Consider the following 72089-nt stretch of genomic DNA (forward strand, 5'->3'; position numbering starts at 1 on the left):
GGGATCCACCCCACTGAGAGCAAGGTTAGGGCAATCAGAAAGGCCCCAGCACCCCAAAACAAAACACAGTTGCAGGCATTTTTGGGTCTGGTAAATTTTTACGCGGTTTTTTTAAAAAACAAGGCTACCATAGCCGAGCCGCTACACAAATTACTAGGAAAAAATGCTGCATGGTCTTGGGGAAAGGCGGAAGCTAGAGCATTCGAAGCAATAAAAAACCTCCTGTCTAGCGATAGCCTATTGATACAATACAATAGCACACTACCATTGGTGCTAGTTTGTGATGCATCCCCTACGGGTGGGGCTGTGCTCAGCCACAGGCTGCCAAATGGCACAGAAGCCCCTATAGCGTTTACACCCGAACAATGTCCTCAGCTGAAAGGAACTATAGTCAGTTGGATAGGGAAGCCTTGGCCATAGTCTCCGGGGTAAAGAAGTTCCATGAATATGTTTTCGGTCGCGACTTCGAAATCGTCACAGACCATAGACCCTTACTAGGGTTGCTGGCGGGCGACCGCCCAACGCCCGTGGCACTTTCGCCCAGATTGACCCAATGGACTATCTTTCTGGCTGCATATTCGTACAAACTGCTACATCGGCCAGGAAAGGAGTTAGGGCATGCAGACGCCTTGAGCAGATGCCCTTTACCAGCGACTATTGAAGACCCCACTCCGGGCACACCCGTCTTGTTAATTGACTCTTTGGACTCTGGTCCAGTCACTTCCAAGGAGGTGGCTCGGGCTTCTTACAAGGACATTACATTAAGGACTGTAATGGGTTGGGTGCAAAGAGGATGGCCCGCTGCGCCGGGTGCGCGTTTTAGGGAATTTGTAAAAAAGCGCGGGGAATTGTCGGTGCAAGGGGGGTGTCTGCTCTGGGGGGATAGGGTGGTAGTCCCAGAGAAATTGCAGAAAAAAGTTCTGGAACTTCTGCACGAAGGCCATCCTGGGATCATGAGAATGAAGGGTTTAGCCAGGAGCTATGTGTGGTGGCCCTTGATGGACATGGAGATTAGCGATAGGGTTGGGAAATGCCAAGCATGCCAGGAATCCAGACCACTACCACCAACGGCCCCAATCCGAGAGTGGGAGAAACCCCAGGGCCCATGGTCCCGAATCCATATCAACTTTGCCGGCCCGTTCCACGGCCAAACATTCTTAGTGGTGGTAGACGCATTTTCCAAATGGCTGGAAATCATTCTAATGAAATCCATGACCGCAGAGGCTGTAATTTCAGTCCTGCGGCACCTTTTTGTAACACACGGGTTACCAGATACACTCGTTTCAGACAACGGGCCACAGTTCACGGCGACCCTTTTTGAGGGGTACTTGGCGGAGGAGGGCATCCGACATGTCCTCTCGGCGCCTTTCCACCCTGCGACGAACGGCCTTGCAGAGCGTTTCGTCCGGAGCGCAAAAGAGGCATTGTCCAGAATCAGACCCGGGGATTGGCAATTAAAAATTGACACCTTCTTAGCGGTACAACACAGAACCCCTTGTGTAGCGACTGGCCGCAGCCCAGCAGAGCTACTGATGGGGAGAAAGCTTAGATGCCCGTTAGACCGGTTAAACCCGAACTACACACCAGACGGGTACAAAACAACACCGGGCAAAACAAGAGAATTGACAGTAGGGAGTTCCGTATGGGCACACAATTATGGTGAAGGCCCAAGCTGGCAAAAGGGAACAATCCTAGAAACAACCGGGCCCAAATCATATCTCGTAGAAATAGAGGATGGCCGGGTTTGGAAACGCCACATAGACCAGTTAAGGAAAAGAATAGCCACCAGTCTAGAAACAGACGAAACAGGCCCTGACTATCCAATAATTGAATCCACAGCTAACTCAAACCCGAGCAAACCGCAGGACTTATCTGAGTTCCAGAGACACCAACCGGTCCCTCCGAAGGAAAGCAGGAACGACTCTGCAAGTAATCCAAGGCCGGATGGCCTGGAGGAGGAGCTGAGAGGAACGAACAGTCCCTCCGGCCAGCTCGACTCACTCCCAGATAATGAACTGCACAGGTCCGAAAGAGTTAGGAGACGCCCTGCGTACTTACGTGACTACGTTGAAAAATAATTATTCATTTTATGTAAATAGGGGTAAAAAGCTTTCTGGGAGGGGAGGAATGTAATGTATCTTTAAGGGTTTTGGAGGGAAAATAGAGCGGGAAATAGCACGTTGCTAATTGGCTGATAGCCTCCAGCTGAACTGTATATAAGGAGGGGTTTTACCGTTTGCGGTTGCTGGGTTCACCATATAGTAAAGAGCTGTTGTTACTCATCTGGTCTCCTGCCTCGTTATTGCCCGAATCTAACATGACCAGCCAATCAATTTTGCAGGGTTGGTGCACTCTGGGTTCCTTTGATTAAACAATGCCATCTATCAGATCCATGAAACACCTCCTCTGTAGCAATTCCTTTCAAGATCTAAATGCCCCTTCCCACCTGTGATACAATGTAGTGAGGAGGTGGATTCCCAGGAGGGAGGGGGTGCATTCCAAAGAAGGAAGAGGCAACTCTGCCCTATTATGTGTGTGAGAGAGTGAAGACAGCCTTTTCCTAATAGTTCCCAGAGTACATTGTAGATGCAGGTAGTAGTGTACACAGTTTGGCAAGTTTTTTGTCTATATGTTTGAAACAATGAAGAATTCAGCTTGGAAGAATCACCACATATCATTCTTGGTCTTGGACTCAACATCACCCTGATGACATTCCAAAGACCTTGAAAACTTAGCTTTTCTCCCAGGCTTTATATAGGGTGGATGGATCTCCTGTTTAGGATTGAAATGCTGTCTGAATTGCCATTTTGTAACTATTTTGTAATGGGAGGTGGATTAATATTATTGTATCCTTATTTACTTGCTGTTTTTACGTTGTTCTTTATGAGCCACAAAAAGTCTTTTGCAATTGGGGAGCATCTCCACCTACCCATCCATCCCAATTTCCAGTAAGAATAGAAAATTGTGTGTGTGTATTTTTGTGTGTGTGTGTGTGCATGTGTGTTGGTCCTTTGGTATCTTGGTCCTTTGGTATGTATGCCTCTTCCTCTTCTTCAGATGTCTTTACAGCTACAGAAAATTTCATATCTAGGAACATTTACATTAAGCTAGAGAGGGGGACTGTGTGGAGCTGATAGATCTGAAGGAACTTCAAGGTAGTAAAATCTCTTTCCACCAGACCAGCAAATTCATTGAGGGAATTGTGTGCTTCTCTTGATGTTCTCCCCCTCAACCAAGAAAGCAATCAGTGACTTACAGGCCCTGCTGTAGCCCATCATTCTTGTCAAGGCATGGATCGATCACCACTGGAGGAAAAAAAATGGTGTGTAGACACCACCTTCACATGGGATCATGCCCCTCCACCCCCTGGAAGAGGAAAAAGGCAAGGCTGCCCAGAGGTCTAATGTACTTTCCTGCTTTTCTCTGGATATCAGTTTCCTCTCTGTTGATTCAGAAAACAGCTTGCCTTTGAAATTCAAATTTGCCCTGTCCTTCTTTTCTCCCAGCTTGCTTCAGAGATCTCTCATTTTTTTTTAATAGAACTATGATTAACAAATGAACTTCATGTCTGTGAGCACAAATTAAAATTCACAGTCAGAGATGACCTTTGAAATTCTTGCTTGAACATGTTTATATCTTTACGTTTCTTTCTTGCAACTTCGTTTCAGAACAGGCTTCTCCCCATGTGGCTCCATGGAAATGATCTTGCTCTGAAGAAAGTTTTCCTTTAGGCCTGAGACAAACCATTGATGTCTTTCTGTCCCCCAGAACACCATCTTCCATTATTCATGTTTATTTATAAAATTTGTATCCTGCATTTTATATTGTGCGTGTCTTCAAAGTAGTATTTTGCCTGCCAGTTTTATCCATTTATGGACGGAGCTAAAATCTATGTAATATTCAAATGTGGGCTTGTGGTTTTTTGTTTTTGTTTTTTGCATTGCCAAACAGTATATGTGAATCAAAAATGTGATTGTTCTTTTGAATGATACTTTTCTGAGTTTTAATTGTACTTCGCCAATTAAAAAAAAGTAGTTCATTGAGGAAGAATTTGATGAAACATGCAGACATTCATGTATTGTACAGAATGAATTATAGTGGTAAACTTGGGGAAAAAAGGCATATGGAGAAAAAAATTGCACGCCTGGAAAAACCTGCAGCCAAAGATACAAACAAAATGAAAACTTTTTTTAAAAAAAAACACTCAGGTTTAGTGATGTAAACTTGACAACTTTAGAAAAGGAAAACTGGCAAAATCCACAACTGACTTAACCCAGTGTTTCTCAACCTTAGCAACTTTAAGATATCTGGGACTTCAACTCCCAGAATTCCCTAGCCAGCATGAATTTTGGGAGTTGAAGTCTCAGATATCTTAAAGTTGTCAAGAAACATTGACTTAGGTTATACTGAAAAGGGAAAAAAATAACCCAGGAGGATGTAAGGACTAAGTACTTTCATATTCATCCCAAGAATATCTCTATATAAATATCAGATGTTGGGCTGACACTGGGAAGTTTTAAGACCAGTTAGTGGCAACATCTAACTGATCTTGGCTGATCTCAAAAATCTAAGAAGGGTGGGAGAGGGTTCATACTTGCATGGGTAATCACCAGGAAATCCAAAGGTCATTGCTAGAACAATAGTGGTGTGAGTGGATAAGAGTACATATTCTACAAGAAGTCATCATCAATTTTCTTCTCTATTGTGGCCAAGAAAACCATACATTTATTGAGTTGGGCTCAAGGGACAAAAGTGACATTTAACAAATGCATAAAGAACCTGCAAGGTGGTGGGGAGGAAGGCTTCAGTGCTTGTCTGTGGATTAGCGCTGGGTCTCTAAACTTCTTTTTTTTTGGTTTACATTTATATCCCGCCCTTCTCCAAAGACTTAGGGCGGCTTACAGTGTGTAAGGCAATAGTCTCATTCTATTTGTATATTTACAAAGTCAACTTATTGCCCCCCCAACAATCTGGGTCCTCATTTTACCTACCTTATAAAGGATGGAAGGCTGATTCAACCTTGGACCTGGTGGGGCTTGAACCTGCAGTAATTGCAGGCAGCTGGTTTTAATAACAGGCTTCTTATAGCCTTGAGCCACCACGGCCCTGTCTATGAACCAAATGGATTTGTTTTGTCTTTGAAGCAGATGATCTGGTTGACATTGGAACGGGATGAAATCCAACTGGTTCGGACCAATTCGGGCGAACTGGTAGGGATGATTTGCATCAGTTCATCGAACCGGTAGTAATCACCCCTGGTTGGCCCCAACCATGCCCACCTGCTCACCCACTCACCCACGCTTGCCCACTCGCTGCTCACCTCTTCCTCTTGCTTGCCCCTTCTAGCTCGCTTGCTGCTTCCGGCTTTATGGTCCACCCACCCTCCCCCACCTTATATAAGTTCCCTTCGCCACGTGGCCTAGCTACTCACTTCACTGATGCCTGCTCAGCTCAGTGGCTTGCCAATGCCTGCTCAAAAGTAAGCATTGCTGGTTGCAGCCTAGCATGCTGCCCCCCATCTCCAGTCTCACATCCCCAGCCTCACATAGCCTTGCATAGTTTACGAAGCCACTGGGGATTGGTTGCAGCCTAGTGTGCCGGCTCCCCATCCCCAGCCTCACATAGTTCGCAAAGCCACTGGGGATCGGTTGTGGCCTAGCGTGTTGCCTCCCCTGTCCCCAGGCTTGCCTGGCTGGCTAAGCCATCTCAGCCCCATTCCAGGCTGACCTAGCTAACCACCCACCTTCCCCCCAGCCTCCAGCTTGCTTACCTTTGCTCTTCGGACCGAATCCCGAGCTGCTGGTGGCAGACACACCTGCCTTGCTTTGTCTGCTGCAATCTCATGGCTGAAGCCTGCATCCATCTCATCGGTGAGCAACTGAATCTGCCTGCCTGCCTTGTGCCTTCAATTGGGTAAGCGTTTTTTTTAAAAAATAGTTAATTTTTTTAAAGGAAATTTCATTGTTTTTTTAGGAAATAGCTATATAAAATTTAGGAAAGTTTAGCTGCTTTTATAGTTTTAGATTTGTGCTGCTTTGTGAGGTTTTGTGTGTTTCTGTAGTGTTTCACACTCACCACACATGCACACAAAATCTCACAAAGCTGTATGTGACATTTTGTGTGTAAAGTGTGATAGTTGGTTTTTGAGTCTGTGACTCTGTGAGGTTCCTGCTTGTTGCAGTGGACATTTTGTGTGCTTTTACATTGTGTAAGAGTCAGTCACCCAGTCACATGACCACCAAGCCACACCCATCCAGTCACATGACCACCAAGCCACACCCACAGAACTGGTAGGGAAATTTTTTGAATTTCACCACTGCATTGGAAGCTTTTTGTTAATGGCTGCTTCTCCTTTAAAAAGCAAGTGAGCAGAAGAGTTGTCCCTTCTGGTGTCAAGCTTGGCTTTCTATTAAATGAAATTATTCTTCTTCTGTATTTAGATCAAACTGCCAGAATGAAGCCATCTTCCTGGCTTTGTCATTGACAAAAAAGAAGTCATTATTGGGACGTGTTTCTGGTAGTAGCTAACATACCAGAAGATGGGCCGGACTCTTGTGTTTCTCCACATTCATATAGTATGTTATCCTCTAAGAGCCTCTTCTTGAACATATTGGTTTTACATTTACGCATTCCAATTCTCAACCTATTCAGGGTCTTCTAAATAGTATTAGGGAGGTCAGATCCTTCAGCCATATCCTCCTTTAATGTTATTCCTTGCTCAATGGTTTCTTTCCTCCATCTTTTAATTCAAATTTGTTCTTATGTACCCTCAAGAATATTTGTTCTTGACATAAAGCTGTTCTAGATCTGAGTTGGTGGGCTTGGGACATTCAGAAGATGTTGAGAATCATCTAAATGAGATGCCATCATTTTTCACATTCAAGAAGGTTTGGAAGGCTCTCCAATGGATACCATCAAACTCATTGCAATGTTCTGCACCATGTGGCCAAACTGTTACTTAGAGGAAAACTGATCAAATGGTGGGGAGATCCCTAAAAACAATGCCCCTGTCTTAAGTGCTGCAATATTCCATTTCCCCTTGAAGAGAGAAGTCATCTTTTTCTCAGAGCCTCTTTAGTGGATGGGTGGGTCAATGGAAGGTGAGTGAAATCAAGAATGAATTTATCCAGATTTTCACTGATGTGAGCACAGGTAAACTTTTTTGAAGCTTACTACCAGGGTTCACTCATCACCTGTTTGTAGTTGTGCTGTTTAGGAAACAGATGGCAGCTGAAACTTTAAAACTTATGGATGGCATGGAAAGGCAAAATATTTTGGCTTTTACTCATTATCAGAGCCACAGGGAGCAATCTTTCAAAAGGGAATGGTAAGGGGAACGAAGGATGTGATTAGCTCGATGCCAATTATATCAGTTATAACAGAGTAGGCACATCTCCAAAGGGTCTCCTTTAAATTGGGTTGCCAATCTATTTCTCATCATCCTGCTTTTCTGATTTCCCAAGGAAGTGAAGAAAGGAGAAAGGTCCAGGTTCAAGTCAATGTTTGGATATGACATCATGCTGAGATGATTAAAGCAGAACCAAGGCAATTCAGGAACATAGAAGATTAGATGCTGGTACTAAAACATTGGCCATGCTCATACTACATCTAACTGTAAAGGTCAATTAAAACACACATCTGCACAAGCAAGTTATTCCTCCTCCATTCACACTTCCCTAGGGCTAGTGGGACTTTGACTTATTTTTCTAAGTCTGTCAACTAAGATGTGTGGAAGAATTCCCAGAATTCTCCAGCCAGTTTGGAAGATGGAATCCACACACCTTAAAGTTGCCAACACCGTTTTAACTGACGGCATCTCCAAGTGCTGAATCTTTGCTTTTTGAGTTGTATTTCAAATCAAGTAGGATCTTCAAACTGCCTGGTGGATCGCCTTTGTCTTTTGATGAGGATTCCACCAGAAGAACTTGGCCAAATGTGGCTACCAATATCCTTCTCAAGTTTAACATCCTTAGAATGCTGCAAAAGAACTGTAGAAGTTAGGAACAGGCCAGCTGAAAAGCATACCAACATTTATTTATTTATTTATTTATTTATTTATTTAATTAAACTTTTATACCGCCCTTCTCCCGAAGGACTCAGTCTTTGCCACTAATTTGTTTCATTCTCCTTTTATGTATCTGTTTCTTTGCATGCTCAAATTAAGCGCCGCCCAGCTCCAGATGGATTCTGGCAGCTCACATGACAAGGAGTCATAAAAACAGCAAAAATAAAATAAAATAAAAATCAACACCTAAACAAATAGCATGCATTCATGTGTACCTCTTTCTTAGGACTAACTTTTTCACAAAGTCCTCCTTAAAGGTTGCTCAATTCTTCCCTGATCTCAAGGTTACAAATCAGTTGGGGAAAGATGGTTGATACAGTTTAACTACAATCACCTCTGAATCTGCAAAATGTCTTCATTTAAAGAATATCTGGCAATGGCCTGCTGACCTTCATATTACAGAGCACAACCATCAAGTGACTTTCAGCAACAGCAGATGCTATGCAACCATGCTCCGGCCTTCATCTGTTGCTATTTAGTCTGGGTGGGTTGGCAATTCCACTTCTTTTCACTGAACTTTGTTTAACCTCTGTTAGTAACACCTAAATGGTTTGTAATAGACAGGGAGGAGGCACATTAATAAATTACAGTTTAATGAAGTGCAAATGAACCAACAGGAGAAGTAATAGAGGGCAAAGGCAGGAGAACAGGCATCAGAAGAAAATTCCTTGAAACAAACTCAACACCATCAGATGAAAGAGCTCTCTGGGGAAAGTTTCTATGGAGGATTTGTCAATAAAAGAATTAGAGTCAGTGCCTGAAAGACTTCAGGCCACAGAGTGAGTCTCATCAAGATTCCTGGGAGACGGCATAAAGGGAGAATTTGAACGTTATGAAAATCTTTCCTTTGCTATTTGTGATTCTAAAGCAGTTGGCTGGGGCTTCACCAAACATTTCTTATAGAGTGCAGTCCAGACCAAACTCCCCTACCAGATACTCTCTGGAGTCTGGATGGTTGGTATTAGGATTCTTAGTATTGGGAAATTGCCAGCTAGGCAGGAAGGAGGAGTCAGGTAGGGACTTAGTTTAAAGTTTTTGCATAACCACAAAAGGCATATATTTTACCTCTCCCAGATTCCATGAAGCCTTGTCTGGTTATTTCCAGGGAAAGACAAGCAGTCTGGGGAGAGTACAATAAAGTGGCTCACTTTAGATATTTACAAGTGGCTCTGGTGGCTGGTGCCTGACACTCAGCTGGGGAACTTTCGGATCTGTTTCTTATCACAACTGATCTGCAGGGCACCAAGCCAGGAAAGCCATTCCAGAACAGGGTTTCATTTTCATCAGGAGGGGGTGTAAACTGATTTCTTTTGGAAGCCAACAAGATAACCAGTAAAAGGAAATGCTGTGATGCAACATGTCAACTGAGTTTCCATTGGCTTCATAGCCTACTGTTGGTTTGAATTATTATTTGCGGGAGAAACTTCTGGGAATACTTTGCTGGAAGTGATAATAATGAACCCATAACTTCACCAGAATGGTACTGTAACCATGAAACAGAGATGGTTACTATTTGGAAGAAAGATAATGACAGATCAAGACAAAATATTAAAGTGCAGAGATATCACACTGGCAATAAAGACACATATTATAAAGTCAATGCTTTTGAACTCTGGTGCTAGAGAAATGATTGAGAATACCATGGACTACAAGAAGAACAAATCATTCATTGTAGATTAAATAAAACCACCCTGCTCTCTGGAAGCACTAATGATGGAACTAAAGCTTAAATATTTTGGACACATAATGAGAAAGGAAGACTCGCTGGAGAAAAAAAAATGGCAGTGCTTGGAGAAATCAAAGGCAGCTAAAATAGAGGATGACAGGAGGCAAGGTAGCCAGAGATTATCACTGCTGACACAACCATAAGCTTGTAGGAACTTAAAGAAGTAGTTATTGTCAGATAGTCGGGTGAAATTATACTATCAAGTTTCAAGTGCCGAAGTCAAAATCAGGAAAGTTGCATTTTGACTCTGTGAGTTGTGTAAAGCATGATCCAACATGATCACAAACAGCAGTATTTCTGTTTGCTCACCCATTTCTGAACATTCACATTCATCTGGCCTTTGACACACAATTCATCCTATTGGGATGAGATCACATGATTCTTTCAGAATACCAAAATGCATTGGTTGGCAAGCTGAAATGCTGCCCCCAAATGTCTCAGCTAAGAAAGCACTGTAGACATAGGTTAGTGATATCAGTGGCAATAGCAATACCTTATTATATATACCTGATAGATTTATATACCACTTCATAGAGCTTTATAGCACTCTCTGGGAGGTTTAGAGTCAGCATATACAGATCTACAGTCTGGGGCCTCCTTTTACTGACTTTGGAAGGCTGGAAGGTTGAGTCAATCTTGAGCTGGTCAGGATCGAACTCCTGGCTGTGGGCAGAGGTAGCTTGCAGTACTACATTCTAACCACTGTACCATCAGGTTTACTCTACAAACCTGATACACATGCCCAACAGGTGCTTAATCTGTAGAATAATATGAATATTGAACATATGATCCACACTTTGGAATCAATCAAATGGATATATTGAAATGGAGTCAGACTGATTCAGATCAATTAAGACTCTTTCTGTGCTTCTGTACATAGGTGATAATAGTCTGACTCAGTCCAAATGAAGTCACATTGTATTGGATCCATGCACAGAATCTGCATACTTGAATTGAATGGGACCAATCTTTTGGATTGATTCAAATGTTTAAGTCATTTGAATTTAACAGATTTAACAGATTAACAGAGTTCGAAGGGACCTTGCAGGCCATCTAGTCCAACCCCCTGCCCAAGCAGAAGACCTTACATCTTCCTCTACCTAGAATTGAACTCAAAACCTCCGGATTGTGAGGCAAGAGCTCCACCTCTAGGCCACAGCAGCTGGCTTAAATGACTTAATAGGGTTTGTATCACCTTATTAATCAGCCTTGAATAGTGGTTCTTTAGAAGCTCAATTGATCAGATCCCTTGTCTTCTTTTCTGTGTTGGAGAGAGGAAAGAAAATATACTGTATATCAGCCTTTAATCTACCATAACTTGATATCTTCTGAATGTACTGGGACTCTTAATTCTGAGGATGGTTTTTTAGAGAAGCTCAAATGTCTTTTTCTTAGGATTGGCCATCCCCAAATTCTATTTTATGGTCTCCAAAGTTATTCCTCACAAAATTGCCCCATTATATTTATCAGTAAAATCATCAAGCATTAAGAAGTGCAATGTTGTGCCAATTTTCGAAGGAGAGTGTTGCCTACAGCCGCCTCAAATGCTTAAAAGGAACAGTGCACCTTCTGCTGCAGTTGAATTTTGCCGCTTTAAACAGGGTTGAAATGCTACTGGATCAGACCAGATCGGGTGAGTAGGTAGCAGAGATTGGGGCTGGTTCGCGGAACCAGGAGCAATGGCTGGCTGGCCACAGCCCAAACTGATCCACGGCCTGCAGTCCTGCCGTGCTTGCCTGCCTTCCATACTGCCTTCCCAGTGTCCCAGTGGCCAGCTTGCGAAGGCAGGAAAGCGGAAGCCCACGTGGAAGGCAGGCAAGCATGGCAAGGTTTTGGGGAAGAAAGTAAGCTGCTAGAAAAATGCTGGTATAAATACATCAAGACCCGTGGCACAAGCCACGCTGCCCTGCCCACCCCCACTGCTTTGCCACTACATCTCTTCCTCCTCGCCAGCCAATCTCCCCACAAACTCAGCCGATGCTTCCACACCTCCACGCACTTCCTTTCCTTCCCCCCGACGACCTCCCCATGCCCATGCAGCATCTGGTTCTGCAATAAGACAGCCGTGGGAATTGCCAGCCCATCGGCAGGCACCGGGATCCAGGAGCCCGGGGGGAAAGCTGCACTTACAAGAAGGGGGACGGTCCTCTCTTCTTTATGGAACTCGACTTTGCTGGAACTTCTCTGCCCATTCTTAACACTGCTGACGCCGATGCTGCTGCTGCTGGGAGACCGGCTAAATGAGGCTTGCTGTCCTGCCACTAGTAATAGAAAGTGCCTAGAATCCAGGCTACAGTCAGGATCACAATGGCATTATCCCGGATCCATCTCATTGCTGGACCTCTGGGCTGCCTGGGAACTCTGAGTCAGCTGAAAAAAGGTTAAGTTCTTGGGGAGATGAGAAAAGAGAGCACGAGAACAATGGGGAAATGGCAACACGAGCTGTTGTGTCTGCGCCCCCCAAGCCGGGCACCCTGCTAGAAAGTGACTTGGAAAGTGAGGGGGAAGGGCCATCAGGACTTACTTCTGGAGCACCAGCTTCCCTGGCTCAGCTCCAGGAGCCAGAGGCAGGCCAGGTGGAGGAGATAATGAGGCCTCCATCCCCTGACTCTTCCCCCCAGGCCACGCCTCCAGACCCAACTGATGGCAATCAGGCCTGGCTGGACCCTAGGTTTTGTAGGCAGGAGAGGCGGGAACAACAGAAGCAGGGGTGGGGCAGGCCTAGGAAGTGCTGAGTCATGGAGCCACACCCCACAGAATATAAAAGCAGCAAGGGCTGCTATACCACTTCGTGGCGAGCAAATCAGCTGCTTAGAGGGAGAGAACTAGAACTGAAGTCCTGTTTGTTCCTGGTTTCCTGGCTGATGCTTCGGCATCAAGAGAGATAACAGAGACACTTGGCAGGCGCTCGCTAGTTTGCTGCCAGAGTTGATAGTTGCCGGCTAATTAAGCCATCACTCATGTCTCCCGGACTGAGAAGGGGGACAGAACACTGGCCGAGTTTGCAGGGAAATTGGCCGAGTGGATACTGCTGGCGAGGAGGAAGAGATGGAGTGGCAAAGTGGTGGGGGTGGGGCAGTGTAGCTTGTGCCACAGGTCTTGATGTATTTATTCCCGGTAACGATGGCAGCATTTACAATTGAGGATGAGCTATGGAGAAGAGGGGGTGAAAGGGGTCCCGCACTGTGCCAGAGTCTAGTAAGCTAGTAGCTTACTCCTTTCCCCAAAGTCCTGCCATGCTTTCCTGCCTTCCACGCTGCCTTCCCAGCGGTCCCCCATGCCTGCTTGCCTTCCCCTCCTTCTCGGGTCCCGCTGCCTGCATCCAGCCCATGACAGGGGACACTTTCTTCCTTCTCCCACAGCAGCTGCTGCTCAGACCAGGTGTGTGTGTGTTTGTGTGTGTGTGAGAGAGAGAGAGAGAAGAAAGAAAGAAAGAAAGAAAGACATGAGTGACGTCATGCCTACCCAATTACATGCCCATGAAGCCACGCCCACCAAGCCATGCCCACAGAAGCGACGGCAATTTTTTTTAGATTTCACCCCTGCCTTTAAATAATTTACAAAATAACTCCCATTCTTTGACTCCACTGGCTCCGGGTTCTAATAGGCCAGTGTAGGCCATTGATGGCCATTAATTAATTTTGGAATTGAATTTATGTAAAAGAAATTCAAATTGCTGTTAACAATTACGTATTCCCTTCTCTGAGGCTTTTTATCGTGGGTAGTAGGGATGGAGAAGAGCTTTTAGAAAGAAAACTAAATGGAATACCAGGAAAACAAGGAGTCCATTCCTATCTACATTTTGCTGCTGGTTTCTTCAGTCTTGTTTTCAATTGTAGCCTTCAATAGAATCAGAAATCTGAAATATTGTTTATTTCAGTGTTTCTCAAACTTGGAAACTGAGACATCAAGTCCCAGAATTCTGAGTGAGCAATGCTGACTGGGAAATTCTGTAATTTGAAGTCCTCCCATCTTAAAGTTGCCAAATTTGAGAAACATTGATTTATTCAGTCAATGACCAGCAAAAATTGAAAATCTATAGCATGAAAGTAAAATCAAATGGGAGAGATATAATAATTGCATAAGAGAATAATAAAACAATAAACTATTGTTTTCAATAGAATCAACGGAGTTGGAAGTGACCACAAAAATCAGCTACGTCAATGTTTTCCAAACTTAGAAACTTTAAGATGGGTAGACTTCAACTTCCAGAATTCTCCAGCCAGCATGGATGATTAGAAATTCTGGAAGCTGATGTTCACACAATGTAAAGTACCCAAGTTTGGAAAACACCAACCTAATCCAACTCTCTGCAATGTGCAAGAAAACAAGTTAAGCATCCTCAAGCATTGATATTTGTATCAATGGTTGTCCCTTCCTGATGCAAACATGTCTAGGGCAGAGTTTCTCAACTGTGGCAACTTTAAGACATTTGGACATTATACACATGCACTAGCTGGGGAATTCTGGGAGTTAGAATAGAATAGAATTTTTTATTGGCCAAGTGTGATTGGACACACAAGGAATTTGTCTTGGTGCATATGCTCTCAGTGTACATAAAAGAAAAGATACGTTCATCAAGGTACAACATTTACAACACAATTGATGGTCAATATATCAATATAAATCATAAGGATTGCCAGCAACAAGTTATAGTCATACAGTCATAAGTGGAAAGAGATTGGTGATGGGAACTATGAGAAGATTAATAGTAGTGCAGATTCAGTAAATAGTTTGACAGTGTTGATGGAATTATTTGTTTAGCAGAGTGATGGCCTTCGGGAAAAAACTGTTCTTGTGTCTAGTTGTTCTGGTGTGCAGTGTGCAGTTGTTCTGGTGTGCAGTTGAAGTTAAAGTTGCTAAAGTTGACAAACCCTGTTATTTACTTTGCTACTCCTTATAATCCAAGTTATTCACACTGATTGCTAGGACCATCAAACATATTTATATCTAGTTTACTTTTATTGTGGTAGTATTGATGGTAGTTGGTGTGTATATGCTTTGGTGTAGATAACTCTGTGTTGAACTGTCCAAGATCATTTACCAGTCCCTAGCCCATTCAAAGCCAACAAGTTTCTGAGTGATGAATCTGAGGGGGAAAAAACACAGCCAGGACATATCTTATTTCCTTTTGATGAATTGTCCATTACTAGAAATCTTGCAGAAGGATTAAGAGGGGGAGAGGAGAATGACTTCCTTTTAAGGCCTTGGCACTAACAAGTAAACTACATGTCTTCTGTTTCCTGAAGGAAATGGATCCTTGGGTGGTTGAAAAATAGCTTCTTAAAGGACTGTTTGAAAATTGCAACATAAGGTTATGCAAATGCAATTAAGTTTTCAAATTAATGATTTTGGAGCTAATAGCTTTCCCCATCCATGAGATGCCTGGTTTAGGAGGCCCAGACCTCTCCCCCACTCCCATTCTGAGTGCTGAGACAACTTCCAGAAATGAGCAGATGAGTTAACCACTAATGACTTCATGCAATTAACTTTTAAAGATGCTAACCCTCTTTCCCCATCCTTTTATAATATATCCTCCCCCCCCTTTTATGTAAGCCTCGTGACAGGCTCTGAAGAGCAGACAGAACCTAGCTCTGCATTCTTGTTTGATTATTTAATATAGATATTGATTGAGTGAGGGCATAAAAAGCACTTATTGTGTATCCCACTAAGCCTAACAGATAATTAAGTGTTTACCATCTGAGGAAAAAATGTTTTCTCATTCAGCATTGCACAAGGTTCATTCCACCATTGATTCATTGGCAGCAATTCCAGATGTTCAATCACTCCCTTCTTGCTTCGAATCCCAGGACACCAGCTGCCAACATGGTGTCAATCTGCTGACGGAATCCTGGGTCAGTGACTGTTTTATTTTCCTGTCCCATGGGGAAGATTGCCAGCTTTCAGTCCAAACAAAATCTAAGTTGCTATGTATGTGCAGATGCTGAAAAGTTGTATTTGTTTTTTTCCTTGAACTGTTTATTTATTTATTTTGTCAAATACATATTAAATAATATATATAAGTATAAGCATGAATTGAATACATAAAATGAATACAACTAAAGGAAACATTAGGACAGGGACGGTAGGCATGCTGGGGCTCTTATGCACGCCCCTTACAGACCTCTTAGGAATGGAGTGAGGTCAACAGTAGAGTCTTAGGTAAAAGTTTTGGGGATTTTGGGATTTTAGGATGAGACCACGGAGTCTGGTAGTGCATTTCAGGCATTAACAACTCTGTTACTGAAGTCATATTTTCTGCAATCGAGATTGGAACGGTTCACTTTAAGTTTGAATCTATTGTGTGCTCGTGTATTGTTGTGATTGAAGCTGAAGTAGTCATTGAGAGGAAGGACATTGTAGCAGATGATTTTATGAGCTATGCTCAGGTCATACCGAAAGCGGCGTAGTTCTAAATTTTCTAAACCCAGAATTTCAAGTCTGGTGGCATAAGATATTTTCTTGTGAGCAGAGGGGTGGAGGACTCTTCTTGTGAAATATTTCTGGATGTGCTCAATTGTATTAATGTCTGATATTCAATGTGGGTTCCAGACAGATGAGCTATATTCGAGAATTGGTCTAGCAAATGTTTTGTATGCTCTGGTTAGTAGTGTAATCTTACCGGAGAAGAAGCTACGCAAGATTAGATTTACAACTCTTAATCCTTTTTGGCACAGTTGTTACTGCTTTGGCACTTAGATCATTTGATATGAGTACTCCAAGGTCCTTGACAGAGTGAGGGTCATCTACAAGGTCATGTCCACCTAACTTGTATTTAGTGTTCTGATTCTTTTTGCCAATGTGTAAGACAGAGCATTTGTTGGTTGAGATTTGGAGTTGCCAATTTTTTGACCATTCTGACACAAAGAGAGGTCTTTTTGAAAGGTAGCAGCATTGTTGGTAGTGTTAAATAGTTTAACATCATCGGCGAAGAAAACACAGTTACTTACAATATGATCACAAAGGTCATTTATGTATAATATGAAGACTGTTGGTCCTAGAACACTGCCTTGGGGGACACTGCTATTAACGGGTGCAAGATTTAATATAATATAATATAATATAATATAATATAATATAATATAATATAATATAATATAATATAATATAATATAATATAATATAATATAATATAATATAATATAATATAATATAATATAATATAATATAATAACATAACATAACATAACATAACATAACATAACATAACATAACATAACATAACATAACATAACATAACATAACATAACATAACATAACATAACATAACATAACATAACATAGCAACAGAGTTGGAAGGGACCTTGAAGGCCTTCTAGTCCAACCCCCTGCCCAGGCAGGAAACCGTACACCATCTCAGACAAATGGTTATCCAACATTTTCCTAAAAATTTCCAGTGTTGGAGCATTCACAACTTCTGCAGGCAAGTCGTTCCACTTATTAATTGTTCTAACTGTCAGGAAATTTCTCCTTAGTTCTAAGTTGCAACCCCTGAGATATTGGAACACTGCTATCATGTCTCCCTTAGTCCTTCTTTTTATTAAACTAGACATACCGAGTTCCTGCAACCATTCTTCATATGTTTTAGCCTCCAGTCCCCTAATCATCTTTGTTGCTCTTCTCTGCACTCTTTCTAAAGTCTCAGCAACACACTGGTGCGGCATCCACAAAGCAAAGAGGTTGGGGTGGAGAATGAAGCAAGGCAGAGGTGTGGAGCTGCCCCCCAGCACTCGGCACTAGCTTACCTGAGCACCCTGCAGGCCATCAAAATCCTGACAACTGCCTTGTCTTGCAGCGGCTCTAGCAGCCGCATCCAGGACCCCACGTATGTCGCTCAGCCTCTTGCTCTGTTGCAGCAGTGAGCAAGGAGAAGCAGGCCAGCAGCCACATAGGGTCCTGCATGGGGCTTCTGGAGCTGCTGCTGCAAGGCCAGGCAGTTGTGAGAATGTTGAGAGAGAGATCCAATCCAGGGGAAGGTCCTTCTCTGTGGGGGCTCCCACACTCTGGAACGAGCTTCCCCCGGGTTTACGCCAAATACCTGACCTTCGGACCTTTCGCCGCGACCTGAAGACATATCTTTTCATTCAGTGGGCTGGCTTAAATTTTACTGATTTTAAATTTTCTAACCCAGAATTTCAAGTCTGGTGGCATAAGATATTTTCTTGTGAGCAGAGGGGTGGAGGACTCTTCTTGTGAAATATTTCTGGATGTGCTCAATTGTATTAATGTCTGATATTCAATGTGGGTTCCAGACAGATGAGCTATATTCGAGAATTGGTCTAGCAAATGTTTTCTTTGCTCTGGTTAGTAGTGTAATCTTACCGGAGAAGAAGCTACGCAAGATTAGATTTACAACTCTTAATCCTTTTTGGCACAGTTGTTACTGCTTTGGCACTTAGATCATTTGATATGAGTACTCCAAGGTCCTTGACAGAGTGAGGGTCATCTACAAGGTCATGTCCACCTAACTTGTATTTAGTGTTCTGATTCTTTTTGCCAATGTGTAAGACAGAGCATTTGTTGGTTGAGATTTGGAGTTGCCAATTTTTTGACCATTCTGACACAAAGAGAGGTCTTTTTGAAAGGTAGCAGCATTGTTGGTAGTGTTAAATAGTTTAACATCATCGGCGAAGAAAACACAGTTACTTACAATATGATCACAAAGGTCATTTATGTATAATATGAAGACTGTTGGTCCTAGAACACTGCCTTGGGGGACACTGCTATTAACGGGTGCAAGATTTAATATAATATAACATAATATAATAATATAATAATATAACATAACATAACATAGCAACAGAGTTGGAAGGGACCTTGAAGGCCTTCTAGTCCAACCCCCTGCCCAGGCAGGAAACCGTACACCATCTCAGACAAATGGTTATCCAACATTTTCCTAAAAATTTCCAGTGTTGGAGCATTCACAACTTCTGCAGGCAAGTCGTTCCACTTATTAATTGTTCTAACTGTCAGGAAATTTCTCCTTAGTTCTAAGTTGCAACCCCTGAGATATTGGAACACTGCTATCATGTCTCCCTTAGTCCTTCTTTTTATTAAACTAGACATACCGAGTTCCTGCAACCATTCTTCATATGTTTTAGCCTCCAGTCCCCTAATCATCTTTGTTGCTCTTCTCTGCACTCTTTCTAAAGTCTCAGCATCTTTTTTACATCGCGGCGACCAAAACTGAATGCAGTATTCCAAGTGTGGCCTTACCAAGGCATTATAAAGTGGCACTATCACTTCACGTGATCTTGATTCTATCCCTCTGTTTATGCAGCCCAGAACTGTGTTGGCTTTTTTAGCAGCTGCTGCACACTGCTGGCTCATATCTAAATGGTTATCCACTAGGACTCCAAGATCCCTCTTACAGGTACTACTATTGAGCAAGGTACCATATATACGGTACCTGTGCATTTTTTTTTTTTTGCCTAAATGTAGAACCTTACTTTTTTCATTGTTGAATTTCATTTTGTTATCCTTTAGGATTGTGAAAGACCAGGCAGGTCCTGCTTAATTATACGGTGTAATTTAAGTTCACTAGCAAAAGCTGAACTCGTAGCATAGATATGCAAATGCTTTTGAATACAGAGATATTAAAGAAGGTGAGCATTATTTCCTACACTATAATATTGAATTTTCTCTAAATAATTCATCTTGGAGTTGGATTTAAACCTAGACTACTGCTTTATCCTATCAGAAGGTTGGGGTGGGTTGTTGTTGTTGTTTTTTGAGCAATCTCAGTGGCAGAAAAATGAATCAGAAAAGATGCAAACCATTATGTTTTGCATCTTTATCTTGAAATCTTTAGTTTTAATTCAAATGAGCAAACTAAATAATCCCCAAATTTAGATTTTGGATTTCAGTATAACTCCATCAATGTGTTTATAGATTGAAATGTAAGTAATATATAATATATAAAATGTAAGTGATAAGCTCAAAACTGTTGCATACAGTTTTAAATGCTGATAGAATTGAGTATATTGTTCAGATTTTTCTGATATTTTACTACTGTCAACAATGGATGGAATAAGGACATAGCCTACTATGCTAAGCTTGATTTGTAGTTCTTTCTAATGCCTTGCTGAATGCTGTTTGTGTTGCGTTGAAATGATCTGATGTGATTAGTAAAAGTGTTAGGAATGTATTGTTGCCTAACACCAGCTATTTTCATTAAATTAGTTCAGCTGCTTAATTATATGAGCTGTGCCAGTGTTCAGTTCCAGATTGTTTTGGTTGCACCACAAGGGTCTCGTCTCCTCGTTGATCATTATTGTCTCAAATGAGACCAATCACTGTTGTGTCATCTAACTTCAGTAGCTTAACAGATGGATCGTTGGAGATGCAGTCATTGGTATATAGAAAGGGAGAGAGCAACTGTCTTGGGGCCCTGTTAATTGTACAAGTATTTGATGTGATCTTGTTTCACTCTTGCTTCCTGTTTGTTAGGAAGCTTGTGATCCACTTACAAGTCTGTTCCGGTACCTGTAGCTGGTTTAGCTTAGTTAGAAGAATATCTGGAATGATGGTATTGAATGCTGAACTAAAGTCTACAAAAAGGACCCTTGCATAGGTCTTTGGAGACTATTTATTATATTATAAATATTATTATATTATAAATATTATTTAATATTTATTATTTATTATTATTTATTATTATTATTATTTATTATTATTAATATATTATAAATATTATTTAATATTTATTATAAAACCTACAATAAGAAATTATTTAATAGAATTCAATCTGGAGGAGAAGTGCCTCCTTCGTGGAGAACGGCTTTTATCTCATTGATACCAAAGGAGGAGCAAGATTGTGGTAAACCAGAAAATTATAGACCAATATCACTCTTAAATACTGATTATAAGATTTTTGCCAAGATATTAGCAAACAGATTAATGCCATTTATGAGGCAAATGATCCATAGTGATCAATCAGGATTTATAAGAGGGAGACATATGAGAAATTGTTGTAGAATGAAGAGACACAAGCCAGCTCCTCTGGGAAGGAAGGGTTTATTATATATGCGCAGGTTCAAGTACAGAACAAAGCTGTTGGTCTGAACAGAAAAAGGGACTTTCCAGCAGAGATATATATACTTTTCCGTTACGTGTTAATAATGCTTACATTGCACAGCATGTTACAATCCATATATGGTCATAATTCCAAGAAATGAATATAAGGAACTGATACCACACATGTGGGGAGGTAGTATAATATGTTTGTGCTGATACCAGAGTTCGTGGTACATAGGAAGACATAGTTATAAGCTCAGCATATTTATTTTATTTTATGTGTATATATTGGCAAGTGTCTTTATCAACCTGAGTGCAGTTCCCTTATAGCCGCTTCCTTATACATGAGAGTGGACCAAAGTTGCTTTTCCCAGGGCTTAAGGCCTGCTATGTGTACTGTGGTCTGATAGTTAAGTAACCCTTATTGTTGTTACTCATCTCAGAGAAGAACATATTCAGGTTCCTCAGGTTCTTTCATACGTATATATGCTCAGGTTCTTCAGCAACTATCGCTCTAAGTGCCACATAGCTATGACCTGGGTAGCTTAATTACTGACAGCCAACAAGGATAGACTGTTGGAAGAAAAGGTAAAGATGGGTAGGATACATGGGTGTAATACACATCCGCGTTATTAATCCTGAGAGCCATAATTGCTTGCAATGGGAGTTTGGGCACCACCTGAGAACATGTCATTTAAATTAAGACCCTCCATGTCTGCACTGGTACATGAGCCATTTTACCATCTTGTCTGTGATTTCTTGATGACTTTTACCACTTGTATTTCAATACACAGGTCAGGTTGAACTTTCCACAAACTCCCTTCTTTGCTAGGAGGTAGTCCAAATAACAATTTTGCATGATGTAGGTCCTGACTTCACACTTTCTTGGCTAGTTGATGCCTTTACAGTCTCATTAGTTATAATCTCATGCTGTAATAAAATCAATTTGTTTAGGAGGTACACTGAATCAAACATGCCATCTTCTGCCCATGAGGCAGGTCCATAGACCTGTATGTTCTTTAGCAGGCCATTCCTCCATCACCTGTTGATTACTCAACATGACTTGCATCAAGGAGGTATCTACATGTCTCTGATATTTTCTGATTGCCCACCTCATCATATACAGGTACGCCCAGAACCTGCCTGGTCTTTAATGGGAGAAGAAAGAACCCTGGCCTAATGATACCTAGGACGCATGCCCCACACCAGTCACCAGGGAGGTAGCTGTATGCCATCTTTCCACAGATCCAGTATAGTCCGTCAGGTGCTAACCAGCCCAGGGTCTGGTTATCTGGGTCTGTTAAGAACTCTGCCAGTCCCTTGACACTAAATAGTGCTCGTTCATCCAGTCCATCTGATGCGTTGTCACCTGACCACCATAACCCATTTTCCCATTTTCTTTTTTTTTTTTTTAATTCAAAAAGTTTTACAAAATTTTTTTCCCCTTTCCCCCCCTCCTCTCCCCTCCCTTCACAACCCCCCTCCCCCCCCCGACTTCCCGGAACGGGCACAAGGTATAGTTAAAATAAACAAAACATATGCTAAAAATTTCATCCCAACTTAATTATACCCCTACAATCATCAATTCCTAACTTCCCCAAAACAATCAGAATAATACATCATAATCATTCAAAAAGTCTGATAACTCTTAGTCTGATATCTACGTTGAATATAGTCAATCCATTTTTTCCATTCCTTTAAGTATCTTTCTTGCGTATTGTCTTTCAAAAAGGCTGATATCTTCGCCATCTCAGCCAAATTGGCAACCTTCAATATCCATTCTTCTATTGTAGGTACTTCTTTTTTCTTCCAGTATTGTCCTATTAGTAATCTTGCTGCTGTTATTAGGTTTAAAATCAATTTAGTCTCAATTACTGTACAATCCATAATAATTCCCAACAAGAAAAATTGCGGCAGGAACTTTATCTTCTTTTTCAAAACATTTTGTAAAATCCACCAAATTTTTATCCAAAAGGCCTTTATGTCCTTACAAGTCCACCAAATGTGAAAATATGTAGCGTCATCACAATTACATCTCCAACATTTTGCTTGCATATCTGGATACATACACGATAATTTTTTAGGATCTAGATGCCATCTATAAAACATTTTATAAAAATTTTCCCTCAGATTCTGTGAATGAATTTAACATTTCTAACCCAAATTTTTCCCAAGTTTCCAATAATATTGGCTCCTGAAAATTTTGTGCCCACTTTATCATACAGTCCTTTACCAAGTCCCTTTCAGAATCTATTTCAAGTAACACATTATACAATCTCTTTATATGCTCCTGAGTGATTTCTAATTTGCTTTACCAAATTTCTGCTCTGCTCTATACCAATTTTCTGATCTCCTTCCATCTAGCACGAGTTGCTCATATTGAAACCAAGTATAATTTTTCCTTCCTCTTAATACTTGCAGAGTTTTTAACTGCAAATTACCTCTTTCAGTATACAAAAGATCTTTATATGTAATCATTTCCTGATTCTGTTCTATATTTATATTTTCTATTGTATGTCTAGGACTTGCCCATATAGGAACCTTATAATTTAGTTTATAAGAGTATTTTTTCCAAACACGCAGAAGGGCATTTCTTAGCACATGATTTTTAAAGGCCTTATCCACTTTTTTGTCATAAATTAAATATGCATGCCATCCATATAACAAATCATAACCTTCTATATTCAAAATTCTGTCCTCTGTTAAATTAAACCAATCACTTATTGCAGAGAGAGTAGCTGCTTCATAATATAATTTAAAATTAGGCATTTTTAAACCTCCCCTTTCCCGAGAATCTTGAATTATTTTCATTTTAACCCTAGCTTTTTTACCTTCCCATATAAATTTGTTAATTCCCTTCTGCCATTCCTCAAGATTCTTATCTTTCTTAATTATTGGTATCATCTGAAAGAGGAATAATAATCTAGGTAAAACATTCATTTTAATAGCAGCAATTCTCCCCAGCAAAGATAATTGCAATTTTTTCCAAACAATCAACTCCTTCTGAACTTTTTGCCATAAAACCTCATAGTTATTCTTATACAATTTCACATTTGATGACGTAATATAAACCCCTAAGTACTTAACCTTCTTTACAATTTCAAATCCTGTTACTTCCTCTAGTTTTTCTTTCTGTTGTCTGGCCATATTTTTTATTATCACTTTTGTCTTTTTCTGATTTACCTTAAACCCTGAGACATTCCCATATTGATCAATTATTTCCAACAAAGATTTACTAGAATTTATAGGGTTTGTTAAAGTAATCACCAAATCATCTGCAAAAGCTCTTAACTTATATTCATACTGTCTAACTCTAATTCCTCTATCTCCTTTACTTCTCGATTTTATCCAATAATGGTTCTAGAGTTAAAATAAACAATAATGGTGATAAAGGACATCCCTGTCTTGTTCCTTTCGCAATCTTAAAAGGTTCTGTTAAGCTACCATTGATTATAATCTGTGCTGTTTGCTCTCCATAAATTGCCCTAATTATTCTTAAAAAACCATCTCCAAATTGCATCTTTTCTATTAATTTAAATAAAAAATCCCAATGCAATCGATCAAAAGCTTTCTCTGCATCGAGAAAAGTAAATGCTGCTGGAATAAAATTTTTCTTTTCTAAGTACTCCAGTAAATTAATAATCTGCCTAACATTATTCCTCATCTGTCTCCCTTTTATAAATCCAGATTGATCATTATGAATTCTTCGCTGCAGAATCAACATTAATCTATTAGCTATTATTTTAACAAAAATCTTATAATCATTATTTAAAAGTGAGATTGGCCTATAATTCCCAGGTTTAGAACAATCCTGTTCCTCTTTTGGTATCAATGAAATAAAGGGGGTTCTCCATGAGGGGGGAATTCCCCCTCCTAGTTGTATCTGATTAAATAATTCCTTAAGTGGACCTAACATCTCATCCTGTAAATTCCTATAATAACTAACTGTAAGCCCATCCGTACCAGGAGTTTTCCCCATTTTTAATTGTTTAATTACCAAAATAATTTCTTCCGAGGTTATAGGCCGATTCAATTCATCCGCTTGTTCTAAAGTTAAATTTTTAACCTTATATTCCTTCAAATAATTATCAATATCCCTATTCAATATATTATCTTTAAGATATAAATTTGTATAATATTCTAAAAAGCTTTTTAATTTTATCCTGTTGATATCTCTCTTACCTTTGTATTCTATTTTTCTATAGTACGTTGTTTTGTCTTTTCCTTAAAGTGTATGCTAACCACCTACCAGGCCTATTTGCGTTACAAAAAGTATTATGTTTGGCATATTGTATATTTGTTGCCACCTGATCAGCCATTATCATATTAAATTGATTCTGTAGTAACTTTATTGCATCTTTAAGTTTTTGATCATGTGGATTATGTATTAATAATTGTTGTTTCTTATAAATTTCCTCTTCTAAATACCTACGCTGTCTTTGTTGCTTATTTCTCTGTCTATTATTAAGATATATTAATACACCTCTCATAAAAGCTTTACTGCAGTCCCAAACCATTTCTATCGATGTTTCATTATTCAAATTATAATCAAAAAATTCTTTCATCTGCTTTTTACATTGATTTACATTATCCTGATTTTCATTTAATCTCCAAGTTCTTCTACCCTCTTTTCCATATTGCAATTCCATCCAAACAGGACTATGATCAGACAAACATCTTGGAAATATCTTAGTTTTCTTCACCCTAAAAAGCAAATCATTAGAAATTAAAATAAAATCAATACGTGAGAAGGATTGATGCCTATCAGAGAAAAAAGTATAGTCTCTTTCCTCCAAATTCCGCAGTCTCCATACATCTCTTAACTCAAAATCTTCTATCATATCAAAAAAGGATTTAGGCAGCTTTGCATGTGCAGGTATCTTCTTGGAAGAAATTCTCTTGTCCTTTCGTGTATCTATTACTCCATTCCAATCTCCCAATATAATGCACGATTTATAATCCCATAGGATCAACTTATCATATAACATTCTATAAAAATTTTCTTGTTGCTGGTTGGGTGCATATATACCAAGCAAGAGAGTCCTTTTTGTTTCTATTGTAAGTTCAATAGCAATATATCTTCCATAAATATCTGCCTCTATTAACTTGGCTGGTATATCTTTTCTCAAATAAACCACTATGCCATGTTTTTTCTCCAAAGCTGAAGCAACAAAATGTTTACCTAACTTTGAGTTTATTAGGTACTTTTGATCTGATAATTTAATATGTTTCTTGTAAGCAAATAACATCATTTTAAATTGTTTCAAATAATGAAATATTTTTCTTCTCTTCTGAGCTGAGTTCAAACCATTGACATTCCAAGTCAAGATTTTATTTGCCATTACTGGGCTGCTGAAGCCTTTGGGCAATCAACTGAAGATCGTCCTCCCGTATCTTCGGCCGTGCTCCTCCCACCGCTTCTGTAGCAGAGTCCTGAACTTTACTTTGAGTTTGTTGCTCCTTTTCTTTACGCTTAAGGGCTCCCCTCGTCAGTCTTTGTTCTTGTGGTTGTTCCTCTGATGGTAACATCACTGGAATCACCTCAGCTTCCACACCCATTTGAGTCTCTTGAATTCTTTTTTCTATTATTTCTATTTCAAATTTCAGCACTGTAGAAAGAAAATCTTTGGCCTTAAGCACTGTGTCAATACGATATCTTCTTCCTTGATAATACACTGTCAAGCCAACTGGAACCTCCCATCTAAATTGAATCTGGTATTTCTTAAGTTCTTGTGTAAAAAATGTAAAGTCCTTTTCTATCCCTTAACATCTTGGGAGGAATCTCTTCAAAACCTTCAACTCCTGTTCCCTATTTTCAAGTTTTTCTGAAAAGCAACTTGCAAAATTTGATTCCTCACTGTTCTTTTCAAAAATAAACCACAATGTCTCTAGGAAGTTTCTTTTGCCTAGCAATCCAAGAATTAACTCTATAAATTTTGTCAATTTGATAAGCAACCTCTTGTGGATCAAGTTGAATATAGTCAATCCATTTTTTCCTTTCCTTTAAGTATCTTTCTTGCGTATTGTCTTTCAAAAAGGCTGATATCTTCGCCATCTCAGCCAAATTGGCAACTTTCAATATCCATTCTTCTATTGTTGGTACTTCTTTTTTCTTCCAATATTGTCCTATTAGTAATCTTGCTGCAGTTATTAGATTTAAAATCAATTTAGTCTCAATTACTGTACAATCCGTAATAATTCCCAACAAGAAAAATTGCGGCAGGAACTTTATCTTCTTTTCAAAACATTTTGTAAAATCCACCAAATTTTTATCCAAAAGGCCTTTATGTCCTTACAAGTCCACCAAATGTGAAAATATGTAGCGTCATCACAATTACATCTCCAACATTTTGCTTGCATATCTGGATACATACACGATAATTTTTTAGGATCTAGATGCCATCTATAAAACATTTTATAAAAATTTTCCCTCAGATTCTGTGCCTGCGTGAATTTAACATTTCTAACCCAAATTTTTTCCCACGTTTCCAATAATATTGGCTCCTGAAAATTTTGTGCCCACTTTATCATACAGTCCTTTACCAAGTCCCTTTCAGAATCTATTTCAAGTAACACATTATACAATCTCTTTATATGCTCCTGAGACTGATTTCTAATTTGCTTTACCAAATTTCCCTCGTTCTGCTCTATACCAATTTTCTGATCTCCCTTCCATCTAGCACGTAGTTGCTCATATTGAAACCAAGTATAATTTTTCCCTTCCTCTCTTAATACTTGCAGAGATTTTAACTGCAAATTACCTCTTTCAGTATACAAAAGATCTTTATATGTAATCATTTCCTGATTCTGTTCTATGTTTATATTTTCTATTGTATGTCTAGGACTTGCCCATATAGGAACCTTATAATTTAGTTTATAAGAGTATTTTTTCCAAACACGCAGAAGGGCATTTCTTAACACATGATTTTTAAAGGCCTTATCCACTTTTTTGTCATAAATTAAATATGCATGCCATCCATATAGCAAATCATAACCTTCTATATTCAAAATTCTGTCCTCTGTTAAATTAAACCAATCACTTATTGCAGAGAGAGCAGCTGCTTCATAATATAATTTAAAATTAGGCATTTTTAAACCTCCCCTTTCCCGAGAATCTTGAATTATTTTCATTTTAACCCTAGCTTTTTTACCTTCCCATATAAATTTGTTAATTCCCTTCTGCCATTCCTCAAGATTCTTATCTTTCTTAATTATTGGTATCATCTGAAAGAGGAATAAAAATCTAGGTAAAACATTCATTTTAATAGCAGCAATTCTCCCCAACAAAGATAATTGCAATTTTTTCCAAACAATCAACTCCTTCTGAACTTTTTGCCATAAAACCTCATAGTTATTCTTATACAATTTCACATTTGATGACGTAATATAAACCCCTAAGTACTTAACCTTCTTTACAATTTCAAATCCTGTTACTTCCTCTAGTTTTTCTTTCTGTTGTCTGGCCATATTTTTATTATCACTTTTGTCTTTTCTGATTTACCTTAAACCCTGTGACATTCCCATATTGATCAATTATTTCCAACAAAGATTTACTAGAATTTATAGGGTTTGTTAAAGTAATCACCAAATCATCTGCAAAAGCTCTTAGCTTATATTCATATTGTCTAACTCGAATTCTCTCTATCTCCTTTACTTCTCGTATTTTATCCAATAATGGTTCTAGAGTTAAGATAAACAATAATGGTGATAAAGGACATCCCTGTCTTGTTCCTTTCGCAATCTTAAAAGGTTCTGTTAAGCTACCATTGATTATAATCTGTGCTGTTTGCTCTCCATAAATTGCCCTAATTATTCTTAAAAAACCATCTCCAAATTGCATCTTTTCTATTAATTTAAATAAAAAATCCCAATGCAATCGATCAAAAGCTTTCTCTGCATCGAGAAAAATAAATGCTGCTGGAATAAAATTTTTCTTTTCTAAGTACTCCAGTAAATTAACAATCTGCCTAACATTATTCCTCATCTGTCTCCCTTTTATAAATCCAGATTGATCATTATGAATTCTTCGCTGCAGAATCAACATTAATCTATTAGCTATTATTTTAACAAAATCTTATAATCATTATTTAAAAGTGAGATTGGCCTATAATTCCCAGGTTTAGAACAATCCTGTTCCTCTTTGGTATCAATGAAATAAAAGAGGTTCTCCATGAGGGGAATTCTCCTAGTTGTATCTGATTAAATAATTCCTTAAGTGGACCTAACATCTCATCCTGTAAATTCCTATAATAACTAACTGTAAGCCCATCCGTACCAGGAGTTTTCCCCATTTTAATTGTTTAATTACCAAAATAATTTCTTCCGAGGTTATAGGCGATTCAATTCATCCGTTTGTTCTAAAGTTATATTTTAACCTTATATTCCTTCAAATAATTATCAATATCCCTATTCAATATATTATCTTTAAGATATAAATTTGTATAATATTCTAAAAAGCTTTTTAATTTTATCCTGTTGATATCTCTCTTACCTTTGTATTCTATTTTTCTATAGTACGTTGTTTTTGTCTTTTCCTTAAAGTGTATGCTAACCACCTACCAGGTCTATTTGCATTACAAAAGTATTATGTTTGGCATATTGTATATTTGTTGCCACCTGATCAGCCATTATCATATTAAATTGATTCTGTAGCAACTTTATTGCATCTTTAAGTTTTTGATCATGTGGATTATGTATTAATAATTGTTGTTTCTTATAAATTTCTCTTCTAAATACCTACGCTGTCTTTGTTGCTTATTTCTCTGTCTATTATTAAGATATATTAATACACCTCTCATAAAAGCTTTACTGCAGTCCCAAACCATTTCTATCGATGTTTCATTATTCAAATTATAATCAAAAAATTCTTTCATCTGCTTTTTACATTGATTTACATTATCCTGATATCTAAACAAATTTTCATTTAATCTCCAAGTTCTTCTACCCTCTTTTCCATATTGCAATTCCATCCAAACAGGACTATGATCAGACAAACATCTTGGAAATATCTTAGTTTTCTTCACCCTAAAAAGCAAATCATTAGAAATTAAAATAAAATCAATACGTGAGAAGGATTGATGCCTATCAGAGAAAAAAGTATAGTCTCTTTCCTCCAAATTCCGCAGTCTCCATACATCTCTTAACTCAAAATCTTCTATCATATCAAAAAAGGATTTAGGCAGCTTTGCATGTGCAGGTATCTTCTTGGAAGAAATTCTCTTGTCCTTTCGTGTATCTATTACTCCATTCCAATCTCCCAATATAATACACGATTTATAATCCCATAGAATCAACTTATCATATAACATTCTATAAAATTTTTCTTGTTGCTGATTGGGTGCATATATACCAAGCAAGAGAGTCCTTTTGTTTCTATTGTAAGTTCAATAGCAATATATCTTCCGTGAATATCTGCCTCTATTAACTTGGCTGGTATATCTTTTCTCAAATAAACCACTATGCCATGTTTTTCTCCAAAGCTGAAGCAACAAAATGTTTACCTAACTTTGAGTTTATTAGGTACTTTTGATCTGATAATTTAATATGCTTTCTTGTAAGCAAATAACATCATTTTAAATTGTTTCAAATAATGAAATATTTTTCTTCTCTTCTGAGCTGAGTTCAAACCATTGACATTCCAAGTCAAGATTTTATTTGCCATTACTGGGCTGCTGAAGCCTTTGGGCAATCAACTGAAGATCGTCCTCCCATATCTTCGGCCGTGCTCCTCCCACCGCTTCTGTAGCAGAGTCCTGAACTTTACTTTGAGTTTGTTGCTCCTTTTCTTTACGCTTAAGGGCTCCCCTCGTCAGTCTTTGTTCTTGTGGTTGTTCCTCTGATGGTAACATCACTGGAATCACCTCAGCTTCCACACCCATTTGAGTCTCTTGAATTCTTTTTTCTATTATTTCTATTTCAAATTTCAGCACTGTAGAAAGAAAATCTTTGGCCTTAAGCACTGTGTCAATACGATATCTTCTTCCCTGATAATACACTGTCAAGCCAACTGGAACCTCCCATCTAAATTGAATCTGGTATTTCTTAAGTTCTTGTGTAAAAAATGTAAAGTCTTTTCTATCCCTTAACATCTTGGGAGGGATCTCTTTCAAAACCTTCAACTCCTGTTCCCCTATTTTCAAGTTTTTCTGAAAAGCAACTTGCAAAATTTGATTCCTCACTGTTCTTTTCAAAAAATAAACCACAATGTCTCTAGGAAGTTTCTTTTGCCTAGCAATCCAAGAATTAACTCTATAAAATTTTGTCAATTTGATAAGCAACCTCTTGTGGATCAAGTTCAATAAATTCAGCCAGAGCTTCTGATAAAATTTTTAAATCTTCCCTTTCTCCTCATTCAAACCTCTAATTCTCAGAGCTCCTTCCATCATTCTATACTGCATCACCACCACTTGATCTTCATTTTATCCAATTTGATTTGCATTCCCCCATTCTATTTTCTATTTGTTGATTTGACTGAACAATTTCTTGCACCTCCTCCTCCACCACCTCCAGTCTTTTGCCAAACCTTGAAAAGCCATCAAGATATCTTCTCTTATTTTTTATTATTCTCTTATTTCTTCTCTTATTTTCTCATTATTATCCATAATCTCCTTAAACCTTTCTTCAGACACTTTCCTTGCTCTTTAATCAGATCTTCTAAAGCTGGTTCAGAACCCTTCTGCCCCCAGTCTTAGGTGGTTTAGTAGCCATTTCAGTTTTAAAATTCACAAAATATAAGTCTAGAAACTTCTCTTCTCCCCTTTAAGTATAGGAGAGCTCAGTTCACTTCATTAAAATCCACACATAACATTTCTTATCTTCTTAGTTGCACAGACTGTTTAAAATTCCATTCGTCATTTTCACTCCCTGCTCAGGCGCCATCTTAGAGTCAATTAGAACAAAGGAAAAAATTTCTCTTTTAGAAAGTAGAAGTCAGGAAATCAAAAATACTTGCAATCCAATAATCGTCCGCTTGCACTCATTCCGTCTGCTTAAAGAGATCCATAAAGATAAGACAATTAGCAGAGATGGACACCTTCTTCTTTTCCTGCTTTTGCAGACACGCACTGAAGTCGGAGATGGCAGGAATATTTATGGGACCCATCGAAGCTCTGCTTAATTAAAACAAAGCCTCTGGGGAGGTCTACCAACATTCCTGCGCTCTTATCTTTCCTCTTTCATCCAGAGAAAAAGATTAAAGCCGGTTTTTCCTGGCTTTTACGATGTTCAGTGCGGAGCCCTTTAATTAGGGGCTCAGCGAAGAGGTGGACTGAGCGAAGAATGTGTTAAAGAGGTTTGCTTTAACTGCTTCATCACTGCATTCTACTATGTTAGATCCTGGGTGGATCTTTAGGTCTTTAAGTTTGATGTTTACAAAATTATAGAAAGTGCAGTTGGATTTTGTGCGCAGAAGGTTTTCTTCTTGTTTGATGTGGTAATTGGTGCATTTAATCTTTATTTGGTGGCATATATTTTTGTAGCGGCTTTTAAAGTTAGCTACATAGCCAGTTTTTTTTTTTTTTTGATTGGAGCTTTTTTATTGATATGGATAATTTGTTTTTCCTGGTTTTGGTGGTGATTTGTGGTACATATAGTTTGATAAGTCTATTGACTTCAAGCAAGAAAATATTATAGTAGTCTTTGGCAGTGATACAGTTAGAGAATAGAATTTTCCAGTTAAGAGATGAGAGGTCAGTGTCTATGAGATCATAGTTGGCTTTTTTGAAGTTGTAGTTTGGTATCCCATTATTATGGATATTTTTATAAGGGCATATATTGAGACAAAAGTCTATCATGCTGTGGTCACTGTTGGAAAAGGGTTCTTTTATTTGTAGTCCATAAATTGAATTTAAGTTCTTGCAGAAAATGAGGTTGAGGCAGTTGTTGAGTCTAGTGTTGTTAGTTATAGTTGATCTAGACCTAGATTTGTAACATCATTGTATAGGGTTGTATGGATGGGTTCAGTTGTACATTCCTTTATTTTCCAATTAATAAGAGGTAGGCTGAGGTCATCCAGAAAGATGAGAGGATAAGGGCAAGAAGCTGTCCATGTTAGTAGAGTGGTTAACTTATTTGCATGTGCGATATCGTAGTCGGGGGCTCTGTAATATAGTAAGAAGTGAAGCATGATGTTAAAGGACAGTTCGCAGACAAAATACCTTATCCCACCAGACTTAAAATCCTAGGCTTAGAAAATTTGGAACTCCGTCGCCTTCGACAAGACCTAAGTTTAACTCATAAAATCATCTATTGTAATGTCCTTCCTGTTAAAGACTATTTCAGCTTTAATTGCAATAATACAAGAGCAACCAACAGATTTAAACTTAATGTTAACCGCTTTAATCTAGACTGCAGAAAATATGACTTCTGTAACAGAATCATCAGTGCTTGGAATACTTTACCTGACTCTGTGGTCTCTTCCCATAATCCTAAAAGCTTTAACCAAAAACTTTCTACTATTGACCTCACCCCATTTCTAAGAGGAGCATAAGGGGCGTGCATAAGCGCACAAACATGCCTACCGTTCCTGTCCTATTGTTTTTCTTTTCTTCTTCATATATATATATATATATATATATATATATATATATATATATATATATATATATATATATATATATATATATATATATATATAGGTCTTTGGTTGTTCGGTTTTCTCCCGTGTAAAATTGAAGTGTCTTGGCGACGTTTATGAAGTCTCATTCGTCATCTTCAGGCTTCAGCTTCGTGCTTCTGGGAGCAAAGTGTGATCGCAGCTGTTTCTTCCTTTTAACTGCTAGTGGGGGTTTGAACTGATTGGGTGGGAGCTTGGCTGTGCTCTGATTTGATGGGGGTTTTTCTGTGCTCTGATTGGCTGTGTCCTGGGTCCTGTGTTGGTGGGGGCTTGGTTGTGCTCAGTCTAGTCTGTGCTGCAGGGGGATTTGAGCTGGTGAGCTGCATAGCTGTTGTTTGGCTTTGTGGTCGTGCTACATCTTCATAGTGGGTGTCAGTCTGCTGCATGAATGGATTGGAGGGGTTTGAAATGGCTAATGTTGCAGCTGCGGTCTGGCTTCTGGTCCTTGGTCGTGCTTCATGATCAGTGTGGGTTTGGGTCTGCTTTCTGGGTGGATGTGCGGTGGTGACATCCTGTGTGGACCTTGTGAGTGTGGGTCTGGTGTCATTCCTCGTGTTAGGGACTCGTTTGTCAATAAGGCGGGTTTCCAAATGGCTGGTAGGGGGAGGTGTCATCTCGTTTGTTCATGCTGTGTGGGCGTTTTTCTATCTCAATGGCTTCTCTGATTATTCTGTTGTTAAAGTGTTCAGTTTTGGCGATAGTTCTGGTCTTTTTAAAGTCAATATCATGTCCTGTGACTTTAAAGTGTTGGACCAGGGAAGAAGTTGGTTCCTCTTTTTTGAATGAGTTCTTGTGTTCTTCAATGCGTGCACTTATTCTTCTGTTGGTTTGTCCAATGTATGTGGTGGGGCAGGCGGTGCATGGGATTTCATATACTCCTTGATTTTCTAACTCAATTTTGTCTTTGGGGTTTCTTAGGATGGTGGATATTTTTCTGTTTGTGCAGAATGCTGTCTTGATGTTGTGTTTGTGGAGGATCTTGCTGATTCTGTCTGTGGTTAAAAGGAAGAAACAGCTGCGATCACACATTGCTCCCAGAAGCACGAAGCTGAAGCCTGAAGATGACGAATGAGACTTATTAAACGCCAAGATACTTCCAATTTTACGGGAGAAAACCCGAACAACCAAAGACCTATATATATATTTGTTTTCTGAGGTTTTCGGGTGTTTGTATGTTATTTGGTTATTCGGGTTTTCTCCACAGAAAATTGAAGTATCTTGGCGACGTTTCGACGGAGTCTCATTCGTCATCTTCAGGCTTCAGCTTCGTGCTTCTGGGAGCAATGTGTGACTGCAGCTGTTTCTTCCCTTTTAACTGCTAGTGGGGGTTTGAACTGATTGGGTGGGAGCTTGGCTGTGCTCTGATTGGATGGGGGTTTTTTGGTGTTCTGATTGGATGGGGGTGTGTCCTCTTTGGGTGGGGGCTTGGTCGAAACGTCGCCAAGATACTTCCAATTTTACGCGGGAGAAAACCCGAATAACCAAAGATCTATCTATCTATCTATCTATCTATCTATCTATCTATCTATCTATCTATCTATCTATCTATCTATATATATACACACACACATACACTTATACCTCCTAATTTTTACTCATATATATGTTTATATACTATATAATCTTTTTATATGATGTTGTGACAAAATAAATAAAATAAAATAAATAAATAAAAAACAATAGTTTCTGGAAGAGCGAGTTCTAGTTGTTCTGAAGCCCAATCATTCTTCGACCCAAAGTCCATGTTTTGTGTATTATCTCCTGTAATGAACTACTGCATATTATAAGGAACTGAGTAGCATCTTTTCTGACTAGCAAATTTTAATAGAAACACTAAGCTTTCATAAACAGCAGCTCACTTCATCAGATGCATACCGTATATATTAGATGCATTAGTATAATGAAGTAAATGAGGTTGTATAGGCAGATAATTTATTAACTGATTAGTCTAATGATCATATCACAGGGTTGCATATATGTAGCTGCTTTTGCCTCCTTTCTTCTATGGAAAGGAGAGATGCCAGGAGAAACATACAAGTAAAATTGAATGCAGTTAAAATGGGGCCTTTAAGAAGGATGCATGGTTAAATGGAGAGAGGATCAAGAATGAAGGAAATGAAGTATTTGGGAATAGAAAGGAAGATAGAACAAGCTGATAGGAAGAAAAAAATGGAGAAAGTGATGGGTTGGATGGAATTGACGAGATCCTGAAAAAGGCAAGAAGATTAAAGACAAAAGATTATGATGTTGTAAACTGCCAGAATCTCTTGACAGTGAGATGAATAGGATATAAATAAAATAAAATAAAATAAATAAATGGCAAGCAGTGGCTTGAAAGAGATGGTAGTGGGGTGAATAAAATTTAGCTATGCATCCTTTTCTTGATCTTGTCTTTGCTTCATTATTTATTTCCATTTTTGGATTGTGTTTATGTACTTTCTGTGTCAGCCGGATCTACAGCCTGCACTTTCCGTTTGATGCATGCTCGCTATCGGCTGCCATAGTAACGGGGAGGGGGGGCATTGCATTGGGGTTTGGGAAGTGAGCTGGTGTGATGAAGGCCCATGTGAACTAAAAGGATTAATGAGCTCTCAAGAATTACTGCGCTGCTGAATGTGTCAGGGTTCCAAGTAACACCCTCAACGAAAAAAGACTCCGAAACTAGAAGTTCCTCAAAGTTCCATTTAATTAGAGATGTCATATTGGCACATTCTGTCCCTCAGGCTTGCCCCACAGAAGCCTCCCCTATCCTATTCCCTTCTCTCCCTCAGCCTTGCCCCACAGAAGCCTCCCCTATCCTATCGCCTTCTCTCCCTCAGCCTTGCCCCACAGAAGCCTCCTCTATCCTACCCCCTTTTAGAATAGAATAGAATAGAATAGAATAGAATTTTTATTGGCCAAGTGTGATTGGAGACACAAGGAATTTGTCTTGGTGCATATGCTCTCAGTGTACATAAAAGAAAAGATACCTTCATCATACCTTCAACTTAATGTCATAGGGTACAAATTTAACACTTAATGATACAACACTTTAATGATAGTCATAGGGTACAAATAAGCAATCAGGAAACAATCAATATCAATATAAATCATAAGATTACCAGCAACAAAGTTACAGTCATACAGTCATAAGTGGAAAGGAGATGGGTGATGGGAACGATGAGAAGATTAATAATGCAGATTTAGTAAATAGTTTGACAGTGTTGAGGGAATTATTTGTTTAGCAGAGTGATGGCCTTCGGGAAAAAACTGTTCTTGTGTCTAGTTGTTCTGGTGTGCAGTGCTCTATAGCGTCGTTTTGAGGGTAGGAGTTGAAACAGTTTATGTCCAGGATGTGAGGGATCTGTAAATATTTTCACGGCCCTCTTCTCGATTCGTGCAATATACAGGTCCTCAATGGGAGGCAGGTTAGTAGCAATTGTTTTTTCTGCAGTTCTAATTATCCTCTGAAGTCTGTGTCTGTCTTGTTGTGTTGCAGAACCAAACCAGACAGTTATAGAGGTGCACACGACAGACTCAATAATTCCTCTGTAGAAATGGATCAGCAGCTCCTTGGGCAGTTCGAGCTTCTGAGTTGGCGCAGAAAGAACATTCTTTGCTGTTCTTTTTTGATGATGTTTTTGATGTTAGTTGTCCATTTTAGATCTTGCGATATGGTAGAACCTAGAACTCTGAAGATTTCTATTGTTGATACTGTGTTGTATACTATTGTGAGAGGTGGAAGTATGGGAGGGTTTTTCCTAAAGTCTACCACCATTTCTATGGTTTTGAGTTTGTTCAGTTCCAGATTGTTTCAGTCGGACCACGAGGCTAGTCATTCGACCTCCCGTCTGTATGCGGATTCATCATTGTCTCGAATGAGACCGATCACTGTTGTGTCATCTGCAAACTTCAGTAGTTTCCCTCAGACTTGCCTCATAGAAGCCTCCCCTATCCTATCCCCTGCTTGCTGCTGTGAAAGTAAAATTGAAACTGAAACTCCTCTCCTCTGCTTGTGTTTTGCATTTGAAACAATTTTCTTTTCAAGTGGGGAGGGGGAGTAAAACCCTTTAGTATCAGAGTGTGTTAAGAATAATATAGGAAATACTAATGCTCTGATGGTCATGTTGAAAAATCCTTTCTTACTGAGCACCTAGAAGCCAAGAGGAACATATGTGGCAAATTTCAAGTTTGTAGGCTGTATGGTTCTGGAGATTTTGTGATGATGCACAAGTGGTACTTTGCTTATATATATATATATATATATATATATAAGCATATATATATATATATATGTATATATATATATATATATATATAGAAATATATATATATATATATTAAAGTTGATTGTTGATTGTTGATTGTTGATATTGTAGTAATCAGTTTTAGAGTATATTTTTCAGAACAAAAAGTGGCATCTTACTGAACATCAAAAAAATATCATTTTTCTATACTTCCTCATGATTTTTTCTGTATTGTCAGTTATTTGACCTTGGATGACCTTTACTACATGGTGGTCTTACAAATATTTTGAACTGTAATTTGAGCTCCAAATTTCAAGTGGGGATGTCACCAGTGAGCTGAGCTTCTTCTGTCTGCACTCACCTTGTTGTCTCCTTTGATGGTAGAGTGAAAGTAATCAGGCAACACTTTTGTGGTTCTTTGGTAACTTCTGTTACTTGCAGGGATGTCATCCTTTGTGAGTAAGGGTGTCCAATCACAAAAAAAAAAGATGCCCATCTCTACATGAAGCACATTAAGTCCTACAGATATTCCAGAGGCCAGAATTGTGTTCACTACTAAGGTGTGAGATGCCCTCTAATTCCACTCCTAATGCTGTCTTGTAATCAGTTCGAACAGTGGTTGCCCAATAGATACAATAGCTATTGTATCTACATAGATATATATCTACAATAGATATTATAGAAACCTAAGAGCCAGAGGTGATCATTTAAAAATTAAAAAAGAAACACAAATAATTTATCAAGAGGATGAGGTGGATTACCCTTTTACATTGGAATATAAGAGATCTTCTTGAGTTACTCCATGGAAATTACAAATTTATTTTATTTATTTATTTATTTAATTTAATTTATATACCGCCCTTCTCCCGAAGAACTCAGGGAGGTTTACAGCCAGGGTAAAAGCACAACTCAGAAAAGTTAAAAAAACATTTAAAAACTACTTAAATTAAAGGCTGAAAGAATATAAGTATAATAAAACCCCAATAAAAACTTCATTAAGCCAGCCCTGCACGATGCAATAGAAAAGTCTTTAGCTCGTGGCAGAAGGTCTGGTGGTCAGGAAGTTGACGTATCCTCGGAGGCAGCTCATTCCAGAGGGCAGGAGCCCTCACAGAGAAGGCTCTCCCCCTGGGGGTCGCCAGTCTACATTGTTTGACCGATGGCACCCTGGGGAGACCCTCTCTATGGGAGCGTACAGGTCGATGGGAGGCTATTGGTAGTAGCAGACAGTCTCGTAAATAACCCGGTCCTATGCCATGGAGTGCTTTAAAGGTGATAACCAACACCTTGAATTGCACCTGGAAGACTACCAGAAGCCAGTGCAGCTCGTGCAGGACAGGTATTACATGGGAGATTCGGGTTGTTCCCACTATTACCCGCGCGACTGCATTCTGAACCAGTTGGAGCCTCCGGGTGCTCTTCAAGGGGAGCCCCATGTAAAGAGAGTTACAGTAGTCCAGGCGGGAAGTGACGAGAGCGTGAGTGACCATGCATAAAGAATCCAGGTCCAGAAAGGGACACAACTGGCGTATCAGGCGAACCTGATAAAAGGTCCTCCTGGCAACGGCCATCATATGCTCTTCTAAAGACAGCCGTGCATCCAGGAGGACGCCTAGATTAAGAGCCCTCTCCATGGGTGCCAATGACTCGCCCCCAACAGCCAGCGATGGCATCAGCTGCCTATATCGGGACGCCAGCATCCATAGCCACTCAGTCTTGGAAGGGTTGAGTCGGAGCCTGTTTCTCCCCATCCAGACCCGCACGGCCTCCAGAGACCGGGACATCACTTCAGCAGCATCGTTGGGATGGTTTGGGGTGGAAATGTACAACTGAGTATCGTTAGCGTACAGATGGCATCGCACCCCAAAACCATGGATGATCTCACCTAGCAGCTTCACATAGATGTTGAACAGAAGATGCAGGAGAACCGACCCCTGTGGCACCCCACATATGAGGCACCTCACGGCTAATCTCTGCCCTCCTGCCAACACCGTCTGCGACCGGTCAGAAAGATAGGAGGAGAACCACCACAGAACGGTGCCCCCCACTCCTAGCCCCTCCAACCGGCGCAGCAAAATACCATGGTCGATGGTATCAAAGGCTGCTGAGAGATCTAATAGGACTAGGACAGAGGAGCACCCCTGTCCCGAGCCCTCCAGAGATCATCCACCAACGGAACCAATGCCGTCTCCGTGCTGTGCCCAGGCCGGAAGTAGGACTGAAATGGGTCGAGATAGGCAGTTTCATCCAGGTACTGTGGGAGTTGTTGCGCCACCACACTCTCTACAACCTTCGCCACAAAGCGAAGGTTGGAGACGGGATGATAGTTCGCTAGAACAGCTGGATCCAGGGAGGGCTTCTTGAGGAGGGGCCTCACTACGGTCTCTTTCAAAGACGGCAGGGAAGACACCCTCTGTCAAAGAAGTGTTGACAATTCCCTGAAGCCAGCCTCGTGTAACCTCCCGGGTGGTCAATACCAGCCAGAAGGGACATGGATCCAATAAACATGTGGTCGCATTCAGCCTCCCCAGTATCCTGTCCATGTCTTCAGGAGCAAACAATATCAACAGTATCATCTTTGTATCAATGGACAAAGATGGCAAGAATTCTGAGACAAGAGACAAAGATAGAGAAAAACAGGATTTATAACTATATGTATGGGACTTAAGGATGATTGGGAGGAAGGAGTAAAAAAATTCAAAATGCGTTTATTAGATTATGGTTAAATAATGAGTTGCTATTTCTGGTGATGCTTAACAGTTATCTTGACTGGATAGGGATTTTTTTTGAAAATGTTTAATTGGGCGTAATGGATTAGTTTGCACTATCTACATTATTATTTTTGATATGTAAATTAGAGGTTACTATTTGTGGTAATGTTTAATAGCTTCTAATTTTTATAATGTTTAATTGTTAATTGGGATTAGTTTTGGATTATTAAAGAGAGATCAGGGGGATTTAGATTAAATGGAAAGGGGATTATGTATTTACGTTGTTAGGTATTTCAGTTGTTTTTTCACTGGATTGCTGCTGATTAATAAGAAGAACTGACAATTTAGGGATGAAGTTCTAGAAAATGGGGTGAGATACAGAATGAAGATGCATTTGGTTGTATTTTAAGAGACAGTGGCAAGTTATTAATTTCAAAAATACTTTCTAGGATAAAGAGATAAGTTTGTTTTTCTTACTATTTTCTTTTTGGGGCAGGAGATTTTTTTCCTATACTTTTAATACTAGTTTTTCTTTTCTTTCTTCTTTAGAATATACTTTTACATTAGGTTCTTGTATTAGTTTTATCTGTTTAATATGATTCTTAATGAAATCACTGAAAAAAACCCTAAGGGCCATAATCAATTGGCTACTATTATAACTTTGTTCCACAATGACCAGCTTTATTAATTTTACAACAATTCCTATTCAACACTTTCAAGGAGAAAGAGAGAAAATGCTTCTTCCCCCCATTTCCTAGTCATATCATAACAAATTGTAAAGATTTACTACATATTGATTTTACAATAGATATCATTGAAACACCACTATGTAACCTAAAGCCATCTCTATCCATTGGCTCTGATGGATTATGTGCCTACTTCTTGAAAAAACTCACCACTGCCCTAGCCAAACCTCTATGTACAATCTGTGGGGTATCTTTCAGAACTAGTTCCTTGCTGATCTCACTGTGTTGTGTCACCTGTAAAGTCATGGAATCAATTATAAATCAATTCATTACTCTCCACTTAGAAATAAACAACCTGCTCTCCAAAAAATAGTTTGGTTTCAGGAAAAATTTGTCTTGCAATCTGCAGAAACATTTGGACCACACATCTTAACCAGGGTAAAATAATTGACTCAATTTACATAGATTTTTGTAAAGCCTTTGATTCAGTGGTGCATGACAAACTACTGTTCAAATTAAGTTCTTATGGCATCTTCAGATCCCTGCACAAATGAATAGCCATGTTCCTGTCAAGCAGGCAACAAATAGTCAAAATAGGGAGGGCCCTATCAAACCCGGTATCAGTTAACAATGGAGTCCCCCAAGGCAATGTTTTAGGACCCACACTCTTTCTGCTTTACATCAACGACCTATGCTACCATATTATAAGCAGCTGCGTCTTTTGACAAAGACGTAAAATTATTTAATACTACTGACAATGCTGCTGCCCTACAAAGTGACCTTGACTATGTGTCAGAATGGTCGCGCAATTGGCAACTCCAAATTTTAACTAATAAATGTTCTGTCCTACACACTGGCAATAAAAATCAGAATACCAAATATAAATTGGGCGGAAGCAATCTCGTAGACGACCCTCACTCTATCAGGAGTACTCATCTCAAAGTAGATCCAAAGTAGAGCCCCAGAGCTCATTGTAACAGCATTGCCAAAAAGGCACTAAGAGTTGTTAACCTAATTTTCCAAAGTTTCTTCTCTGGTAATATTGTATTGCTAACTAAGGCATACATAACCTTTGCCAGACCAATTCTTGAATACAGCTGCCTGGAACCCACACTGTATTTCGGACATTAACATGTTTGAGTGGATTCAGAGATATTTCACGAAAAGAGTACTCCACTCCTCTACTCCCAAAGAATTCCCTATGCCACCAGGCTTAAAATTTTGGGCTTGGACAATCTGGAATTGTGCCACCTGTGGGCTGATTTAATCATAGTACACAAAATTGTCTGCTACAATGTCTTGTCTGTCAATGACTTTTTCAGTTTCAACCACAATAGTACATGGGTAAACAAGTCATACAAACTCAAGGTAAATCAGTTGCAGGAAATATGATTTCAGCAACAGAGTGGTCAATGCCTGGAATGCTCTACCCAATTCCATTGCTACAGCCTCAAACCATCAGTTTCAACCTCAAACTGTTTACCGTAGACCTCACTCCATTCTTAAAAGGTCCGTAAAGGGGTGTGCATCAGGGTGACTTCCATCCCTGTCTTACTGTCCCCATTTATTTGTATTTACTTCCTTTGTTTATGCTCATACCTATACTTGTTATCTTGTACATGTTTGACAAACAAACAAACAAAATCATTGCAATGTACAGCAATAGTGAAGCTTGACAGTCACTATGCCATGATTATAGCCAAGTATCCCACTGTGTAGAGTCCTCATTTGGCTAATAATAGACTAGCATCAAATCATAACTGACTTCAGTTTAAAGACTGCACGATTGCAGTTTTTGCAAAGTATTGGATATTCTTTTTCTTAATTGTTTTATTTTAAAAAATCTTCTTTTTCGTGCCATTTGCTTAGAGTTTACTGGAACATTGTCGTGCCCTGCTTTTTTTCCCCTATCAGTAAATGTAAATACCCTCTGACATTGTTTAACTGCTCTGCTTAGTCACAATCATTATGGTGAGCAATGATTATAATTATGGTGAAATGGATGAAGGCAAGTGAGAACAAGGGCTGCTGAAAAGAATAAAGAATGTTTCATTGCAAAATGTTTTAGGTACCAGTTCTAAAACCTGTACTACTTAAACAGCACCCTCTCTCCATATTTACCTAAAAGTAAGTCACACTGAGTTTAACATCTAGGTAAGAAGATTAAATCTAGTAGTTTACATTTAGCAAACCATATACAGTATTGTAGCCCACTGTGTTTAATTGCTCATTGCTATGCTGTTTCTTACATAATGATCATTGTGATAATAATGAGTAATTAATTACTGTCATCTCAGTTTTTCAGTTGAATCATCAAAGTGGGTTCAAACAAAAAGAGAAAAATGCTAAGATGATGAAGATTTGAACAACCCTCTGGGTTGAATTAAAGTAAGGCAATTTTCATTGTTTCAAAGGTAATAGCTTTTGGTGTTTGATAGAGCCTTGTGATTTGAGATTTGTGTACCAGAGAGTTTTTTTTTTTTTTTTGCCAAGACATCTTTTACAATTTTTGACATTAATCCATTTGCAGAAAGTACTACAGGGATAATTTCAACTTTAGATAATTTATATGTAGATATTTTAATTTCTTTTGCTAGAGTTCCTTGTAGTTTTATAACCCCCCCTGCTCTGCAGAGCTCATTTTTATATTGAGTTATTGCTCATGTATTAACAATCTTTTTCTCTTTCTTTCTTTCTTTCTTTCTTTCTTTCTTTCTTTCTTTCTTTCTTTCTTTCTTTCTTTCTTTCTTTCTTTCTTCCTTCCTTCCTTCCTTCCTTCCTTCCTTCCTTCCTTCTTTCTTTTTCCTGAGGAGCCTTAATAATACCAATCCTTAGAGAAAGATATCATAAGCAACTTCTCCATGTCTCAGATCCCACCTATTCTTGGATGGCCCTATTGTGATCAAGTGGTATAAGGAGAATTCAAAATTTGAAGATACCTTCAGATCTAATCTTCAGATCCAGGAATTCTACAATCACAGCTTTCTTGACACCTTCTACTTAAAATCCATCTGTGAAGAAGAGACCTGTTCATCATTCAACTGCTCTTTTTTTATTCCAACTTCATAATCATAATTAGGTTCACCATAGTCTCAAATAATGTTCTAAACTGCAAATCACGTGAGAGTAGCCAAAAATAGGAGCCCTTCCTATCAGGTGGGCTATGTTGCAGGTCCATCTGCTAAAGAGTTCCATGTGATGTGACCCAAATAGCATGCCTTTTTTACTGTGGCTCCTGCTCTCTAGAACATCATCCCCTCAAGGTGAAATTATCCTTTCAGAAGTCTTTGAAAAGGTGGTTCTTCCGACAACCTTGGAGATCCCACAGGGATCATTTGCAATAGTTATACTGTGTTTAGATTGATGCTCTTCTCCCTCAATCTTGCTTTTATTTATTTACTAGCTGAATACCAATGCTCTGCTATGAAGCTATGTGATCGGGCTTGATAAATCGAAATTTAGAGCTTGAAAATTAATGAGTACTTACAAGTAGGCCTCTCCTCTTCCCTTCTCTCCCTCAGCCTTGGCCCACAGAAGCCTTCCCTATCCTATCTCCTTCTCTCCCTCAGGCTTGCCCAGGGGTGAAATCTAAAAATTTTCCCTACCGGTTCTGTGGGCATGGCTTAATTGGTGGGCATGGCTTGGTGGTCAGATGACTGAGTGGGCATGGTGAATAACAATAAATAATAAGAATAATAAACGAAGTATAAAAAACAATAAGAGGTATCAAAAACCAACTTTCACACTTTACACACACACACACACACACACACACACACACAACACAACACAACTGACTCACACACAATGTAAAAGCACCTGCACGTCACACTTCACACTTCACATAGCCACAAAAAGCTCAAAAACCAACTTTCACACTTTACACACACACAACTCTCTCTTTCTCTCTCTCTCTCTCTCACACACACACACACACTCACAAAATGCCATATACAGCTTTCTGAGATTTTGTGTGTTTGTGTAGTTAGAGTGAAACACTACAGAAACACACCAAATCACAGAAAGCTGCACAAATATTTTATTTTATTATTTTATTTTATTTTATTGTGGACTTCAAATTCCAGAGTTTCTCAGCCAGCAAAGCAGGAAGTCAAAGCAAGCTTTTTTTTTCTTCAGTAGCTGAAGAAAACATGCCGTTGCCAGCCCGAAAGAGCAATAATTATAGGTAAGTGAGGAGGGGGAATTGGCTGGGCTTGGGTGGGGGCTCTTGTAAGTGGGGGCTGTTAAAAAGTGAGTTTAAAAGCCTGTGAGGATCAGGAAACTCCTCTGGGATCACCAGAGGAGGCTTTTAAAACCTCGGGGTTTTTTCTTTTTTCTTTTCCAATTTGGCATTTTGTTATATCCTGTAACCATCCCTGTATCTTGACCCAGTACTTTTTTGCTTCGGGGCACAACCACCAGACATGAAAGAAGGTACCTTGATGTTGATTACATTTCCAGGACTTTGGACTTAAGATTTGGGTACATTTTGGCCAACCTAGCTGGCGCTAGGTGCCAGCAGTAAAGCATTTTATATTGATTTTCTTTGTAAGCAGAAGATTTGGTTAATTTTAAATTTTTATTCCAGATTATTTCCCAATTATCTAAATCTATATTGTGCCCTATATTCTTTGCCCATGCAATCATCAGTTTTTTCACCAACTCTTCCATTCTATCAAACTCTCAATAGGTATTTGTATAATTTAGATATTAATTTTCCTTTTGGACCTATCAATAATTTGTCTAGTTGATTTGGTTCCATATCGATTCTGAATTCTTCCATGTCTTTCTTATATCTGGATTGCAATTGTAAATATGGCCACCAATCTATCAATATTCCCTGTTCCTTTAATGTCTGAATATTTTTGAGTTTTCCCTGTTTGTCTAATATTTCCGAATATCTTGGCATCTTACTTATGTCTAGTGTGTTGGGGTAGATCATTGCCTCCATAGTGGATAACCAGCCAGGAATTTTCATGTAGTGTTTTTTCCTTATGTCTTGCCAATTCCATACCAATGTCTCTTATTCTATGTCTGTGAAAATATGAATGTGTCTTACTTCCTTTATCCCACATGAAGGCATGCCACCCCTTTTGTAAGTCGTGGCCTTCCAATGCTATAATTGTTTTATTGTTTAAATTGACCCATTCCCTTATCCAAACCAAAGATGCTGCCTTGTGGTAAAATTCCCAAAGCCACCCCTATCTCTACTATCTTGAAGAGAGGATAATTTAATTCTTGCCTTCTTTCTGCCCAAACAAATTTTGTGGTAATTTTATTAAGTTCTCCCCAAAAAAATTCTGTCTAATAATATGGGGACTGTCTGGAATAGGTATAGCAATTTAGGTGGGACATTCATCTTAATAATTGCTATCCTACCTAAAAGTGATAGTTGTAACCTCCCTCATCTTTCCAAATCATTCTTTAATTTTTGAGCTAATACCATATAATTGTCCTCCTTAAGTGATGAACATTTTGCCATTAGCCATATCCCTAAGTATTTGATTTTTTTACAATTTGTAAAGCCATTTCCTTTTCCAATTTTTCCTTCTGTTTGGTTATTAAATTTTTAACTATCATTTTATTTTTTCCTTCATTGATTTTAAGTCCAACACTTCCCCATATTTTTCTATTTCTTGTATTAGGGTGGGATGGGATTCCAAAGGCTTTTCAATGAAGGTGACCATGTCACCTGTGAAGGCCTGTGCTTTGAATTCTTCTCCTTTAACTTTTGTTCTTTTTATTCCCCGATTTGCTCTTATGCTATTTAGGAATATTTCTAATGTTAAGATGAAAAGGAGTGGTGACAGTGAACATCCTTGGCATACCCCTTTGGCTATTTGGAAGGTGTTAGTGGTATCTCCATTTATTATTAATTTTGCCTTTTGCGTCGGGTATTTACGAGACCGCCTGCTGTTACCTTATGCCTCCCACCGATCGGTACGCTCTCACAGAGAAGGTCTCCTCAGGGTGCCGTCCACCAAACAATGTCGGCTGGCAGCCCCCAGGAGTAGGGCCTTCTCTGTGGGAGCAGCGACACTCTGGAATGAACTTCCCCCTGGCCTACGCCAGGTGCCTGATCTTCGGACCTTTCGCCGTGAGCTAAAAACATACTTATTTATTCAAGCTGGACTGGCATAATGGTTTTTTAATATTTTAATTGGGTTTTATTGTAGTGGGGTTTTAAATTTTTTAAAATTAAAAATTTAAATTTTTAAACATTGGCCTTTTTGTAATATGTTTTATTTTAAATTTTGATTTTAATTGTATATATATTGTGTTTTATTTAGGCTGTACACCGCCCTGAGTCCTTCGGGAGAAGGGCGGTATAAAAATTTGATAAATAAATAAATAAATAAATAAATTGCCTCTATCATATTTTTGAATTTAGTTCCCATTTTCATATCATAATTTGCCTTATCATAACTTGCCAACTGAGGTTATAGAAGGCCTTTTGGGCATCCAGGAAAACAAGGGCTATTTGTTTCCCTGGGTGTGCTTCGTAATATTCCAATTTGTCTATTATTATTCTTATAGTGTCCTTTATTTGTCTATTTGGTGGAAAGCCATTTTGGTCTGAATGTATAATCTCATTCAACACTCTATTCATCCTCTCTGCAATTATGTTCATAAATATTTTGTAATCAGCATTTAATAGGGATATAGGTCTATAATTATTAATTTGATTTTTATCTGTACCTTCTTTCGCAATTAAAGTGATGTGAGCCTCCCTCCATGATTCTGGTAATTTTGCTTCTTGCAGCACTTCATTACATATTTCTAATAGGACTGGTTCTATAATCTCATTCAATTTTTTATAGACCTCCCCTGGGAGACCATCCGGTCCTGGTGTCTTATTGTTTTTAAGTCTTAGGATTGCCCCCCTCAATTCTTCTAGTATTATTTCTTTATTTAATGTTACCCTTTTTTCTTCTTCTAGTGGCATAAGCCCTTTTTCCAATAGGTAATTATCAATTTTATCCTTTACTGTTTCCTTTTGTTTGTAAAGGTTCATATAATAATCTTGTACTATTCTGTTTTTCTCTTCTTCATTATTTTGTGGAATCCCCATCTCATCGTATAGTTGTTGGATAATTCTTTCCTCTTTCTTCTTCTTCAGCTTGTAAGCCAACCACTGTCCAGTTTTATTAGCGTGTTCAAAGAAGCTCTGTTTAGAAAATTTTAATTTTCTTGCAATTTCTGCTTGTTCTAGTAAATTTAATTTATGTCTAGCAAGAGTCAAAGTTTCTGTGATTAAATTATCTTCTGCTTTTGTTTGTAATTGGTTCTCCCATTTTTCAATTTCTTTTGTTAGGGTATTATGTTCCTTCCATTTTTCTTTATTTTTCTTTGCCATATAAGCTATTGTTATCCTCCTTAAATAAGCTTTCATCGTATCCCATAGATTGGTTAGGGAAGTATGATGTTTTTTGTTTTCTTTAAAAAATAATGCCAATTCCTGTTGTGTCTTGCCCGCTCTCACCGCAGCCGGGGCCTTCTTATCTGCTTCTGAACGCTGAGGAATGTCCTAGTATGCCTCCCGGCCCCAGCCCTGGCTCCATGCCCAGACAGGCTGAGGAGGAGGAAGCACCTCCCAACCCCAGCCCTGGCTCCATGCCCAGACAGGCTGAGGAGGAGGAAGCACCTCCCGGCCCCAGCCCTGGCTCCATGCCCAGACAGGCTGAGGAGGAGGAAGCACCTCCCGGCCCCAGCCCTGGCTCCATGCCCAGACAGGCTGAGGAGGAGGAAGCACCTCCCGGCCCCAGCCCTGGCTCCATACCCAGGCAAACGGAGCAACTAGACCCCTCCCCCTCCCTCACAGCATATGAGCCTGAGGGAGATCAATTACCAACAGCTGCCGACTGGAGTGACCCTCGCTTCAGAAGAATTGATAGGCGGTGGCGTCAGAAGGAAGGGAGGGGCAGGCCTGGATAAGTGCTGAGTCATGGAGCCACACCCCATGGCCTATATAAAGGATCTGTTTTCTGGCATTCTCTGAGTCAGGCAAAGTCAAACATATCTTGCTGAAGTCACTTTCTGGTCTCCTGCCTGCCTTGAGGACTTTGCTAGGACTTTGGCAGAGCTGCAGAGGCACGCCTGATTCGGATTTCCCTGACCTGGCCATCAGCGGAGGAGTGGGACATGACAATTCCTTCGTTATTCTTTCTATGTATTCCGTCTCCTTTAAAATTTGGGGGATTATGATCTGCCCAGGTATTTGGGGAAATTTCAATTTTTTTCTATTTCTATGCCTAATTCCTTATTCATCCAGATCATGTCGATTCTGGACCAAGATGCATGGGGATTGGAGTAAAATGTAAATTTATTTTCTTTTAGGTGTAGAATTCTCCACAAGTCAGTCAGATTTAATTCATCTATCATTCTAAAAAAGGGTTTGGGTAATATGTTTTTGTTTTTCTTGTTTTTTTTTTATTGCTAGTATAATCTTTTTTCATATCGACTATCCCATTGTAATCACCCACAATACATATATTCCTGTAGCCTGTCGCAATTATTTTTCGTGCAATTTTTTATAATATTCTCCCTGACTTTTATTAGGCGCATAAATTACTACTAACAAAATTGGTATATTTCCTTTTTTTATTTCTATCATCAAAGTTCTTCCTTTTGGGTCTGCATAGAATTGATTGGCTATTATTCCTTCTTTGATGTAAGCCACCACCCCTTTCTTCTTCTTTTCTGCCAGTGCTGTATATAGTTTCTCTAATTTATTATATTCTAGATATTTTTCATCCTGCTTTCAGATGTGTACCTCTTGGAGGCACCAAACTGGAAATTTTTGACCTTGGAATATCACCTTAAACAGACAACAGCAAAAAGAAAGGTGACTATGGACCTGGATCAATAGTGGCATTAATTTAATTGCTGGTTGTATGCTGCCTAGAGTCACATCCAGTGAGATCGGCAGTCATATAAATTTGTTGAATAAAAAAAACATTATTCTTCAGATGTTTCTTCTCCCAATCCAAGATCTACATTTATGGTATCTGCATCTCTTGGTTCTAGTATTATTCTTTTGTTGCAACAGAAAGAGATTCTGCATTGTTTTGCATAGCATGGATGGAAAAGCAATAATGTTACATATATTACTGGAATACAACTCCTGGCAAATCATTAGCCAAACTGGCCACCCTAGCAAATTTGTTGGTCTACCAGTCCCCCACGCCCTGCTCATTGGAAGCCATGCCAGTGCCTACCTAGTGATAGCACAATAAAAACTGAAGCACATTGTTTGTTGTTGAATTAAAGAGGAATCAAATATTCTCATGTACATTTTGCATTATGAATTGTAGGGACAAATCCCAAAAACTTCAACCAAAAACTGTCTACTATTGACCTCACCCCATTCCTAAAAGGACTATAAGGGGCGTGCATAAGAGCACAAAAGTGCCTACCATTCCTGTCCTATTGTTTCTTTTCATTATATCTAATTATAGTTGATTATAATTGATGCATACTTTTGCTCATTTATATGTTCTTTTCTTTTATGATGTGTTGTTGTTTTATGTTGATGTTTACGTATACTGTTGTGACAAAAATAAATAAATAAATAAAATGTTCTCTGAATATTCTAGCATTTAGTAAATGCATTACATTTAACCTTAATATCTTGTGTTCACGTCATCTATAATTCTTTTATCCTCATTCTTTAATGCATTTAATACATAGAGTAGTATATTAAATTGGCAATAAAATACGTTTTAAAAATGTTTTTAAAGTTCCACAATACAAAGAAGTTGGTACATATGTAAACCATGAAATCAAAGCCAAGATCATGCAATGTAGAAAATATATATAAGAAGTTGCAAACTTGGGAAAATGAAGATATAATAAATTGAATTCATATTCATATTTTTACAATACAAGTACATATTACATACATGTATTTGTATTTCAGACAACCATTTGTCTGGAATGGTATAGAACCCCCTGGATGAGCAGGGGTTGAAGTAGAAAACCTCCAAGGTCCCTTCCAAGTCTGTTATTCTGTTCTGTTCCACCCAACTCCCAATGACTCTGAGTGGCTTATATTTATTAAAACAGTTAAGATGGCTACATGCCATGGAAGATACACCCAATGGGCAAGTGCATTTTGCAGTTGGGCTACCACAAAATAGGCCCTGCAGCCAATCTCTCTCTGTCTCCCTCGCCTCCCTCCCCCTCCCCCTCCCCCTCCCTCCCTCTCCCCCCCCCCTCTCTCTCTTATTGAGAAATACTCTTTCAGCCTTTCAGGATAGATCAAACTAAGAAACCAAGACTTTGTAAGTCAATAATACTTTAATGTTAACAGCTAATGTAACAGACTCTTCCAACTGCTTTCCCCTCTCTTCTTTATTTTCATGTAAACTAGGGAAAGGCTTCTATGAAATCCTTACTCAAGTTACTTTCTCAACCTGGGCTCAAGCCTTTTTTATCTGACCATTGCCTTGGTAGTTGCCCTCTTCCTCTCCTCCAAAGGTATTCCCTCTGCTCTCTACACATTAAATAAGGGGGCCCTATTTAAATTCTGAGTGTCTAGTGATGGCACATAAGAGAAAAACAATCATTTGGATATTCACTGCAAGCCGTGAAGGAATTCAAGGTCAAAATCAGTACAAAGGATTGGATTTGGAAATAAATTGGAAGCACAGAAGGAAAATGATTGTAACTGAAGATGGGCCAAGAGGCCTTTGAAATTTTCTACCAAGTTTGTGGACAGAAAAACTTGATGAACTATTTCTCTAGATTTCTTCCAGAGCAAAGAAAAATGTTCCAGGGACTGCAATGGGCATAATTCCCTCTTTTTACTGAGAGCAGCAGCAAGCTAGGGAAAAGACTGATACTCCTGGGAGAGCCTCGCTAAGTAGACCAGATCATGAATTCAACTCTACAGGAGGGTTGAAACTATTTTTTATTGAGATTGGTTATAATTTTATAGGTATGATTGTGCTCCCTCTTCTTATACTTCAATGAAGTAGGAGGTGTCCACTTTGAAATGTTATCTGAACACTCTAAACCAAAAAAATGGTTTTAGCTGCTTTTACCTACTCCAGCAACAGCTGGAGTATATCTCTGTCCAAGTCATTTTTTCTTACTCTCTACAAGAGGAAGCCCTTCCAGATCCCTTCTCAGGAGACTGAAAGGAAATCTGGGAAGCCAGGGTTGTTGGGGAGAGAGCTGGATACAGAAAGATTATTATCAATTTAGGCGGCCATGGAATGGTAAGATTGAAAAATATCTCTACGTTCATTCTTTTTATCAAGAGCGATTGTCAAGAGAGATCAAGTGGTACAAAAGCAAGCATGATCTGGTGAACACAGTATACAACTAGAACTAGCATGACTTTTCTTTGCAAAAATTTCAGAGACCACAATAACTTTTCTATCATTTGTCAAGATAACTACAAACCACAGTAAAATGTCACATAGATTTAAACATTCTGTAAACTTTCAAAATTTATACTCACATATTCAAATATTTAAGATATGGTTGTAGAAAACAACTGTAGAGAAAACAACTGTAGAGTTTTTAAAAAACACTTTCCTTCTCATCAATATTTGCAGCAAAAATATTTTATTTTTTCAAAGGCATAATTTATTTTATGCTGTCTGTTTTTTCCTTTCTCAAATTTATAAATCTTCCAGGACAGTAAAAAATACAGTGCTGCATAACATTTGAAAAATGTTTTTACAAGAAAATCAGTGTCTGCCAAATGTTGCTAAAGAAATTTCCCCATGAACATATTTGACCTCCATTTAACAATAACTTTTCTTTGTTTGCCCAGTCCACCTTGAATACATCTTTATGGTTCTTAAAACTAATGGCTGATGTGGTTATGTTGAGGAGGAAATTTCTAACTCCAGGCTCCCTGTGGATCCAATTTATTTCTGAAAGTTCCATGAAATAATGAAATGTTCATAGTGGATAAGAGATAACCCTATGACAGGACAAGTTGTCTGTTGTTGCCATGGCATTCAAAGCAGGGGTGAAATCTAAATTTTTTGCTACTGGTCCTGTGGGTGTGGCTAGTTGGGCGTGGCTTGGTGGGCATCTGACTGGGTGGGCATGGCCAACATGATATCACTCATGTCTCCCTCCCTCCCTCCCTCCCTCCCTTCCTTCCTTCTCTCTCTCTCTCTCTCTCTCTCTCTCTCTCTCACACACACACACACACACACACACACACACACACACCTGGTCTGAGCAGTGGCTTCTGCGGAAGAAGGAAGAAAGTGTTCCCTCTCATGGGCTGGATGCAGGCAGTAGGACCCAAGGAGGAGGGGAAGGCAAGTGGCCGTGGGGGATCACTGGGAAGGCAGCGTGGAAGGCAGTCAAGCATGGCAGGAGTTTGGGGAAGGGAGTAAATTGCTAGCTTACTAGACTTTGGTGCGGCATGGGACCCCATTCCCCCCATCTTCTCCCTCACCGTCCCCATCACTTCGTAGCTCATCCCCAATTGTAAATGCTGCCATGGTTACCAGGAAAAATGCTGGAATAAATACATCAAGACCTGTGGTACAAGCCACTCTGCCCCCCCTCCACTGCTTTGCCACTCCATCTCTTCCTCCTCGCCAGCAGCATCCACTCGGCCAATCTCCCTGCAAACTTGGCCGATGCTTCCACACCTCCACGCACTTTCTTTCCTTCCTCTCTTCTTTATGGAGCTCGACTTTGCCAGACTTTTCTCTTCTCTGTGCACTCTTAATGCTGCCAACGCCGATGCTGCTGGGAGATCAGATGGACATGGCTGAATGAGGCTTGCTGTCCTGCCACAATTAATAGAAAGTGCCTAGGATCCAGGCTATAGTCAGGATCTCAATGGCATTAGCCTGGATCCACCTCACTGCAGGTCCTCCGGGCTGCCTGGGAGCTCCGAGTCAGCTGAAAAAAGGTTAAGTTCTTTGGGAGATGAGAAAAGAGAGCAAGAGAGCGATGGTTAAATAGTGACACCCGATTCTCAGGCAAACATGGCAGGGCTTCGGGAAAGGGAGTAAGCTGCTAGCTCCTTCCCTGCAGCCCTTGATATCTTGGTCTTCCTTGGTCTCTCTCATTCTCTTTTTGCTCTGGGGGACTGAGCCGGGAGACAAGAGCGCCAACAAACAGCTGTGACCGCTCGAGCCAGCCAAAGTAGAGAGGAAGGGAGAGAGAATTGGGTGTTGCCATTTCCCCATTGTTCTCTTGCTCTCTTTTCTCATCTCCCCAAGAACTTAACCTTTTTTCAGCTGACTCAGAGCTCCCAGACAGCCCAGAGATGCCACAGTGAGGCGGATCTGGGATAATGCCATTGCGATCCTGACCATAGCCTGGATTCTGGACACTTTCTATTACTTGTGACAGAACAGCAAGCCTCATTTGGCTAGTCTCCCAGCAGCAGCGGTGTTAATAGTGGGCAGAGAAGTTCCAGCAAAGTCGAGTTCCATAAAGAAGAGGGGACTGTCCCGCTTTTTTATTTTATTTTATTTTATTTTATTTTATTTTATTTTATTTATTTATTTATTTATTTATTTATTTATTTATTTATTTATTTATTTATTTATTTATTTATTTATTTATTTATTAGATTTTTATACCGCCCTTCTCCTGAAGGACTCAGGGCGGTGTACAGCCAATTATAAAAAACAATACAATATACAATTAAAACAAAGAATTAAAAAACATATTCTATAGATGGCCGAAATTTAAAATAATTAAATTTAAAACCCTTAAAATTCATAAAATTGTAACCCCAGTTAAAATAATATTTAAAAATTTAAGCCAGTCCCGCTTGAATAAATATGTGCGTTTTCAGCTCACGGTGGAAAGTCCGAAGGTCAGGCAATTGACGCAAGCCAGGGGGAAGTTCGTTCCAAAGGGTAGGAGCCCCCACAGAGAAGGCCCTTCCCCTGGGGGCCGCCAGCTGACATTGCTTGGCAGACGGCACCCTGAGAAGACCCTCTCTGTGTGAGCGTACGGGTCAGTGGGAGGCATAAGGTGGGAGGCATAAGGTAACAGCAGGCGGTCCCGTAAGTACCTGGGACCTAAGCCTCATAACTGAAGCCTCCGAGTGCACTTCAAGGGAAGCCCCATGTAGAGAGCATTGCAATAGTCCAAGCGAGAGGTGACAAGAGCGTGAGTGACCGTGCATAAGGCATCCCGGTCAAGGAAGGGGCGCAACTGGCGAACCAAGCGGACCTGTTAAAAAGCTCTCCTGGAGACGGCCGCCAAATGATCTTCAAACGACAGCCGTCCATCCAGGAGAACACCCAAGTTGTGTACCCCTTCCCTTGGGGCCAATGACTCGCCCCCAACAGTCAGCTGTGGTTGCAGCTGGCTATACCGGGGTGCCGGCATCCACAGCCACTCTGTCTTGGAGGGATTAAGCTTGAGCCTGTTTCTCCCCATCCAGACCCGTACGGCTTCCAGGCACCGGGACAGCACTTTGACAGCTTCGTTGGGGTGGCCCGGGGTGGAAAAGTACAGCTGCGTGTCATCAGCGTACAGTTGGTATCTCACCCCGAAGCCACTGATGACCTCGCCCAGCGACTTCATATAGATGTTGAACAGGAGAGGCGAGAGGATCGACCCCTGTGGCACCCCACAAGTGAGGCGCCTCGTGGTCAATCTCTGCCCCCCTGTCAACACCGTCTGCGACCGGTCAGAGAGAAGGAGGAGAACCACCAATAAACGGTGCCTCCCACTCCCAAACTCTCCAACCAGTGCAGCAGGATACCATGGTCGATGGTATCAAAAGCCGCTGAGAGATCTAATAGGACCAGGGCAGAAGAACAACCCCTATCCCTGGCCCTCCAGAGGTCATCCACCGATGCGACCAAAGCTGTCTCTGTACTATATCCGGGCCGGAAGCCGGACTGGAACGGGTCTAGATAGACAGCTTCATCCAGGTACTGGGGAAGCTGCCATGCCACCACACTCTCTACAACCTTCGCAACAAAGCAAAGATTGGAGACTGGACGATAATTACCCAAAATAGCTGGGTCCAGGGAAGGCTTCTTGAGGTGGGGTCTCACACCGCCTCTTTCAAGGCGGCGGGGAAAACCCCTTCCACCAACGAAGCATTTATAATTCCCCGGAGCCAGCCTCGTGTCACTTCCTGAGTAGCCAGTACTAACCAGGAGGGACACGGGTCCAGTAAACATGTAGTGGCATGCAACCTCCCCAGTAACCTGTCCACGTCCTCGAGAGCCACAGAATCAAACTCATCCCAAACAATCTCAACAAGACGCGTCTCCGTCCTCTCACTTGGCTCATCGCAATTTTGATCCAAACTATCCTGAAGCTGAACGATTTTATTGTATAGATAACCACTAAACTCCTCGGCATGTCCCTGCAAGGGGTCATCCCGCCCCTCCTGATGAAGGAGAGAGCGGGTCACCCGAAACAGGGTGGCCGGGTGGTTATCTGCCGACGCAATGAGGGTGGAAACGTAAGAATGTTTCACCTCCCTCAGTGCCACTAGGTAGGTCTTAGAAAAAGATTAATAAGATTATTAATCTTATTAATAATCTTATAATCTTATAAATCTTAGAAAAAGATTTATAAGATTATAAATTCTGATGAAAAATTACAAAGAGTGATGAGGACAAATTGGGAAAAAGATCTTAATATTGAAATACCAGAGTCAGATTGGAATGTGAATTGGAAGAGTAGAATTATGAGAACTTTATCTATAAGGATTAAAGAGCACAATTATAAAGTTGTTTGGAAATGGTATTTGACTCCAGTAAGATTGTCACAAATGGATAAAAAAATTAGTAAAAAATGTTGGAGATGTGAGATGGAATTTGGGACTTATGAACATATGTGGTATAATTGTGATAAGGTTAAAAAGTTTTGGCAACAATTGGAGAAATTGATATTTGAAATGATGGGGAAAGTAATAACATTGAGAGTGGAAACTATATTATTGTTGGTAATTAAGGAAATAGAATTAACAAAATATGAAAAAGAATTGATTAGAATTGTGATTATAATAGGTAGAATTATAATAGCTAGATATTGGAAACTAGATGTGATTTTTAGAATAGAAGAGTGGAATTCTGAAATGTGGAAATTAGCTTTAAATGATAAAATGACATGTGATATTAAAATTAGAAGTGGTGTATATAAAGAAGATATTTTCTGGAAGACTTGGAAACCATTTGTGGACTTTGCGCTTGGAACATTGGATGCTTCAGTACCTGTACCTCGAGAACGTGGATTTTGGCAATCATGAGGATATATCCGAAGACCCAAATCTTCCTTTTACGTATAGCACAAGGGTGTAATAATGTATTTTTGTTTGTTTGTTTGTTGTAAAAAAAGTAATAAAAAAAAAAAAAAGACCTAACTAGTGTCCGATCAGCTTCGGAACGGCTGGACCTCCAGGTACTCTCTAGGCGTCTTCTCCGGTGTTTCATCTCTCTCAGCTCCTCGGAGAACCAAGGGGCCAGTTGAGATCTACGCCGGGTCAGAGGCCGCAAAGGCAAAACACGGTCCAAAGCCCCGGCCGCGGCCTTTTCCCAGGCCGCAACTAGTTCTTCAGCCGTGGGCAAGATCCTCAGGGAACGGCCCAAGCTCCATCAGGAACCTCTCAGGGCCCATCAGGCGCCTGGGACGGAACCAACGCATTGGTTCCGTCTCCCTGCGGTGGGGAGTGGCGGTCCGAAAGTCCAGGCGAAGGAGAAAATGATCTGACCATGACACAGGTTCTGTCCCTAAATCTCCTAATTCCAGATCATTCAACCACTGTCCAGAGATATAAATCAGGTCCAGTGTGCCACCCCCCCTGTGTGTAGGGCCATCAGTTACTTGAATCAGGTCCAAGGCCATCATGGAGGCCTGGAACTCCCACACCGCCATCGATGACAAGCCGGCCTATGGCAAGTTGAAATCCCCCATGACCAAAAGTCTGGGGATCTCAACCGCCACTCCAGCAAGCACCTCCAGCAGCTCAGGTAGGGCTGTAGTCATGCAGCAAGGAGCCAGGTATGTGATCAACAAACCCATCTGATTCCTATGGCCCCACTTCACAAGGAGGGATTCACAACTGGCTATCTGAGGCACAGTGGACTCCCTCGGCTTCTTGTAAGTGCGGCTTCCCCCCCCCCGGCTCCTGGAGCCTGGTGCTTGCCAATGGGTTGGCAATTCCCGCGGCTGCCTTACTGCATAACCAGATGCTGTGCTGGTGTGGGAAAATTGTGGGCGGAGGTGTAGAAGCGTTGGCCGAGTTTGTGGGGGAGTTTGTGGGGAGATTGGCTGGTGAGGAGGAAGAGATGGAGTGGCAAAGGAGTGGGAGTGGGTGGGGCAGCATGGCTTGTGCCACAGGCCTTGATGTATTTATTCCAGCATTTTTCTAGCAGCTTCCTTCCTTCCCCAAATCCCTGCCATGCTTGCCTGCCTTCCACGTGGGCTTCTGCTTGCCTGCCTTTGCAAGCTGGACACTGGGACACTGGGAAGGCAGCGTGGAAGGCAGGCAAGCATGGCAGGACTGCGGGCCGTGGATCAGTTCAGGGGCATGGCCAGCCAGCCATTGCTCCTGGTTCAGTGAACCAGCCCCAATCTCCACTACCTACTTGCTTGATCCGGTCTGATCTGGTAGCATTTCACCCAATTCAAAGCCATGACAAGGAACCAACCAGAAAGAAGCCTTGACTCTGTAGTTCTAGATGGAAATCTCCCCAATTTCATATGTCAGTAGTTAAGAAGCATCAAAACAAGAGAATAGCTCTACTGAGTTATATTCTTGTCCCTCCCATGCCAGGAGCATAATGTCAGCTTTGGAAGCCATACTAGGCCGAAGGCTTCCATACGCTGCCACAATTCTCCTCTGTGGGAAAGGAGGGGAGGAGGGTGGTAGTGCAAGGGATGATTAGACATAATAACATTTTCTGCCGGTCAAGGCAGGGGTGAAATCTAAAAATTTTCCCTACCGGTTCTGTGGGCATGGCTTAATTGGTGGGCATGGCTTGGTGGTCAGATGACTGGGTGGGCATGGCCAATAACAATAAATAATAAAAATAATAAACAAAGTATAAAAAACAATAAGAGGTATCAAAAACCAACTTTCACACTTTACACACACACAACTCACACACACACACACACACACAAAATGCCACATACAGCTTTCTGAGATTTTGTGTGTTTGTGTAGTTAGAGTGAAACACTACAGAAACACACCAAATCTCAGAAAGCTGCACAAATATTTTATTTTATTATTTTATTTTATTTTATTGTGGACTTCAAATCCCAGAGTTCTTCAGCTAGCAAAGCAGGAAGTCAAAGCAAGCTTTTTTTTCTTCAGTAGCTGAAGAAAGCATGCAGTTGCAGCCTGAAAGGAGCAATAATTATAGGTAAGTGAGGAGGGGGAATTGGCTGGGCATGGGTGGGGGCTCTTGTAAGTGGGGGCTGTTAAAAAGTGAGTTTAAAAGCCTATGAGGATCAGGAAACTCCTCTGGGATCGCCAGAGGAGGCTTTTAAATCCTGGGTTTTTTTCTCCCCCCCCCTTCGGCTGAAGAGGGTTTTTTTAAAAAAACTTTTAAAGGGTTTTGATCTCTGCTCAGCCCTGTGATCATCAGATGGGTTTTTTTTAACTTTTAAAGGCATGTTTTGGCTGAAGAAAAGCTTTTAAAAGTAAAAAAAAACACCTCTGCTGATGGTGCGGCTCAGCAGAGGCAGGCGGTGGGGCCAGGGATTTTTGCTACCGGTCCTCCGAACCAGCAGCTGCCATTGCTACCTAATCGGGGGAGCCGGTGCGAACCGGGAGCATTTCACCCCTGAGTCAAGGTCAAGCTGGGTTCGCATCTGGAGAAGGAGTGGTTGGAGTGATGCTTCAACATGGGACAGTTGAGGATTGGAGCATGTGACCGGCAGAGGGGTCATGAGGACCCGGGTACTTACGAGACCGCCTGCTGTTACCCTATGCCTCCCACCGACCCGTACGCTCTCACAGAGAAGGTCTCCTCAGGGTGCCGTCCACCAAACAGTGTCGGCTGGCGGCCCCCAGGAGTAGGGCCTTCTCTGTTGGAGCATCGATGCTCTGGAATGAACTTCCCCCTGGCTTACGTCAAGTGCCTGATCTTCGGACCTTCCGTCGTGAGCTAAAAACATATTTATTTATTCAAGCGGGACTGGCATAATGAGTTTTAATAGTTTTAATCTTAAATTGGGGTTTTTTATTGGGTTTTTTAAATTTTTTATAATTTTAAATTTAAACTTTTATTATCAGCCTTTTGTAATTTGCTAGGTTTTAATTGTTGGTTTTAATTGTATATGTATTGTGTTTTATCTTTGGCTGTACACCGCCCTGAGTCCTTCGGGAGAAGGGCGGTATAAAAATTTAAATAATAATAATAATAATAATAATAATAATAATAATAATAATAATAATAATAATAATAATGATGATGATGATGATGATGATGATTATGATGATGATGATGATGATGATGAGGGTGGAGATTTGGGGGTTTGTATTACTGAGGGAGGAACCAGAATCCCCAGTTTCGGTTTTCCTCCAACTGTGCCAGTTTACCTATGCTAGTAAAAGAACTTTGAAAGATGTTGGTTTCGGAGTGTTTTCTGCAGGAGGGGTTTCCTGGAATGCTGACATTAAACCGAAACTCATTTTTGATCATGGTGGCACCCCCCTCCCTGGGGGGCCGTTAGGGGTACTGGGCCCCAGCGTCTGCCAAAACCCCGAGGTGGTGTGAGACCCCAGCGAAAAAATGGAGAGGAAAGAAGAAGTAGTCCTAGAGGGGGCAATGGGGCCAAAGGCTCTGGAACTCATCGATATCAGATTCTCCCCATTGGAAAATGTGGTACGGAGCCTTGAAGCTGCAGAAACTGCTCGAGAGCTAGGAGCGCAGCCCAAGGAATTTGATTCCTGGAGAAGTTGGCCTCCTGGCCTCTGTGGCTCAGACTGGTTAGACAGTGTGTTATTAACACAGCTGCCTGCAATTACTGCAGGTTCTAGTCCCACCAGGCCCAAGGTTGACTCAGCCTTCCATCCTTTATAAGGTAGGTAAAATGAGGACCCAGATTGTTGGGGGCAATAAGTTGACTTTGTATATAAATATACAAATAGGATGAAGACTATTGCTAACATAGTGTAAGCCGCCCTGAGTCTTCGGAGAAGGGCGGGATATAAATGCAAATTTTTTTAAAAAAGTTGCCATTCCGACCCAATGCCTGAAAAAGGGCCAGAGGTGAGGTCTCCTTGGCTTTCCCAGGCAAGCGGAATTCCCCCAACCTACTTTCCAAACACAATGGAGAACTAGAAAACCTGGGGGATTGGGAGATTCAATGTAATGGAGTCTGCCTACCCCCATAAAATCCCAGTCGCTTGCAGATTTCCCAGAAAAGTTTGAATGTTTGGGAGTTGGGAGCCACGCGAGCCCACCCCGCCACCCCCCCCCCCGAAAAATGGAACTTAACCCAACCTAGGCTCATCTTTCACCCTCGGAAAGGGGAAAATTGGGGAGGCTCAAGCCCAATCCGATGACCCCAAAGGGCATCCGATCACCTCCCATGCGCAGCAAGGTATTTACATGTCTGGAATGCACCCAACAAAAATGCCTTGGGGGGTGCAACCCCCCTGACAGACACCTTCAGCCTGCCAGGCCCAGCACTCCCTACCCCTGCTTCCATCCCCCCAGGCTGGGCATTCTATCCGGGACAAGGATGGGTCCAATGGCAGTGGCAGCCAGCGGTTCCCACTCCAAATTTCCATGGACCTCCCTGGTTTTCATATGGCCCTTCAGCCAATACATTACAAGGAATTTTGATCCATCAACCAGGGGAAACCCCCCTCTGCAACTCAGCAACCAACGCCTGTCTCGACAGCTTCCTCCTCCCCCCGCCCCCCAACCTCTACCGAAAAACCTCCCCGAAGACCTTTGGTTAGACCTTTCATCTCTAAATCTGCAACACCCTCAACCCATCAATCACCTACGGTTATAAAATGCTACCATTGTGGCAAATTAGGACACCGAGCTTCGGCCTGCCTGGCTCCAACACCCATCCCACAACAATGCCCAACAACTGTGGCCCGAGGGAGAAACCTTCAATAGGAAACACAAACACCACTCAATTTGCAAGACAAGCCATGGACATTCCCCTCCCCACTGAAGAAACAAAAGCACCTCCGTCGGCTGGAACATTTCCCGACGACCCTGCTGGAGAGGATAACACTATGGTAAGTGCTCCCATTCCCCCATTCGCTATTAAAATTAACTTAATAATTCCAAGCAGGGGGGAAAGGAAAGAGGTGCAAGCCATTATAGAAACCGGCTGTACCAGATGTCTGATAGGGATGGCAGTTGTGAACCAACTAGGTATCAAAACACTAACTTTAAAACACCCAATAAAATTCCACCAAGTCGATGGAACATTGATTGGTGGAGTCCCAGCCACTCAAATTACAGAACTGATTGGCCTAAACATTGGAAAACATCACAAACTTATAAGGTTCATAGTAATTCCAAAAATGTCAGAATCTCTTATACTAGGACTAGCCTGGCTGGACAAATGGGCGCCCACTATTAAGTGGGAAGATGGGTTCAGAAAAATTATATGGGATGTCGGTCCCTTGAAACCTACCCCCCCTCCCGAGAAACAATCGATCCATGAAAACCACCAGGGGGAGCTGGCTGCCACTGTATCAGACTCACCTCCCGGTGAACCACGCATTCCTAAAGCATATGCAGATTTGGCAGAGGCCTTAAGTGAAAAGGAATGTAATCTCCTTCCCCCCACATTGACCCACTTACTGTGCAATTGAGTTACAGTCTGGTGTGAAACTACCAAAGCCCAGAATGCACTCAATGACACCCTCTGAAATTACTGAATTAAGAAAGTACATCGACACTAACTTAGCCAGAGCGTTCATCGAGCCTGCAAAATCACCACTGGCCACACTCGTCCTATTTAAAGAAAAGAAAGACGGATCTCTAAGATTATGCATTGATTTTAAAAACCTCAAGTGCCATTGCGTACAAAACACCTACCCATTACCACTAATGAAAGACTTATTAAACCACCTAGCAAAAGGCAAGGTTTTCACCAAATTAGATTTGCGGGACGCTTATTACCGAGTCCGCATTTGTGATGACGATGAATGGAAAACTGCTTTCAACTGCCCCTGGGCAGTTTCCAGTTCCGGGTCATGTCTTTTGGACTTGAGGGGGGCCCAGCAGTCTTTATGCAGCTCATCAACGAAACCCTGCATAGCCACTTATATAATAGATTTCTTGTCTACTTGAACGACATTCTTATATACAGTGAAAATATGGAAGACCATATCAAATTAGTTAGACAGGTCCTGAAAAAACTCCTAGCTGCCAAACTATACGTAAAGCTGTCAAAATGCGAATTCCATAAAGAATCCTTGTATTACCTGGGCTACCGGGTGTGAAACCAGGAGATTGAAATGGACCCAGGAAAAGTAAAGGCAGTATTGGACTGGCAACACCCCCCCGCCCCCGCACACGTAAACAGCTTCAAAGTTTCCTGGGATTTGCAAACTTTTACCATCAATTCATCCCGTCCTTCGCAGAAGTTGCTCTTCCGTTAACAGAATTGTTAAAGACTGGTCCATTTCCTGGCAAGCCAAAACCTAACCAACCCCTAGTATGGACAATGAACTGCCAGAAATCCTTTGAACAATTGAAATGCCTATTCACAATGGAACTCATTCTCCAGCACCTAGACCCGAGTAAACCATTTGTGGTCCAAGCGGATGCAAGCAATGTGGCGGTAGCAGCGGTCTTAATGCAAAGAAATGCCCCAAACCACCTAATGCCCTGTGCTTACATTTCTAAAAAATTGACGGACACAGAACGCAGGTGGGCGGTTTGGGAAAAAGAAGCTTTTGCGGTACGGTGGGCCCTCCTCTCCTGGAGGCACTTCCTAGAAGGGTAAAGGAACCATTCAAAGTGTGGACAGACCACAAAAACCTTGAGGCCCTAAAGACCCCTTGAAAACTCTTCCCTAAACAGATTCAATGGACTCAATACTTCAAACGGTTTCACTTCAACCTTAAATACATCCCAGGGGGGCAGAATCTACTAGCTGACGCCCTCTCAAGGACACCTCAATTTGACAGCCGATGAGACGAGATAGTGCACGCTATGATTTCTGAAACCCAACCAGCAGGCCAAGCTCGTACTCGAGCACAACCACGCTGTGATGCCAAAGTCCCAGAGGGCAGGTTATTGACGCAACTAAAATCAGCCCTTACAACAGATGCCTGGCTCAAAGACAACTTAACAAACAAACTGACTCTAAGGGAAGGACTAGCTTGGAAGGGGAGCAAGATTGTAGTAGTAGCAAGTATGTAGTATGCGACTCACGGTACTTCACAAAAGTCATGACTCTCGGCTTGGAGGTCACTTCGGGTTTTTGAAAACCCTCCATTTGACTAGAAGAATATTCTGGTGGCCGAAAATGAAAGCTGATGTAGAAGACTATGTGAGGAGCTGTGCCACCTGCACCACTATGAAATTCAGACCCAGGAAACCCCCTGGTTTTCTCCAACCCGTGGCTGAGCCCACAAGGCCCTGGGAAGAAATTATTATGGACTTCATCGCTGAGCTTCCTGCCAGCGGAGGGAATACAGTGATATGGACGGTCGTTGATGTGTTTTCCAAACAAGCCCACTTCACCACCTGCAGCGGGTTACCGTTGGCGAGGAAATTGGCGAAACTGTTCGTGAAGCACATTTACAGACTACATGGAGTTCCAAAGAGGATAATATCAGACCGCAGAGTCCAGTTTACAGCTAAGTTCTGGAAGGAGTTTCTATGGTCCATTGGGTCATCCCAGGGACTTAGCTCTGCTTTTCATCCTCAGACTAACGGGGTGGCAGAAAAATTGAACTTGATGGTGGAACAGTATATTCAGTGTTATGTAAACTACCAGCAAGAAAACTGGACAGACCTGTTACCTTTTGCAGAAGTAGCATATAATAATGCTGTACACAGTAGCATGGGGTTAACCCCTTTTCAGATAATCACCGGCATGGATTTTGTGCTGATGCCTGAGCTCCCTGTAGAACTTCCCACTTCTGTGTCCCTGACAGACTGGATGAACTCATTGAAAAGAGGATGGGAGGACACAAAACAAGCTTTGGCTGAAGCAGCTGAAAAACATAAAGCCCAAGCCGACAAGCACCGCTCCCTTCAACCCCCATTTCAGGTGGAGGATAAAGTGTTTTTGTCTACTAAATATTTAAGATTGAGATTACCTAGCAAAAAATTTGGTCCTAAGTTTTTAGGTCCTTTCCCCATTGTAAAGATAATTAACCTGGTAACTATCCGGCTTAACCTCCCTCGAATATTAGGGAAGATACACCTGGTGTTTCACAGTAGCTTATTGAAACCGGCTAGGGAATCTAGGTTGAGACCCTTACCAGCTGCTCCCCCGCCTCCTTTGGTAATCCAGGGGGAGACCCACTATGAAATTAAAAAGATCCTGGACTCTAGATTATACAGAGGTTGCTTACAATATTTAGTCCACTGGAAGGGATACCTATTGTCTGAAGCTACTTGGGTAAAAAGCTGGGATATAAATGCTGATGCTCTAGTCAAACAATTTCATCATAAATTCCCTGACAAACCTAAAGGTCCTCCTGGGGGGGAGAGGGGGTTAGAAGGAGAGTTAGTAGGCGTAAATCCCATTTTGGGTTTTGTCTATTTTCTTTTCTAGGAAGTATTTTCTTCTGCAAGAGGGGACGCCTGTCATCTTTGGAAGCCATACTAGGCCGAAGGCTTCCATGCGCTGCCACAATTCTCCTCTGTGGGAAAGGAGGGGAGGAGGGTGGTAGTGCAAAGGATGATTAGACATAATAACATTTTCTGCTGGTCAAGGTCAGGCTGGGTTCGCATCTGGAGAAGGAGTGGTTGGAGTGATGCTTCAACATGGGATGGTTGAGGATTGGAGCATGTGACCGGCAGAGGGGTCATGAGGGTGGAGATTTTGGGGTTTGTATTACTGAGGGAGGAACTGGAATCCCCAGTTTTGGTTTTCCTCCAATTGTGCCAGTTTACCTATGCTAGTAAAAGAACTTTGAAAGATGTTGGTTTCGGAGTCTTTTCTGCAGGAGGGGTTTTCTGGAACGCTGACACATAAAACCATAGATGTTCCAGTCAAAGAACAGGTGACTGTCAAGGTTCCAGAAAAACCTCTTCTGCATAAAAAAAACTCAGAAGCCATTGTCTTTCAGAATTCTTTACTAGCATGAGGAAACTGGCACACGATGAGTGAAATTCCAAAACTGAACTTCCGGATTCTTTTCCCAGTTATACAAACCCCAAGAGTCCCACCCCCCTGACCCCTTTGCTGGTCACATGGTCCCACGTTCTCCCAGTTCATTCGAATATCTTCTCGCCCCTCTTCCTGCAGATGTGAACACCATCCGACCTTGACCGCTTGAAGAATGTTACCATACCCCTCAACCCCTCTTCTTCCCCTCAGGGGAAAAATGTGGCAGCATCTGGAACCCTAAAGCCTAGTATGGTTTCCAGGCCTGACAGGCGTCCCCCCTTGGAAAAGAAGCTATATCTTAGGAAAGAAAACAAAGAGTTAATAAAGAAGAGTGTCAGTGGTCCACCCTTCCCTTCTACCTCCCTCTCCCCCCTCCAAGAGGTTTTTTAGGTTTGTCAGGGAAAGTATCGTGAAATTGTTTAATCAAATTGTTCGCATTTACTTTCCAACTTTTAACCCAAGTAGATTCAGATAATGGATATCCCTTCCAGTGGACTAAATATTGTAATTGACCTCTGTATAGTCTAGAGTCAAGGATTTTCTTGATTTCATAGTGGGTTTTACCTTGGATTATCAAGGGTGGTGGGGGAGCGGCAGGTTGAGGTCTCAGACCAGACTGTCTAGCAGGTTTTAATAAGCTGGTATGGAATACCGGGTGTATTTTCCCCAACATTCGAGGGAGCTTGAGTTGGACAGTAACGGGATTAATAATTTTTACAATGGGGAAAGGACCCAAAAATTTTGGACCAAATTTTCTGCTGGGTATTCTCAACCTCAGATACTTTGTAGATAAAAAGACTTTATCTCCAATGCGAAAAGGGGGTTGAAGGGAACGGTGTTTGTCAGCTTGGGCTTTGTAATTCCGAGCTGTCACAGCTAAGGCCTTTTTTGTATTTTCCCAACCTTTTTTCAAAGAATTCATCCAGTCCGTTAGGGAAACGGAAGTGGGGGGTTGCACGGGGAGTTCAGGCATTGGAACGAAGTCCATGCCGGTGGTTACTTGAAAAGGGGTTAACCCCGTGCTGCTGTGTACAGCATTATTATATGCGACCTCTGCAAATGGTAACAAATCTGACCAGTTTTCTTGTTGGTAATTTACATAACACCGTATGTATTGTTCCACCATCGTTTAATTTTTCAGCCGCCCCATTGGTCTCCGGATGGAACCCAGAACTAAGTCCTTGAGACGACCCAATGGACCGTAGGAACTCCCTCCAGAACTTGGCTGTGAATTGAACACCCCTGTCGGATATTATCCTTTTAGGAACTCCATGCAGTCTGTAGATGTGTTTGACGAAGAACTTTGCTAATTTTCTCGCCGATGGCAATCCGCTGCACGCAGTGAAGTGGGCCTGTTTAAAGAACAAGTCCACTACGGTCCATATCACCGTATTACCCCCACTAGATGGGAGTTCAACAATAAAATCCATGGCAATCTCTTTCCAGGGTCTGGTGGGTTTGGCTATGGGTTGTAGGAGTCCAGGGGGTTTCCCTGGTCTGGACTTCATGGTGGCGCAGGTAGCACAACTCCGGACATAGTCTTCGACATCTGATTTCATTTTTGGCCACCAGAATTGTCTTCTAGCCAAGTGGAGAGTCTTTAAAAATCCAAAGTGACCTTCTAGGCAAGAGTCGTGGCTTCTCTGTAGTATAGGCAGCCGCATAGCGACGGGTACATAAATCTTGGTTCCCTTCCAGGGTATTCCATCCCTTAAGGTGAGGTCTGGCAAGTTTTCTTTAAACCAAGCATGGTCAGTGAGTGCTGATTTTAATTCCGCTAGTAGTTTATTTGGTGGGATGTTAGTACTATGGCGTGATTGCGGTCGAGTAAGTGCTTGGCTGGCCGGTTTGCTATCGGGAATCATCGCATGTATTACCTCTTCGCGTTGGCTGTCAAACTGTGGTTTCCTAGATAGGGCATCAGCCAGTAGATTTTGGTCGCCGGGGATGTATTTGAAGGTGAAATGGAACCGTTTGAAAAACTGAGCCCATCGAACTTGTTTGGGAGAAAGCTTTCGAGGGGTTTTTAAGTATTCGAGGTTTTTGTGGTCCGTCCACACCTCGAATGGTTCTTTTCCCCCTTCAAGGAAGTGTCTCCAGGAGAGGAGTGCCCAGCGCACTGCAAAGGCTTCCTTTTCCCAAACTGCCCATCTGCATTCAGTGTCCGTCAGTTTTTTAGACACGTACATGCAGGGCATAAGATTGTTGTCAGTATTCCGTTGTAATAAGACAGCGGCTACTGCTACATCACTTGCATCAGCTTGGACCACAAAGGGTTTATTTGGATCCGGGTGTTGAAGAATTGGTTCCATCGAGAATAGGCGTTTCAGGTGTTCAAAGGAACGTTGGCAGTCCATTGTCCAAGGTAGGGGTTGGGTAGGTTTGGGTTTGGCGGGTAATGGCCCAGTTTTTAGCAATTCTGTTAATGGTAGAGCTACTTCTGCGAAAGAAGGAATGAATTTGCGGTAAAAATTTGCGAATCCCAAGAAACGTTGAAGTTGCTTACGTGTGCGTGGCAGTTGCCAATCCAACACCGCTTTTACTTTTCCTGGGTCCATTTCGATACCTTTGTTTGATATCCGGTAACCTAGGTAGTCTAGGGATTCCTTATGGAATTCGCATTTGGAAAGTTTGACATATAGCTTGGCTGCTAGGAGCTTTTTAAGGACTTGTCTGACCAATTTGATGTGTTCTTCGATATTGTTTGTGTAGATAAGAATATCATCTAAGTAGACAAGAACCCCATTGTAGAGATGGGGGTGCAGGGTTTCATTAATTAGTTGCATAAAAACAGCTGGAGCCCCTTGGAGGCCAAAAGGCATGACACGGTATTGGAAACTGCCCAAGGGGCAATTGAAAGCCGTTTCCAATCATCACCTTCCTTGATGCGGACCCGGTAATAGGCTTCCCTTAAATCCAATGTGGTGAAAATTTTGCCTTTTGATAAGTAGTTCAACAAATCGTGCATAAGTGGTAAAGGGTATGTGTTTTGTATGCAAATTGCATTGATATTTTTGAAGTCAATACACAATCTAAGCGAACCATCTTTCTTTTGTTTAAATAGCACGGGCGCAGCTACAGGTGATTTTGCTGGTTCAATGAACCCTCTGGCTAGGTTAGTGTCAATGTATTTTCTTAGTTCAGACATTTCGGCTGGCGTCATTGAGTACATTTTGGGTTTTGGTAATTTTGCCCCCGGGTGCAATTCAATTGCGCAATCAGTTTGTCGGTGGGGGGGTAAGAGGTTACATTCATCCTCGCTAAAAACGTCTGATAAATCCATGTATGCTTTAGGGATGCGTGGTTCATTAGGAGATGGATTGGATATGGTGGTTGTTGGTTCCCTCTGGTGGTCATTTTGGATAAGGTTTTTTTCGGCAGGGGGAATTGGGTCTAAGGGTCTGAAAGTCCATATAATTTTCCTGAATCCATCCTCACATTTGATTGTGGGTTCCCATTTGTCCAACCAAGCTAAACCCAGGATGATGGATTCTGACATCTTTGGAATTACTATGAATCTTATAAGTTCATGATGGGCTCCAATTCCTAAGCGAACCAGTTGTGTGATTTGGGTCGCTGGAACGCCACCAATCAAGGTTCCATCTACGTGATGGAATTTAATTGGGTGTTTCAAGGGAAATGTTTTTATATGGAGTTGGGTGACCGTAGAGGTTGAAATTAGGCACCTGGTGCATCCTGTGTCCACAATAGCCTCTAAATATTTTTTGGCCCCTCCCCCTGGAATTATTAAGTTTACTTTGATAGCAAAAGGAGGAATGGGTGCACTCACCATTGGGTCGTTTTCTGCTTGGTTTGAGTCGTCAGGAGGTGAATCAGATGACGGAAGGTCAGTAGGGAGGTCTATGGCTTGTCTCGCAAAGCGACTGGTATTCGAATTTTTTCGAGGGGGGTTGCGTGGTCAGGTAGCAGTTGGTGGGCGATACTGTGGGAGGGGTGTTGGGGCTAGGCAAACTGATGCCCGATGTCCTAGTTTTCCACAACGGTAGCATTTGATTATTGTTGAAGGCTGAAAGGTGGAGGGTGTGGTTGGTTTTAAGAGGGAGGGTCTTGTAGGTGGTCTTTGTGGAGTTGTAGTTGGTGATTGGCTTTGGAGGGGGTTGAATTCTCTGTCCAGAGCTATGGCCACATTGTACCAGTCATTTAGTTGTTCTGGGATTCCTCTGGTAGAGCAGGCTTTTCTGATGTTTTGATCGATTGCTTCTTTGAAGTAGTGGAGGAGGATGCGATCTGGCCAATGTCTAAGATTACCAGCAACCCTTCTGAAATCCCATACAAATTGTTTTAGAGGCTTGTTACCTTGCTTCATCGTTTTTAAGGTGGTTTCACATTCTGCAATTAGGTCATCATCTTGAAACCGGTTGCGAAGCAGTGCCATGAATCCGTGAACATCATTTAGTTCTGGTGCACGTTCATTGTGTAGTTGAGCTATCCATTCTGAGGTAGCCCCACGTTCATACCATCCAAGATGGCATTGATTAGGCTTCTTTCTGATGGGTATTGATGTCTATATTGTTCAACGTAAGCCTCAATTCTGCTGAGAAAGTAAGCCAGGTGGTGTAGATTCCCATCAAAGGTTGGTTTGAAAGGGGGAGGGGCTGGGTGAGGGGGTGCAGGTGGTTTTAGCTGGCCTGCTTGCGGTTGAAGAGGGATTTGTGGGAGGGCCGTTGCTATTGTGGCTGGTTGCTGAGCTGTAAAGGGGGGTGGAATTCCCCCTGGCTGCTGAGAAGGAAGTCCTTGAAATGCTTCAGTTGATGAGGCAAAAATCGGCCTGGGGCCCCCAGGAAAGAAAGGTGCTGAACTTGCTGGTTGCCATTGGTATTGGATCCATCCTTGTCCAGGATTAAATGCCCAACCAGGAGGAATAGAAGCAGCAGGAGGCAGCGTAGGCCTCTGTTGGCGGGAAAAGTCAATTGGAGGGGGGAGTTGCGATTCCCCCCAAGTCCCTGGTGCTGCTTGAACTCCCTGCCATCTGAAGGAGGGAAGGGAGGTCCTTCTGCGTTCATCGGAACGGCTTTGAGCTTCAATAATTTCTCCCTCTCTGGTGGGAGGGAAGGTGAATTTAGGCTGAGCTAAAGGCTCTCGAGGTGGGTGAGCTGAGCTTATACGAGGCCTCACTTCCAAATGCTCAAAAGTTTCCAGGAGGTCTAATAGGGACTGGGATTTCAGGGGGTTTCTCAGGTGACTCTCCTGATTCTCCGGGTTTTACTGTCCTCCATCGAGGTTGAGAAGAGGGACGGGGCTCTCCATTCCGTCCCGGGGAAATGTTTTCTCCCGAACAACAGCTTACCCATGAATCGGAGTCTTTGGGCCGTGCACCAAGCTGACAAGCAGGCTCTACCACTTCGGGTTTTTGAGTCATATCTTCCGATGGGAAGTAGGTGATTTCAACTCAGTCCTCAGATTCCAACTTCTGTGCTACTTCCACGCTTTCAGCTTGCTGCCCTCCCATCTTCACTGGGTCTTTGCACCGCTGTGGAGGTTGTGGAGGCTGAGGCCCAGCACCCCCCTAACGGGCCCCCTCTGAGCGGAGGAGAGGGTACCGTTAAGCAAAAGAAAGTTTTGGAATAATGTCAAGGTTCCAGAAAAACCACTTCTGCATAAAAAAACCTCAGAAGCCATTGTCTTTCAGAGTTCTTTACTAGCATGAGGAAACTGGCACACGATGAGTGAAATTCCAAAATTGAACTTCCGGATTCTTTTCCCAGTTATACAAACCCCAAGAGTCCCACCCCCCTGACCCCTTTGCTGGTCACATGGTCCCACGTTCTCCCAGTTCATTCGAA

Source organism: Ahaetulla prasina, chromosome 10, assembly GCF_028640845.1.
Source record: "Ahaetulla prasina isolate Xishuangbanna chromosome 10, ASM2864084v1, whole genome shotgun sequence".
NCBI classification, from domain to species: Eukaryota; Metazoa; Chordata; class Lepidosauria; order Squamata; family Colubridae; genus Ahaetulla; species Ahaetulla prasina.